The 72,089-nt window shown below is 35.9% G+C and overlaps 1 protein-coding gene across 1 annotated transcript; it reads left to right on the top strand.

Moving 5' to 3' along the window:
* The first annotated feature begins 40,458 nt into the window (after nucleotides 1-40,458).
* Nucleotides 40,459-71,197, top strand: TFPI (tissue factor pathway inhibitor). Its single transcript, XM_012933219.2, has 7 exons — nucleotides 40,459-40,564; nucleotides 48,232-48,429; nucleotides 50,806-50,847; nucleotides 54,042-54,218; nucleotides 55,232-55,327; nucleotides 68,509-68,688; nucleotides 71,103-71,197. The coding sequence occupies exons 1-7, from the start codon at nucleotides 40,459-40,461 to the stop codon at nucleotides 71,195-71,197; spliced, it is 894 nt and encodes a 297-aa protein (XP_012788673.2).
* Nucleotides 71,198-72,089: the final 892 nt, after the last annotated feature.

The following is a 72,089-nucleotide window of genomic DNA, read 5'->3' as shown; positions in this document are numbered from 1 at the left end:
ATACACATTGAATTCTTACTAATCAATAAAGATAATAAACACAAAAATGTAGGAATAAGTAAAGAATATACTAGCAAGTTACAAATGAAAAAAATAGAAGAATGTTTAATAAGAAAGTAAATGTAAATTGCTACTATTACAAGTATACTCCAGTGGAATGAAAGCTATGCTTTGCATATAAAGCAGAAAATATGAAAAACTTACAGGAGTTCACATATAGAAATGACCATAACTATAAAGTTCAAATAGATGAGAACTAACATAAAGTGGAACGACAGAGATAGTGCAATCAGTGGGGTGCTTGCCTTACACACTGCCGACCCAGGTTCTGGTGTTCAATCAGGGACCCCCCCTATGGTGGAGGAGGAGTAATTTCTGAGTGAAGAGCTAAAGTAAGTCTTGAGCACTGCCAGGTGTGGTCCAAAATCAAAAAGAAAAAAAAACTGATATAAAGTCTTATTTTTAACCAAAAATTTCTATTGAAATTTTAAGATATTAAGATATGAAAGGAATAAATGTTTGTCATCATATTTCAGTTATTAAATAGTAAGTAAAAATATATGAACTATGTACAAGTTGGATGAGGGGGAGATAGAACTTTACGTGAAGCTACTAGGAAATTTTTGGAAGCAGTTTTAGAAGAAGATATCTTAAAAGATGAGAGTCTTCTGTTTTCTCTAATTATCATTTGCTGATTAATAATTGGTATTATTACTCACATTCAGTTAACCAGACCCAAAATAAAAATTCTAAGACAGTTTCGTTTTGTTCTTTTCTAATTTTTAGAACCTAAGCAGTGCTTTGCACGTAGTTGACATTCCACCAACATGTATATGTGTTACATGTGCATGCTACTTTATATGCACTCTTGAAAATTTCCTAAAAAAATGTTTAAGATATATATTTTAATAGCAATGTATAAATTTATAGCAACTTTAAAAAAATTCTAAAAGTTTATCAATTAGCAACATTTTTGTGAGTCATAAAAAAATTTAGTCATCCTGCCTGCCAACCTTCTATTCTTTTTTTTCTTTTCTTTTTTATTTCACACCTGTGTTTAATATCATTAGATAAAGGGAACTAGATAATAATTTAATTACTTAACTACCACTTTCATAAATCATTTTTCTTCAGAATTCCAATTGACATTAAATAATGTTTTTCTGGTTCATCTTAGAAAATACTAGCGAAAGCACAGACATACAAATAACACAGATTTAAACGGAGATATGTATGAGCTCTATAACAGAGAATATATGTTCTTAAATAATATCAACAGTTGGTGTACATATGAGCAATATGTATTTAAGTTTTGTCTTTTCTATACTTATACTGCTTTCTATAATTAAGAGATACCTTTTATCATTTATTTTAATCTGCTGCTATTTAAAATGAAAATTATTTAGAATGACCACAATTTTTTCCAAATAACTTTTCTGAAGAACCAATTGACAATCACAGTGTGAAATTTCAGGAGAAAGGACTCAGAGTAAGAATGTGGGACACTGTCAGTCAGTTTAGGAACAGATGGTGAGATGGAACCCCAGATGCTATTTTGTTTGCTAGGGTTGAGTCATGGCAGAATACCACTTCTCAACAAGGTGAAATTTTCTCTTCCAGGGGAAGCTGTCACTATTAAAAAGTAGCTTCTGACATCTGATTGAGATCAGTGATGCTACTAAATATCCATCCTACAAATCACACTCACTGCTATGAAGATCATCTCTCCCAAAGTATCAATAATGGCAAGGTAGAGAAATCTGAGTGAATATAAAACTTACATGCTTAGGGGTCAGAGAGATAGGACAGTGGGTAAGGGACAGTGGGTAAGGTGCTTGTTTTGCATGTGGCCAAGCTGGGTTCCATCCCTTTTTGTGAGGCCCATCAGGAGTGATCACTGAGTGCAGAGGCAGAAGTAATCCCTGAACACTGCTGGGTGTGACCTTAAAAAGAACCCAAAAAGGAACAAACTTAATTACTGAGGAGGTCAATAAATCCAATTCTCCCCAAAATGGGTTTGTTTTTGTCTGAGGGAATGAGGAAGTATTTAGGAACTGGTTCTCTTTCAGTTTAGTTTTATCCCTGTTCATATCACTGTCATCACATTCATCGATTTACTTGAGCAGGCGCCAGTAATGTCTCCATTCATCCCAGTCCTGAGATTTTAGCAGACTCTCCTTACTAGTTTTTCCCAATGATTGGAGGCTCTTTTCAGGGGCAGGGGAATGAGACCTATTGTTACAGTATTTGGCACATTGAATATGCCACGGGAGCTTGCCAGGCTCTTTCAGGATACTCTCGGTAGCTTGTTGGGCTTTCCAAGAGGCATATATATACATATATGTATATATGTATATATACACACACATATATGTAAGTATATATATATATATATTTCCCTTTATGATGATGTGGTCCAGGAATATGGTCACTCATGCGTGAGGCTAGGAGAGAAATATTACCACCAAATTTAAACATTAGTAGCTATAAAAAGAATGAAAAAATTGGAACGTGGTAGGAAACAAAGTGAGAGAGGAATGCCAGGTCTTGTCCTAGATAAAGACTTTTTTATTCCACTTCTCAATGAGATGGGAAGATATTCAAAGGTTTGTGGCAGAGAGGTGATGTAATGTTAACTTTCATTCTATAAAAGTTAGTAGGGGAGCCAGAGAGATAGTGCAGAAGGGAGGGCATTACCCTTTTAAACAGCTGACCCAGGTTCGATACTTGGCATTCCCTTATGGTCCCCCTAGCACCACCAGGAGTAATTCCTGAGTGCAGAGCCAGGAGGAACCCCTGAGCATTGCCATGTGTGACTCAAAAAACAAAAAGAAAGTTTAAAAAAGTCAGTAGGGGGGGAAAATCATTCATTACTGGGTGAAATTGTACATGGAGAGACCAGCACAAAAAGGAGAAAGACCAAGAATATAGAACCCTTTCTACTTCCTCCTGTTTGCATAACTGAGACATGCCCTGTTTGCATAACTGAGATTATATTCACACAAAGAGAAAGGAAGGTAGATGGCCTCTTACTTACTCTTTTATTATCTCTGGATAGGAACACATTATCTAATCTGCTGTTCCCTCTAAGGAAGAATCTACAAAGGGACTAACTCCCTGCCTATAAACTTGAGGGGGATAAAGACCTAGCTTTTCTGATTTACACAAGGATACATTTTGCACCTGGACCCATTATTGCCTTATAATTCATATTAGTAGAGTAGTTCTATTAATACCTGTGATGCAAATAATCAATGAGTTCATAAATCCACTAAGAAATTCATTAAAATAAAATAGTATATATGGGATAAACACTACAAGTAACATAAGTTAGAGAATGATTGAAAGTAAAACTTTACAAAATAATAACAATTAAAAGACTGTAAAACTAAAAACTTAAAACCAGTTTTAAGTACAGAAAGGAATTAGAAGCAAAGCAGTTAAGATCTTGAAAATTAAATAATAAACAAAAATTTGTTAAAAGTATGAAGTTCAGGTCTTCTCATTCCAACGTGGACACAATCTGGTTCCAGAGATATATAAAAATCATAAAATTTAAGATATTATTTTGTCATTATTTTCTAATATATCATTTTTAAGTTCAAGAATTTTGGAGTTAGATTTATTCCTTAAAAGTTGTTTTTTCCCAAGAAGTGTGGGTATATTTTTCCTAAGCTCAGTGATAGGATACTTGCCTTGCTTGAGAGAGGTCCTGGGCTCATACCCCAGCATTGCACCAAAAGCCCCTTTTTTCCGTATGTTATTCAAACATTCTGTCTAATATCATACGGACTCTCTAAAAAGAAAAATCTATTTAGCTAAGGTCTTAAAATGTAAAAAGAAAAACTATGTTAAATAAAATGTTTATTTTGAACTTTGAAACAAATTAACTGAGCAGGCAATGCATTATTGTTATTGTTATTATTAACAGTTGCCATTCCATATATGCATTTGCTGAGAAAGGGCTCGAGAAACAGTACCAGGGTTAAGGCCTTTGTCTTGTGCATGGGAAACGACAGTTTGATACCAGGTATCATATAGGATCCCCCCCTAAAAAAAAAATCTCCCCTCCTCAGGTATTAAAAGCAGTGATCCTTAAGCTTAGAGCCAGGAATAAGCACTGAGCACTGTTGAGTATATGAGTATAGTCCTCAAAAAAAAAAAAAAGGTGAGCATATATTTTCCTGCTTATCAAATTGCATCTCACAGGAGACTCACTTTCTTATCACAATCTTTTGCTCTCAGAAAAGTTCTGGGAAGTGATGAAAAACAGGCTGGACAAGAAAGCCCTGTTGCATTTTATTTTCCATGTAGACCTGGGGAGGACAGAATGGAACAAGAGAATTTTTTACCTGCTGAACACTTTAAATGCATGTCAATGTTTCACTGAAGAGACAAAAACACAAAACAATCACATGTACTTTCTCCTGTACTGCAAAATAGTTGCCTGTAGGTTTACATTTGATGCAGCAAGTCTGAAATGGTATCAAAAGCTATCAAGGTTTCTAATTTACTTACACAGATCACACTAAACAGAGTTGAACTTTCTGTTTATAAGAAGTAAAGTAACCCATTCCTGTGAAGTTTGAGTTCCTTCACAACAAAAAAGGCAATGGAGAGAAAAAGAAGCCTCCTGTGAAGATAATATTATAAAGTCACTTTTCTTGCATGCTTAGATAGACAGAGTCATGCTATAATTCATGCACTTTGTTAGAATGATCAGCTTTGTGGATAAAGATACTAAAAAGAAAAACATTGCAGCTTTGCTCTTTTTTTTTTTTTTTTTTTTTTTGCTTTTTGGGTCACACCCAGTGATGCTCAGGGGTTACTCCTGGCTTTGCACTCAGGAATTACTCCTGGCGGTGCTCAAGGGACCATATGGGATGCTGGGAATCGAACCCAGGTCGGCCACATGCAAGGCAAATGCTCTACCCATTGTACTATCACTCCTCCAGCCCCCTTTGTAGCTCTTTATCTCAAAGTAATTTAATAAAAAAAAATCTAAAGAAAAATCAGTATCTGCTTTAAAGGAAGTTTTGTTAGTCCACATATTTTTAATGTTAATATTTACTGGTTCTAAATTTTGTAAATGTGACAGTGTAGTTTGCCAGGAAAGACAAATTTATCATACCACCACATTGTTTTTGATGATTATATTATATAGAGACAGCATTTATTTATTTATTTGGTTGGTTTGGGGCACACCTAGTAGTGCTCTGACCTTACTCCTTTATCTTCACTCAGGGAATCAGCCTCGAGGGCTCCCAGAAACATACTGAATGCCAGGGGCGGAACTTGGTGACTCACAAAAAGGCAAGTGCCCTAAGGGCTGCACTGACTCTCCAGCCCTAGAGCAGTCTTATTTTATAAAATTAAAAGACTACCTATTCTTACAACCACACTGTGATAGACATGATCCAAAAAAAAATTAATAGCTACCTCTTTTTAAAAATATTGTTTTGATGCTAAGTTGTTGCTTTGCTTTCATTTAGTCAGATTTCAGATTTTTAAAAATAAAACATTTTGGAGATGTGTGAACAGTGAAATATTCTCTAAAATTTAATTTTTACATATTTGAATTGGTTTTGAATTTGAGTGCTGGTAATCAGAAAAATTCATGAGGAATAAATTATTTAAAATATCAACTAATGATAATATACAATTGAAGAATATTATATTTCAACTATATTTTCTGGGCTGGAGTGATAGCACAGAGGTAGGGCGTTCCCCTGTCACGCAGCCGACCCGTGTTTGATTCTTCTGCCCCTCTCGGAGAGCCCGGCAACCTACCGAGAGTATTGCGCCTGAACAGCAGAGACTGGCAAGCTACCCGTGGCGTATTTGATATGCCAATAACAGTAACAATAAGTCTCACAATGAGAGATGTTATTGTTGCCCGCTCAAACAAATCAATGAGCAACGGGATGACAGTGACAGTGGCAATTATATTTTCTAAATTTTGTTTTGTCTTAGGGGAAATCTATGTATTTTTATATAAAAGTATTTAGAGAAAACTATTTAGCATTTTATATAGATAATGCAGCATTTTTGTATAAGATATGTGAAATATCACAAATACAGTTGAAGGCTACAATGTGCTATTGTCTTTTCAGTTGCATTCCACTTATTTGAAGCAAAAACAGCTAATATCTAATGTGTGTACTATTACCACATGCATCGATACATAAAATAAGTAATATTTTTTGTGCATTTCTAAGCATGAGTAAACAGCATTGTTTCTGTTTTTGTTTTTGTTTTAAATTTACTGGTTTACTTTTTAGTTCTGGTTGTGTTCATACATATCCATGAGTATCTACTTTTCTCCTCAATGGTATTTGATCAAATTCTAATACCACAATGTCTTGATATTTTCTATGTTAATTCATTTTTAAACTGTCTCCACCTTTATATTTTCACAAGATTGCTCTTGGTATCTTTGTAAATACTGCTGTACAAATTCAGTGTGTGTGTGTGTGTGTGTGTGTGTGTGTGTGTGTGTGTGTTTCGTTTTGGAATCACAGCCAATAGTGGCAGACTTACTTCTACATCTGAGCACAGGGACTATAACAAGTGCGGTTTAGGGGACCATATGGGATGCTGGCGATTGAACCCAGGCCAACTGTGTGGAAGGCAAGTGCACTATCACTATCACTTTAGTAGCAGTAGCACTATCACTTTAGCCCCTGCACAAAAACAATTTATACATTTTTTAAATATTATAGAATTTCTGACAATTTACATAATTTCATATTTTCATAATTTCAAATTTCCAAAATTCCATATTTGCATAATTTCAAAATTATTTTATGTGGCCTTGAGACATTTTTTCTATTTCACTTAGAAAGATGAAATAGAATTTACTTATAGGTTGTAGCTTATAGGTTGTAGCTATAAAAACATAAAATATAACATAACATCTAAAAGTAAAGAGACATTGTACATAGTAAAGACTCTAAATCTAAGCTCTTTAGATTTAAATCCCATTCTTATTGGTAGTTTGAATTAGCACAAATAACTGAATCTTTATTTATGAATGGGAAATAATATGACATTTCATGGTGGTTTTTAAAATAACACACTTAAAATAATGTCTGACACTAAGCATGCCATTAGAAAATAGTAACTATTGCTGATATAATTTTTCTTTGCATTATGATTTTATATGTGTGGCTATACTATCCTCACTCCTAATTATGGGAACAGAAGGATTCAATGTTCAGATATGACAGAGAGAGTAATGATATGGGGAAACTTTTCAGAAGACATCTTATTGGATGAAAAAGAATGCTAAAAGACCTGGAAAATTATCTGCAAAATTTAGATATTTCTATCTTTCCAGATTTTTTGTCAGTCTCATAGACTTTTATGATTTTTTGAAATATTTGATATGTTCAAATAAATAAGATTCATAAGATTAAATATTGGAAAATGTTTAAGTGAATAAAATTAGAATATTGTTCCTGAATACAAAGCATAAATAAAGAAAAAGAAGCTGTTATTTAAATATAATGGGCAGAAATAAAATAACTCATAATAAAAAACCTGCAATGTATTCAAATTGAGAGTTGAAAAGAAAAATTAACAGAGTATGGTGGGTGAGTAGTGAAAAGGAAATCATTTAGCAATAGAATGGTACTTAGAATATCTTGCAACATCTTGGTAGGTACTTGGAACATATAGTTTAGAGGTAAAGAGTTGCACCTGATGGAACAGAAAATTGGTAATAAAACCACAGGAAGAATCTCATGCAGAGGAACAGGGAGATAGCTCAGGGGTCATGGGGTGACATATCTGAGTTTGCTCCCGGGCATTACGTGCCCCACCGAGAATCACTAGGTATAGTTGCCCAACAGCACTGGGCCAGAGTAGCTTCACATAGCAAGGCCTGAGTCTTGGACTATACAGTATGGTCAGCTGAGCAATGCCTGGGTTGATCCTTGAGGGCCTCCCCTTAAGCACTCATTAGGAGTCTAGACCTCCTTCCCCTACACAAACAACAATAGAAGAAAATAAAGTCAAAAAACTCACTTAAGTCTTAAGGAAAGAAAATTTGAGCCCAGTTAGTCATAAGTTTATTCTATCTTTTCTCTGTAAGTTAGCATTGCCAAAATATCCAAGATTTTGTAAAAATTCTGGGAAAATGGTGAACATTTTTCAATAATTCCAAGTGTAACATACAAATATGAACTGACAATCAACAGGAAATTTTCAGCTCAGATGAAAATTTATCTCATATGAGAAAAAAAATGAAGTTAATTTGAAAGAAGGGTTTATTACAAGACATCTGCTCTTAACTACTTAGGAAAATTTTATTAAGCCTGGAAAAGACCATTGAAAGTACCTGGCATCACATTCTTAGCTCTTCTGTTCTCAGTCTTTCTCTTGCTTCTATTCTTTTCCTTATTTGTCACTTCAAGTCACACATTCTCCTTTATTTATTCCGGTAATCAGTCTTTCAGCTAGTTTTATGCACAACCTCATGCATGCACCCCCCACTCCCACCCCATGATCATCAGTCCTTAATGTAAAAGCTCTTTAAAGAAAAATGTCAGTTCCCTTTTAGAGTCTTTGGAAAGAGCCACTGGCTGGCTTTCTGCCTTCTGACATGAAGGTCTTCTGTAGAAAGTCAGTTCCTCGTAAAGTTGTGCCTGGCATTTGCAATGTTCTGTTAATTACAGGTCTTAGTTCAAGTTTTCAAAATGGAAATCTGATTGGCTGTTTTCTTCTATGTGAGCAGAGCATGTAAATGAAAGAAAAAATTGAACCAAGCACTTTCCAGTCCCAAAAGGAGAACTCTCCTCAATACTCTAGCCATGAAAGGAGCCCCCTAAATGTGTGTGTTGTAGAGCGTGAGATAGATCATAGTCATGAAGCAACATTTGGTCATTAATAAGGTATGTAATCCAGAAAATTGGTGAGAAAGCAGCCCAGGATAATATTTAAATGAAAGTAATCTGAATTCAGCCTGAATGATTGTAGACCTTCCTATATCTGGAAATAGTGTTCCAGAGAAGACATTCTTCATATGCTAGTTATGAAAATAAATAAAATTATTTATGTTTCTTGCACCTAGTAATCAAAAAATATTTGTAATTATACTCAATAAAATATTAAAAAACACACCCGGCATGTAACACAGAAATCAAAGGAATGGGGATATGGTGCCACCAGCAGGTCAACCTGTACCTGTGGAGCAAATGCATCAGCAGCTTGATGGTGCCCTAATGCTTCCTGATACCCCAAAATTGCTACTGAGCCTTTGGCCAGACACCAACAACTTGGGATCAAGTTCCAAGAAATAAAATGACCCAGAGTTGGGTATGTGGGAGTCACACCCACAAACCACCTCTGGCTCAGCTATACAAGCTCATTTATTGTCCTTAGTTCAGAGACCCATAGACAAATCTCCAAAGAGATCAAAAGCCACGGTTAATTTGGGACCTGCACATAGCTGAACAGACTGGGGTAAATCAGAAGAAGGTGGGTTGGCCTGGTGGCTGCCCAAGAGAGCTCCAGTAGCTGCTTGCTTCCACAATCCAAAAATGTTGCCATATCCCTGGCCAGACTCCATCGTTTCAAGACAGACATATCACCAAAGTATAATCTGCTGAAAATTCTGGTATGTGGGTTTTGTGACTGAAATCTCCAGGCTTTAAACCAGAGTTGGGGTGGGCTACCTCTCCCCACTTCCCAATACACATGGAAGCACTGGCAGTCACCCCCATGAACCAACTCCAGTGCCACCCTGTAAGCTCTACTGCCGGCCTTGCTTCAGAAACTCCTAAATAAATCCAAAAGAGATCAAAAGCTGCAGAAAAACTCTGACCCGTTCATGGCTGAACAGACTGGGGTAAATTGAAAGAGGGCTGGTTGGCCTATGCCTGCCCAAGCAGAGACCCCGGCAGCCACTTGCTTCCAGAATCCAAAATCGATGCCATACCCCAAGCCTAACTCCACTGTCTCAGGATGGACCTCACCAAGATATAATGAGCTGAAAATTTTGTATGTGGATCTTAGCACACCAACAGCCCTGGCCCAAAGACACAGCAGCGAGTACAGGAAGACCCCACAGCACTGGAGATCTCTTCGGGCCCCATACTGAGCCAGTTTCACTGGGGCACCCCAGATGGAGCAGGTGTAGTCTCCCTGCCTACTTCAGATGGAATCCTGGCGACCAAGCTTCCACAAGCAAGGCCCAGCTATGTGTGTTCCAGGACTGAATCTCCAGGCCATATGGTGGCAGAGGAGTCGAGCTGTCCCTCCCCAGGTGCCTGTCTGCCCAGCAGACTGCCTGTCACACCCACAATTTGCCTCCAGGTGCCATCTTAGTGCACCTGCAGCCTTGGCCCAAGGACTCCCAATTGAATCCCAAAATGGATTAGTGCCATATAGAGATGTCTCTGAAAACTGAACGTTTACAGTCTCAAAATTTACATTGACAATCATGGCCGGGCGAGCTCTCGTGATATTCAAAATGAGCAATGGAAAATACATTATCTAGCATCTGCCCCTGGCATGTAGGCTTGAATGGTGGTGGGAAATTTCGAGCAAAATATAATGCCCCAAATTAGAGAGAGAATATTGGGGAAATTGTCTGCCGTAGAGGCAGGGTGAGGACTGGGATGTGGGTGGTGGAGAATGTTCACTGGTGTAGGGATGGGTGTTCCATCAGTATATGGCTGATCTCAAAACATGAAAACTTTGTAACTGTATCTCAAGGTGATGCAATTAAAGAAAAAAAAAGTAATGTGGAGTTCGTGCCCAATTCAATCAGCTTAATCAATGGCTGAACAAATAGCAGTACTCTTATATTATTAAAAAAATTGAAAAATTTTTTAAAAAATTAAAAGATAAAAGAAATCAAAGAAAAGAAGCAAAAAGTTGAGAGAATCAGAGATGGAGAAAATGAAGAAGTGAAGATTTTCTGATCCAATGACTTCATATCTTCATAAATCATATATTTAAATGTTTTATTTAAATAGTAATAACAATATAACAACATAAACAGAGTCAATAAACAGGATAGCTCATATTCATTAAAGAATTGCTATCGGGGGGTTGTCTTGAGTGCTTTGTATGCCGTATGTAAGCATATGCATATATACTTATTTTAGTATTTACATAAATCCTAAAAATTTTTGTTATCATTTTAGAAAAAAAGAAAGTAAGTAATTAAGAGATCAAATAGTTAACCAAAATTTCAAAAATAGTGAATAGCTATAGTTATCTAATATTCTGCAGTAAATACACAATATTCCCTCTCTAATCAGAGAAATCTTCAAAAACCCACAGTCCTCAGATTTTTTAATTAGTAAACTCACAATGTGGATGAAGTTACTAAAAAAAAGGCTATTTTTCATTTTATTAGCAATGAAATCACAAATTTATACTGCTTAAAAATATATAACTATGGGTGCGTTCTTTTTAACTAAATTCAAAAAGAATCCTGGAAACTAAAATATTTATTTAAAATAGTTATGTCTGAAATTCTCCTGTTAGTGGTCTCTTTTGTCTGTTTCCTCCACAAAAGAAAAGGCTTTTGAAAACTTTGGGGAAATTAGCCTACATAGAGGGCAGAGTGACCTAAACAGGAAGCCTGGTTATTCCCAACTGCCACTGATCTCTGGAATCAGCTCAGAGGCTGTCTCTTCCCTCCAATAGACAGGAGCGACTTTGGGCTGGATAATCGTCAAATTCTTAGCCCTTTCACTGCTAGCAGGATCAGATTGCATTTCTTTCACTTTTTTTCCACGCCCCCTGGTTCTTGATCAGTTTAAAAGAAGGAGCAGAAAGGATAAATCCTCACTTCAATGCCTGGAAAGGAAAACAAAATAACCTCAACTCCGCTTTGAGAAAAATCTTTCCAAGAACTTTCTTCAGAGATTTTACTCGTGAGTACTTGGCAATATACTTTTTAAGTTATGAAAAATAAGAGTTGCATTTTTTTCTTGGGGATAAAGGCAGTGTAACAAGGAAAGTATGATGGGGGAGACTGTTGTTTTTGACCCCAAAATAAAAAATTAACTTTTCTCTGTAAGTATACTCATATACTGTTATACCAAAATAAGTTCTCACCACTGTATTTACTTCCTCAGGAAATATTTGTTGAATATATGTCTATGCTTTTAAAACCATTCCCATTTTGGTAATAGGCTGGTTAAAATAGAGTCATTGAAATAGTTTTTTGGGTGCAATTGCAGCAACTTTACTTGATGGGAATATTCTGATTTGGTTCACCTTAAAATATTTTCTAGCAACCTATAAAGAAAAACAACAAATAAACTGACTCATATCTCAAGCAACTCCTTTATTTGTCATTAATTGTGACATTAAAAATGAAGCATGAACTTTAGAATTCTTTGTCTAAATACAATATTTTATGACAGAAATAACTCATCTAAGGAAATATTTTATAAGTTTTCTAAGACTAGAGGTTACACTCTAGTTAATATGTTAACAAGAATATGATTAGTTCTATGCATACAAAATTATATAAACTAAAGCAAAAGATTACCAACCTACATCATGTGCTGTCACACTCTTCTTGATTATAAGTAGTATTAAACTTTGCTCCTGGTAGTAAAGGAAAGCATATAATATAGAAGTATACAATTACAGAACTGGGGTAAAACAAAAAAGTCGAAGAAACAAAAGCTAACAACTATTAAATTATGGAAAAAGCTCATTTGAATAAATAAGTTGTCAAAAAATGAGAAACGAGCAGTACCATGGAGGGAGAAAAAAGAAAGAAGAGAAAAGATAAGCAACTGCCACAGTGTGACTCAGTGCTCTGGAAATTAGTTACAAAATGACTTTGTATAATATGTGATAACATAAGCACAAAGGGCAGAACCCAGGCAGGAAACCTACATCCCAGAGAGTCATAACTTATGTGTAAAAGTATATTTACACAGGAGGCTGAAAGTAGCATCAGTTTTGAGGGATTGAAGCCTTGGGATCAAACAAAATCCTGCCATAACATATTTTTAGATTCACCAAAACACATAATTCTGATCCATAATTAAAGATATCTATTCTATATCTCCTCTAATTGTTAAACTAATGGTTGAATATTCTTTCATTATTTGGGGGGTTAAAAAATTTAACATTGGATTAGTTTATAAAATGATGCAAAAATATAAAAACTGATATTGAAACTATTAATGTAAATATGCACATTAATAATTTTCAACTTAAGAATAAAACTGAAAATAGTTTCAATAATTTGAGTGGTTAGAGCAGGAAACTGAATTTATCTCTTTAGGTGAGTATAGAACTATTTGAAGAACTTTAGTGGTGTACATACTGCTTTGATTCATCTCTTTAATGAGCAATGCTGAATTACAGATTTTATTCTTCTTTTTAGGGATATATTCTTATGATACATTTAAGCATGACATCCGATACCGAGATCAAAATCCCTTCGAGAAATGTGACTTCTGTTGAAATGAATGATAACCATTCATTAATGCTTACTGTTCTGATTGATGGTACATATGTTTTGACTTCATTTATTTGTCTGCTGTACAACTATTAAAGACTATATAAATTCTCTATAATATTATAGTTATATTGAAAAATAATCTGTAAAGTGAACTATTTTTATGTTAAGCTGCAATTTTCATAGCATTAAATTTCTTTTTCCTTAAGAAATCCTGATTTTTATGAGCTAAAGAGATAGTGTAACTGTTCTTACCTCTATGGATAGGGCACTTGCATTGCATGTGGCTGGCCTGGGTTCAATGCTGTGCACAATATGGTCCCCCAACCATCGAAAGGAAACCTCAGTGTAGAGCCAGAATTAAACTCTGAGCATCACTAGGGTTGCCCAAACATGTCCCAAATTTTAAAATAAATTTTAAAATTCCTGATCTCAGTTATCTTTTTTCAAATTCTGTAGATAATTAAACAGTATGACAAGATTTACTTATTTCCAGAATATCTGATAATCTTACCAAATAGTAACGCATTATAGGTAATGTATGAATAGCTGATTGAATGAAGATCAGGGTTATTTTATTAGTTTCAACTCATATCTCTAAAAGATGAAAAAAGTGCTAAGAAAACATTCTTTGAAAAAACAAAACAGAAAGAATATGAAAAGTAAGAAGAGAGTAAGAGAGGATAGATTTGGGAGAGCCCCCTAATAGTGCTCCGATGTTCGGGATTACTCCTTGCAATTCGCAGCCAGGATCAGAGGCCCTGAAGATAGCTGCATGGGTCTGGCAGTGCAGGGCTACTCGGACCCAGCAGCTCTGGGGCCACAAGTACCACCCCAGCAGTGTTCTATGAATCGTAGAGCTCCAGAGATTTAACGTGGGGGCTCTGAGTGAAGGCAAGTCTTCAGCCTTTTGAGCTATCTTCCAGGTTCTAAAATGATGGAATTTTTAAATTCTTACTAACCTATTATATAAATCAGATAAAAAATTTATCTGATTAAATCACTAGTTTTGGCCATGTAGAGAAAATCTAAAAACTGTGCAAAATTCCTATGCATATATCTTTAATAATGGTCATCGCCAGCCACTCTGCTTTTATTTATTATCCAATGCATTTTATTCAGGTAGTATAGAATTACCTTTCTCAAGACAAAATTGTAGAAATGTATAACAGCAATCATTATTATTTTGGTTTCGGAACCACATCCGAAGGTATTGAGAGGCTGCTACAATCTTGTTGCTAGAGGTGTCTCCCATGGGTGCTCTTTCAGGACCAATATGTTGCTAGAAATTAAAATTGTGACTACTATATACAAAGCATGCAACCTCTTGGGGTATATATACAAAGAGTATGCCCCATTATATATATTTTATACAAATAATATGCCACACAGTATAAAAATATTAAATACTATAATTATTACTATGTGTATTAGAAGAACTCTGAATTCAGAACATAGATTTATTGTTAAAAAGTAATTATTCCTTTTTTGTTCATTTTATTGCTTTTTGCTACAAAAGGCAGTGTTTAGGTTCTATTCCCAACTTGATGTTTGGGGGTCATCCCAGTGTGCTTGGGGTCCATGTGGTACCAGGAATTGAATCTAGGTCTCCTGCATGCAAAGCTTGCTCTCAGTCCATTGAACTAAACTTCAAATAATTTTTTCTTGAGATTAAATTTATCCAAAATAAATGAAGGATACAGCTAGTTCATAGAGTTGTTTGTTGCTAGAACATCTCCTTGAATCTCTGCTTTGTAAATGTTTACTAAGTTTCCTTTCTACTTGTTCAGTTTTCTCTTTTCTTCTTGCCTTTTGTCCACTTCTCCAAGTGCCAGATGCCATACAGAACCAGATACTAAGATACAGCTGCTGAAAGACAAAGAGTTATTTAGTCACTTCCACTTTTAATTTTTTCCGGCACTTGACCCAGTCTATTAGAGTTCATCTCTTTTCAGTCCTCCCTTAGGGTTTCTATATTCTGTCATAGAACAATCACATTTTTAAAGTAATTTTAAAAACAAGACTAAAGGACACAATAGCCCAAAGAAGTCCCAATGCTGCCCAAAGAAGTCCCAAACGTTGCTTCTGGTAGACCACATATCCTTGGGAACATATAAAACTATTTCATAGAATCTTCTAACTGAAATACAATAATAGCAGCAATATGTAGATTGAAGAAATTGCATTTGCTGTTAATTAAACAATTTTCAACTTCAGGAAGTGAATGTGTTCAAAAATGTTGTAACACAAGGTCACTGTCACTGTCATCCATTTGTTCGAGCAGGCACCAGTAACGTCTCTCATTGTGAGACGTATTGTTACTGTTTTTGGCATATCCAATATGCCACGGGTAGCTTGCCACGCTCTGCTGTGAGGGCTCGGGCTCAATACTCTCGGTAGCTTGCCAGGTTCTCTGAGAGGGGCGGAGGAATCAAACATGGGTCAGCCACTTGAAAGGCGAACGCCCTACTGCTATGCTATTGCTCCAGCTCAGATACAGATACATGGTAAAAAGTGTTTTTAATCACATAGTTTTCCATCGACACCCTTAAACTGCACCTCCTCTTCAGTGATACAGCACTCTCCAGCCAACCCCATTCTATCACTTCCATTCATTACTCTTAACATCTATCACAGTCCTAAATCCCATTACAACCCACCTTCATTCCTTATTTCTCTCTCTCTTTATTCCTTATTTCTCAAGGCTTAGAAATTGAGTAAATCTTCATGTAATGAGCACCCCCCCAAAAAAGTGTTTATTGTAAACTTTTGAAAATATTTTTAAAGTTCACCTAGGAAAACCCAGAATATTCCATATAATGAATTAAAGTTATTCTATCAAAATAATCTTATTTCTACTCTTATTTGTTGCTGATTTCAAATATGCACACAAAAAATGAGTGAATTTATGACTCATAATACATGGACAGACCTCAAAAATATTCTAAGTAAAATAAATTAGGCACAAAGGAACCCAAAAAAAAAAGGAGATATAATTCTACTTACTTGGAATTTCTAGAATAGGCAAATTCATAAATAGAATATTAGTTATTATTTTCTATAAAAGTGAAGCATTTTAACCTAATTTCCTGAACTACAGGTTCATGGTCTTGTTCTTTCTGTTATGTTTGATCTTAGTTCATACACAACAGCATTCAAAAGACACCCCTGGTGTATCTCCCAGTGGTGCTTGAAGACAATGTCATTGTAGGTATGAACCTGAGTCTCCAGCCCATTTAGCCATTTCTCTGATAAGTAGAGACAAACTCATCCTACTGTACAACTTCAACAGCTCCATCTTTTATGGAGACTCATCCCACCCAAACCTGAGGCAGCTGTTTTCCCCACTTATACTGGGACAAAAGTCAAAGAAGAGAATTAAAAAATAATGGTTGACTGAAGGTGCATTTTTGTTAGACTCCTCAAGGTTCCAATTTAGAAGTGATTCAAAGTCAACAACCTTTATCATTATGTTTTCCAAAGTGTTTCCCCCTCAATATTTAATTAAAATATTTGCTCAAAAATTCAAGGGAGAGGGGCAACTTCTGAGTCTGTATACGAGGTATCTCGTAGTGGTTCTTGAAGACCATGTCATGGCAGCATGGCAGTCTCTAGAGGCAATATTTTAAAAGATTTGTAATTATTTCTCATTTTGGCGTCAGTGTAATTCACACATCATAGAAAAAATTGGGAAGTACTGATCTCCTTATGTTAAAATTTGTGTAAAATTTGATACATGATTGACATTATTACTTCCTTAGTTTGGGTAAATGGCATAATTAGTCAGTAAAACCATTTATGGCTAAAGGTCTGTGCTCCTCTAGTTACAGTGCTTGTTCACACGATAGCTGATGAAGATCATTTGAGATGCAATGATTGCTAGTTGAAAACTTAATATGAAAATTTGGGCATACCTATATCTCTCAGGAACTTATATACAAACTTGAAAAATGTACTTAAAATTTGATAACATATCAAAGAAAAACAGTATGTACAAATAGAATCAAAAGTGTAAAATAATAACTCCTAAGGGAAGATATAAACAGCTGGTAGGGAGAAGGAGAATTAGGTATATTTTGTATAGGAAATATTTTTGTTTGTTGGTTTGTTTGTTTTAGAGCCCAGCCAGACGTGCCTAGGGGTCATTACCAATTGTGTGCTAGGAAGTTGCTTCTGACTGGACTTGGGGGTTAGGACCTAGACCATCCACATGAAATGTGCTCAGCCAATTGAACTATCTCTTTAGCCCTAGAAAATCTTTTTTTTAAAGAAAAAAATGTTGAGAACTACAGAAGTAGTTATTAATAATTTCTTTCCATTCTTTTCATATATTCAGACAAATTCTTTACTCAGCTTTAAAGCTGATGTGTATGTAGATTATAATATTTAAATTTTGTCACTGTCACTGTCATCCCTTTGCTCATCAATTTGCTCAAGCAGGCACCAGTAATGTCTCTATTATGAGACTTGTTGTTACTGTTTTTGGCATATTGAATATGCCACAGGGAGCTTGTCAGGCTCTGCTGGTGAGATACTCTTGGTAGCTTGCCGGGCTATCTGAGAGGGGTGGAGGAATCGAACCCGATTGGCCGCGTGCAAGGCAAACGCCCTACCCGCTGTGCTATTGCTCCAGCCCATTTAAATTTTAAATTTTGTTTTATCCATCATGATTCATAATACTGATTATGCACAAAATATCCCAACACTACGCCCTCCACTAGTGTCTGCTTCTCCCCATCATTGCCCCCATCATCCTCTCACTATTACTTTCTCCACTCCTCTGGCAGTGATACGCTTTCTAAATTTTCTGTTGCCTTTAAGCTCTTGTTATTTCTCTTACTCTGTTTCTTTATATTCCAGGTACCAGTAGGTCATTCTGTGTCGGTCCCTCTCTTCCTGACCAACTTCACTCAGCGTGATACTCTCCAGCTCCATCTATGTTGCAGCAAATTGTGTGACTTCATCTTTTCTTATCACAACCCACTAATATTCCATTTTATATATTTGATTCTTGCAGGGTGCAAAACGTATACAACTAGATCTATTTTGTTCATTTATATATTAATACTAAGATTCAAGGGGCTATAAAAATAAATCTCTGAATCTTTAGTCTTTAATTTCAAGAAAATTATAAGTCAAACTATATATTTCAAACTACATAATTCAAACTATAATAATTAAATAGGCAATTAAATATTGTTCTTAATAAGAAAATATTATCTTATTCTGGTTGGGTTAGAATTATAATAGGATAAAAAGAAATGACAATTTGTACAAATTAACTGATCTTTATAAAATTGTAAAATAATGAGCATTCAGCGTGAGAAAGGAAAAGAGAAAGAAAACAGTTTCCTGAGTCTTCTGAATAAAAAAGGAAGTGCCACGAATTGTCTATCATTTCCTGCGAGTACAGATCTCATTCTTAGCTGGAAATGGCATTTACTGACTGAATGAAAGTGGCTGGAGATCAACATGTTAATGGTTCCTGGAGGACCATGACTCAGCTGCCTGTGGTTCCCCATTCCTTTGCAGGGTTATTCAGAGGAGTTGACCTCAGAGCCTTTAAATGTATGAGTAAAATCCCACAGCTGCATAAAAGCTCAGACCTCTTTCCAGGTACTCTTCATTAAGTCATATTCAGAAATTCCAGGGTTTCTTCACATGCAGACGTAATTTACGAGCAAAACTACCCTCACTAAGGAGTAAGAAAATTGGTTATTATTGGTTGCTTATGTTTTCTTATACTTAAGGTGAAACATTATAGCTAATTTCTCTTAGAATATTATCTGAAGCAAAAATGTTCTAAATGTCCAGCCTCAAATATACTGAATTCAAATTTTGCTTTTGTTTATGAAGGAAATAACAATAATTTGAGAAATTTCTACATATGGGCCAATACTTTATTCTCCATTTCTCATAGAAGTTGAGATCATTGAAAGCAGAAAGATAAGTTCTCTACTGTATTTGTCAAGCAGAGAAAAATCTGGGATAATTATATACCTTAAGATGGAATGAGGAAACTGACCTGACTTTACCTATTTTTCTTGAAATAACAAAAGTTAATATCAACCTTAGCTATCTTAGCCCTGAGCCAATATTCTGATTTGAAATTAAGGAAATTCTGCTCTGTTATTCTATGTCTTTCATAAATTCAAGTACCTCCTGCCCATAGGTATCACACCCCATATAAATTTGTAGATTAGCTAAAATTAATAAACTAATTCTATATTTAATTCTGAAAAAAATAGGTTTATAAATAATAGTTACACAGACATGAAATCAATGAAGCAATGGTACTGAAATACTACTTTGTCTTATTTAATAGGTACCTAAAAGTCACACATAACAGCAAAAAAACCATTTGAGGTATTTTCTGTATCATTCTCTTTTTTGTAAAATAATGTAGTGCTTGTTCATATTTTATATAGGTTCTATATGTATAACATTATAATTTGACTTAGCTGTACATTACAATGTACACACTACCAAATCATAAAAGTGTAGTTTCTACCCATCATCATGAAATTGACCACCTCAGACAAACTTCTTAATTCAGACAAATCATATCTGAATTATTTCTGCATCTAAAACAAAAAGAACAACCAAATTTTTATCAGTGAAGTTATTACAATCTAAAAACATATGTTGGGTGACTTGGCTTTTTAGAGCTACCCATGGCATATTCATTATGCCAAAAACAGTAACAACAAGTCTCACAATGGAGACGTTACTGGTGCCCGCTCCAGCAAATCTATGAGCAATCGGATGACAGTGACAGTGACAGGGAATTCCAGATTCCCAGAAACATGATGTTCTGAAGCATAATTCAAATCTACTAGTTAGTTTCTTAGTGAATAAGTCAGTCTTGCAGTAGGCATCATTAGAATTAGTAGTCTAAATTTCTTCTAAAAAAGCTTTTATTGTTGGCTTCATTCTAGTTTTAAATAACTCTGTTTCAGAATTAATTTGGTTACTAGGTATAGAATTTTTTGCCTCTTTCCTCTACTTTATCTCTAGACTGGGTGTATTTTAATTTAAAGGGAAAATTTCATTCTTGTAACAAAACACTAGGACTTATTTTTATGTTAAAGTAGTCTTTGTTGTGTTTTGAAAGGATGGAATATTTTAGTAGTTTTTTCAGCCTTTTGTACATATTCTTGTTTGATTAGACAGTAAAACTCAATGAATTCAGTTTTTGTTTATATTTTACAGTGCTGGGGGGGTCAAACTCAGGGCTTCACACATGCAAAGCAAACATTTCAAAGCAGTCTTAATGATAAGAAAAGGAATTCTAGTCTAGCATTTGAAATACCGATACATTTCCTTATTCCTCAAGTATCTTCTAATGAAAAATTAAGAAAATCTTGATTAATGACAGGTTTAGGAAAGCCATATAGCTGTCCAATGACTTCAATAGAAGACCAAAGCTTTAATAAAGAGGCTGCTTCTTATTTCACATATGAACTATGAAGATAGGATACTTCAAGACAAGTTAGTTCAGTGTTGATCCAGGTTCTTTATCATCTTATTTCCACCATTTGCAGCAGACCAGCTTTATCTCAGGAGCTTTGCCTCAATGTTTGGGTGTTTTTGTCACATGGCTCACACATAGTCATAGCAAGAGGAAGGAGATACCATGCATCCCTTCCCATCTAGCCCCACTTAAAGCAAAAGTCCTTTTCAAAAGCACTATATCCACAAACCTGGAGATATGGAAGGATATAGGAAAAAATAGGAAGGCTACTCTCTCTTCTCTATATCCCCAACTCTGGGAGATATGAAGGATACTCTCTTAGGCCAGAAATTTTTCAAACAAAAATATAAAAGCAAAGCACTCTTTTTTTTTTTTTTTGCTTTTTGGGTCACACCCGGCAATGCACAAGAGTTATTCCATTCAGTAATTACCCCTGGCGGTGCTCAGGGAACCATATGGGATGCTGGGAATCAATCCGGGTCAGCCATGTGCAAGGCAAAAGCCCTACCCACTGTGCTATTACTCCAGCCCCAAAGCAAAGCACTCTTAAGAGAAATGGATTTACTTATATTACTTAGATGAGCATGGGCTTTCCTTCTCTGAGAGCTGAATTTATCTGTATATTTAGGACTCTGCCATCAACAGAAAGCAGCGAAGCTTGGTTGTTTCAAAAGCAAACAAATGAAATAACTAAATCACCATTATAAAAAATAAAATGTGGATCAGAATGAGAGTTTAAAGGGCTAGCATGCATATGCATGCTTTGTATGAGTGAGGCCTAGATACAATCCCAGGACATCCTGGTCCTACAAGTATTGCCAGAGCTAAATCCTGAGACACAAGTCAGGGGTAGCCCCAGAACACCACAGGGTGGAACCCCCAAAGAAAAATAGAATGTAAGAAGAATGCTTTCATAAATTCATCGACTTACTTTATTTTCCTTATCAAATCACCTCTTTATCAAAACATTTTTCCACAGCTGTCATAATGCTGGATACCTACATTTTAATTTTATTAAAAGCAGTGTTATTTTCTGTGCTAAATAAGCATACGTGTACAGTTGCTTACTTGTACAGTTTAGAATTTCCAAGAGTCATTAAAGCATAGAGTCCCATCAGTGTCTTTAAAGGATGTACACATGTAGGAAACAAAATGATTTAGGGATTAAATAGTAAACCATTAATATATTTTCCACAGCAATTTCCTTGCCTGTTTGCCTTTAATTTATGTCCAATTGTTAAATAACTTTGAATTCTTTAAAACTTTTATTCCTGTTTCTGAACAGAGAGGGCAGTAATTTTTTTATTTTGAAGACACAAATTATTGTGACCTTATAATGTGGACTCTCAGCTGCCCAGACATACTTTTTTCCCCAGAAAATGTTCGATATGAAATCCCCAATAGCCATTTAATCTAGAAAAACTGCCAAACCTTCACATCAGTAAACCTGGCTTCTTAACATGTCAAAATAATTTTATTGATTGATTGATTTCGGGGGCACACCTGGCAATGCTCAGGGGTTACTCCTGGCTCTGTACCTCCGTACTGAGGGATTGCTTCTGGCAGTGTTGGGGGGAACCTGTGGGGTGCCTGAAAACAAACCCAGATGGCTGCATGCAAGACAAGAGGCCTATTAAATTAGTGAGAAACTCTTCAACCTCCTACATATTCACACACACACGCATGCAGCATAAACATATATACATATGCATACCTTTGAAATTAAATCCTATGCCCCACCTAGAAAGAAAATTTCTCCCATGCCTCAAGAAAACCTCTCGAGGGCTGGAGAGATAGCACAGCGGGTAGGGCGTTTGCCTTGCACGCGGCCGACCCAGGTTCAAATCCCAGCATCCCATATGGTCCCCTGAGCACAGCCAGGGGTAATTCCTGAGTGCAGAGCCAGGAGTAACCCTTGTGAATCGCCAGGTTTGACCCAAAAAGCCAAAAAAAAAAAAAAAGAAAGAAAAGAAAACCTCTCGAACTGAAGCCATCATGAATCTCCTATCAAACCCACTTCTTTTGTTATATTGCATATCAAAAGCACCTCTCAATTCAGAATATTATAGAGAAGGTTTTTTTTAATATTCTAGAATATGGTAACTCATTCCGTAAAATATTTGAAGACTCTTTAGCTTTACGTTTCATATTGTACATAGTTATGATAAATATTAATGATTTTGTGACATGAAATAATCTTTTGATAGTATATTCGTAAGTCGTGTGACTTTGTATTCTAAAATTTGAACCATCTTAAATTATCTGTTATTATTTATCCTACCCTTTCAATCAATTTTATTTTTTTCCTTGAAGGCCTCCTGAGAAAACCAGTAACATTAATTATATCACTGTCTTCATTCAGTGTTCTAACAGTTAAAATTCTTCCATCTTGGCCCCAGAGCATTGCCAGTTGTGACACAAATACTAATAAATAAATTAAGTTAAATTAAATTAAAATAAATAAAAATTTAAAAATCTCCAATTTTTCTTACTCTGTCCTAATTTCTCATGTTTCCTTTTCAAGATGTTAAATTTACTTGATATTTTGTTTTGTCCTGGATTTTTCATAAATATATTATCTTTGTTAGTTTATAATTATTGTATTGTTTAAGACAGTAGCATTGTATATTAGACATATAGTTTAACTTTTTATTTTTATTTTAATCTTATATGGTATCATATGGGGTTGGAGCGATAGCGCAGTGGGTAAGGAGTTTGCCTTGCACGCGGCTCACCCAGGTTCAATTCCTCCGCCCCTCTCTCAGAGCCTGACAAGCTCCCGAGAGTATCTCGCCCACACAGCAGAGACTGGCAAGCAACCCATAGCGTATTCGGTAAGCCAAAAATGGTAACAACAAGTCTCATAATGGAGATGTTACTGGTGCCCGTCCGAGCAAATCTATGAGCAATGGGATGACAGTGACAGTGATAGTATCATACAGAACAATGTTTAGAGGTGTTTGCATCAGTGTTACTCATGCACTTGTTACTTAAAAACTGTTTCCTTGGAGAAGTTATGCTATCATTTGAATCACTATTTCCTCAATTAAATGAGAGCAAATTCCATTCCCTAAAGATAAGTATGAGACACCAAAGAGAAAAAAAATTCCATTCTTGAAAACTATTATTTGTATTATACTTTATTGTGAAAATAAATTCACATGCTGGAATTTAACAAATTTATTGCAAGAAAACAACTTAAAAACAAGTGCTACTCTGTAGCACTGTATCACTGTCATCCTGCTGTTCATCAAGTTGCTTGAGTGGACACCAGTAACATCTCCATTGTGAGAATTGTTGTTATTGTTTTTGGCATATCTAATATGCCACAGGTAGTTTGCCAGACTGTACAGCACAAAAATGAACCCAGATTATTAAAAGCTATCATTATGTTTGAAAATGTTCTCAAGTAAAAGAATTTGCTCTTTTCAACTCTGTTATTTAGCCAAGTGTTTTTTCTTTCTACTTTAAATGTTTATTTGTGGTTTCTATTTCCTCTAAAGTTTAGGCAAAAAGAAAAAATATAATACTTGACAAAATTTTTTCAATTACTTCTTTTCAACATTATCTTGCATAGACTTGTTGTAATCTATCCATTCAGATTTGACTGCTAAGTGAACTTGTGTGTTTGTTTTGGGGGTATAGGGTGCAATCTTACAGGTTTCTCAAAGTTTATGACCTATGTCCACTCTGCAATGTGATTAAATAAGACTTGAGCCAAAACTCAGCTTCCATTATGTGTCCATATATGTGTGAAAGAGTGTGTGAGAAAAACAGTAGTGAAAATATTTATCTAGTAATTTATATGATCATTAATAAAGCAGAACATTTAAGCATAGGTGTTGAAATTATCTTGGCAACTTACTGAATTAAAAACAATTGTGATTACAGCTACTAAGAACACATAACGGTGGGTGAGTGAACTGTACTCACAGTAGTAGCAAGTTGAAGAAACTTATTGCAATTTATAATTCCTTTGGTGATATTGTCTCATCTTTTATTTCACAGCATAATAAAAGCAGCATTTCCAAGAGTGATAAATATAGGTATATTCATTTCACTGCATAATCATCACAGATTTTATGCTAAATTATTTTTGAAAGTTGGGTGCGTGCTTTATATGGAGCTTTAAAAATTGTGCTGTATTACTTAAAAACAGAGTGCAACAATTACGTGGTGGCAATGACTATGCAGTGAAATACAGCATGTAATACATTTAATAATATTTTCTTGAATTTTATTATTTTCTATTCCCTGAATCTTTCATTGAAAACAACACTTTTTAAACAAGAAAACTAAATTGAATCTTCATAAAAAGCTATTGTGCTTCTGCTGGTGGGAATGCCGACTGGTTCAGCCCTTCTGGAAAACAATTTGGACGATTCTCAAAAAATTAGATATTGAATTCCCATTTGACCCAGCAATACCACTGCTGGGAATATATCCCAGAGAGGCAAAAAAGTACAATCGAAACAACATCTGCACATGTATGTTCATCGCAGCACTGTTTACAATAGCCAGAATCTGGAAAAAACCCGAATGCCCCAGAACGGATGACTGGTTGAGGAAACTTTGGTACATCTATACAATGGAATACTATGCAGCTGTTAGAAAAAAGGAGGTCAAGAATTTTGTAGTTAAGTGGATGGGCATGAAAAGTTTCATGCTGAGTGAAATGAGTCAGAAAGAGAGAGACAGACATAGAAAGATTGCACTCATCTATGGTATATAGAATAACAGAGTGGGAGACTATCACCCAAGAACTGTAGAAATAAGTACCAGGAGGTTGACTCCATGGCTTCGAGGCTGGCCTCACGTTCCAGGGAAAGGTCAACTCAGAGAAGCGATCACCAACTACATTGTAGTCGAAGGCCATGTGGGGGAAGGGAGTTGCGGGCTGAATGAGGGCTAGAGACTGAGCACAGCGGCCACTCAACACCTTTATTGCAAACCACAACAGCTAATTAGAGAGAGAGAACAGAAGGGAATGCCTTGCCACAGTGGCAGGGTGGGGTGGGGGGGAGATGGGATTGGGGAGGGTGGGAGGGACGCTGGGTTTACGGGTGGTGGAGAATGGGCACTGGTGAAGGGATGGGTTCCCGAACTTTGTATGAGGGAAGTATAAGCACAAAAGTGTATAAATCTGTAACTGTACCCTCACGGTGATTCTCTAATTAAAAATAAAAAAAAAAAAAAGCTATTGTGCTTATCAGAGTAAATGGGAGGCAGAGCCTGAAAATGAACAAATTTTAGAGTATTTTAGTGATAGGGTGGATGGCACTAAAAATTTAGGGGTGGGTGTGATAAATCCAGTTCATATAGAGAGATGGTAAGTTATGCCCCTTAAATTACATAGTGTTGAAAACAGTGATAGATTAAGTAAAAATCAATAGAGTAATAACTAAATTTAAAAAATTAAATAATGATTTGGAGTATTCCAAGATCTGAATTTGCCTCTGTCACTCTCTAGCCAATTGGCACTATATCTAGGAAAATAAATCTTACCCCCTGGCTACACACTATTTTTAACTGTAATAAATAAATAGGTAAAAACCACTTCAAAAAGTAATTATTATCCCAAAATAATATTTAGAGTGATATTTCCTTGCATTTACAATATCATTTTTAAAATAAACATTATATATATGTATATGCATATAAATATATACATAAACTCTTTTTTTTGCTTTTTGGGTCACACCCGGCGATGCACAGGGGTTACTCCTGGCTCTGCACTCAGGAATCACTCCTGGCGGTACTCAGGGGACCATATGGGATGCTGGGAATCGAACCCGGGTCGGCCGCATGCAAGGCAAACGCCCTACCCGCTGTGCTGTTGCTCCAGCCCCAATATATACATAAACTCTTGGCATTTTACCTTAATTTTAATTTAGATAACTACTCTTGATGCCACAATACTTTATGGATGATTCAGTCAATCAGGAATGTGGTCCCAGGGGGAAGTTAATAAAGAGATAAAGAAGACACAGCCCTGACTTGTTAGAAGTTGGTATGTGGTGAATGTGCAGTTACACAGCTTTGACCCCTCTTGGGAAGCTGCTCAAACATTTGCATCCCCACAATGTATTTATTCAGAAAATACTATTTTCCTGAGAAAAGTCTGCTTCTCAGCTTCTCACTGAGATTATGTAAATTCAGCAATCAAAAATTTTCAAAGCAGTGTTATAAATCTAGTAAGAGATGTTTTAAATCAAAACCTAATCCCAGAATCAGTCATTGTGACCTTTGTGAATTTTTCCTGAAATTCTGTTTATGAAAAGTGACCTTCAAAACATGAAAAGAAAATGAAAAACTATTGTTCTTTCTAAGGTCTTTTCTCTCTCTCTTACTCAACTGTTATTTTAATTCTTCCTTCCTTCATTATCCCTTGTATTTGTGTGTCGAAATTCCAAAATGAGAAAGAGTCAAGAAAGCAAATAGGTTAAAGATAATGCTAGGTGTCAGGGTTCAGTGCACAGAAAGTGCTCCCTGCGGATTGGCCAAATTGAGTGGATGAAAGTCATAAACACCAAGAAGATAACCACATTATCCACTGCTGAGCAGAAAATTGGAATTATTCTTTGTTATTTATTTTTTTGTTTGTCATGTTTTGACTATCATTGGTACGATTTAAAGAAACAGCCAAATGAAATTTCCTCTTTCTGACTTTCTGATATAATAAGACTTACAAAAACTTGCAGTATGTTCTAAATGAAGAAAATTGGAGTCAGAAAAATTTTAATTGTATAAAATGGAATGCTCATGTTAGATACAAAAACAACACTTTGTCCACATTAAAGATTAAAAATTAATTTATATGTGTCCTAGAATTAAAGCTAGAATAAATTTATCTCAAAATAATATGACCAATTTTCCACTGGTTGTGTTCTATGTGAATAATGGACTAGACAAATGGCCGAAAAGCACATGAAAAAAATGCCTACATCACTAATTATGAGGGAGTTGCAAATCAAAATAACCATGGGATATCATCTCACACCACAGAGACTGGCACACATCAAAAAGAACATGAAAAACTAGTGCTGGAGAGGATGTGGGGAGAAAGGAACTCTCTTTCATTGTTGGTGGGAATGTAAAAAGTTCCAGCCTTTTTGGAAAATAGGGCATTTCTTTCAAAAAACTGGAGAGTGGGCTTCCAAATAACCCAGCAAAACCACTTCTGGGAATATATCCCGAGGGTGCAAGAAAGCACAATAGAAATGACATCTGCACTTGCATGTTCATTGTAGCACTGTTCACAATAGCCAGGATCTGAAAACAACCCAAGTGCCCGAGAACAGACGACTAGAAACTTTGGTACATCTACACAAAGATGTACATCCCTCCCTAAATTAAGCTAGTTAAACGCTGTAGAAAGAGCTCAATGGTCAGTATGAAAGAATCTCGGTTTGATTCCTAGCACAAAATTGTCTCCAAGAGTGTCACTTGGGGCAACCCCAAGTTGGGAGTAGCCTCACAGCTTCACCCACCTTCCCTCCACATTATAGAAAGTCGGCATCTATTCAATTAGCCACATTTCTTTTTTTTTTTGTCTTTTAGAGCTTTATTTTTAGAACACTGTTTTTTTACAACTAATGCAGAGATATTACAGAGTTAAAACACATACATTACCATGAAAGGGCAAGGATTTTGCAATTGTTGATAAAGTTTTCTTAAGGTTAAAAATAGGTTTTGATACTTGAAGACAAATCCTATATGAATAAAATTAACCCAATAAAAACATGTACACTTTTATGTACTGCGCAGATTAATTAACAACATAATCTGTAAAGACTTACAACAGTTATTTACCACATTTTTAATTTTTTTATACTTAAGAACTAATAAAGTTAAAAGTGGCTTTTTATAGCAGTGGGTGAGTTTTATTTTTATTTTATTTATTTATTTATTTGTTTTTTAGTGAGTCACAGTGAGGGTCAATTAGCCACATTTCTAATTCCTTTACATTTAATCCTCACATTTTATAAATTCTAGTAAAATTATCCAGTGTGTTCATGAGTGAAGAGAGGCAAAGAGGATGGATATATTGTCACATTCATATAATTAGTAAGTTATAAAAGAGCTGTTTGTATCTGTAGAGTCTGTACTAACTTGCTAGGGTACCTTAACAGAATACCACTGTTATTTCACATATTGCCTTCCAGCTCTGGAGACTAAACGCTCCAGAGCAAAGCATCAAGTTTGTTTAGTCCTGAGGCCCATTTCCTGGTTTGATAGCTTGTTTTTTACTTCTGACAAGTTTACATAATGCATATATTGTATTTTCCCAAAGGGAGGGTATGATTACACATTAACATAATAAAGAGCATTTTAAATCTACATTATGAAAACCTATACATTTTTTTTCAAAGATTGGAAGACTATACTTTATTTTATTTTGTTTCTTTATTTTTTTTAATTAGTTCACCATGTGGAAAGTTACAAAGCTTTCAGGTTAAAGTCTCAGTTATACAATGCTCAAACACCCGTCCCTTCACGAGTGCACATATTCCACCACCAAGAATCATAATATACCTCCCCCTTCCCCCCACCTCCCCTGCCCCCCACTCCGCATGTGTAACTGGTAAATTTCACTTTACTTTCACTTTACTTTGATTATATTCAATATTTCAATAAAAAAAATTCACTGTTGTTGATTTGGAGTTTCTCCCCCCTAAAGTCGATCTGCTGAAAAGAAAGCATTTGGTAATTTGTTTTCCATTGCTGAGAATGAAGAGATATGAGGTCCGGAGGCCGCACTAGCAGCAGCATAGTTTTGGAATTCTGTATTTTAGTAACTAAGTCTAGTGAAATGTCTGCCAGGAATCACAACATTGTAAGCTTGTACCTTTCAGCTACTTTATATTCCACATATGAGTGCGATCTTTCTATGTCTGTCTCTTTCTTTCTGACTCATTTCACTCAGCATGATACTTTCCATGTTGATCCACTTATATGAAGATTTCATAACTTCATGTTTCCTGACAGCTACATAGTATTCCATTGTGTAAATATACCAGAGTTTCTTTAGCCAATCATCTGTTTTAGGGCACTCTGGTTTTTTCCATATTGTGGCTATTGTAAACAGAGCGGCAATGAACATGGAAATGCAGATGTCATCTCTACTATACCTTTTTGCCTCTCCGGGATATATTCCCAGGAGTGGTATTGCTGGGTCAAATGGGAGCTCAATTTCTAACTTTCTGAGAATCATCCATATTGTTTTCCAAAAGGGCTGAACCAGTCGGCATTCCCACCAGCAGTGAAGGAGAGTCCCTTTCTCCCCATATCCTCGCCAACACTGGTTGCTTTTGTTTTTGGGGATGTGGGTCAGTCTCTGTGGTGTGAGATGATATCTCATTGTTGTTTTGATATGCATCTCCCTGATGATTAGTGATGTTGAACATTTTCTCATGTGCCTCTTAGCCATTCGGATTTCTTCTTTGGAAAAGTTTCTGTTCATTTCATCAGCCCATTTTTTGATCGGGTTGGCAGTTTTCTTCTTGTGGAGTTCAACCAGTGCATTGTATATCCTTGTTATCAACCCTTTATCGGATGGGTACTGCATAAATATCCTTTCCCATTCTGTAGACTGTCTTTGTATTTTGGTCACTGTTTCTTTTGAGTTGCAGAAGCTTCTTAGTTTGAGATAGTCCCATTTATTTATCTTTGTTTTCACTAGCTTAGCCAGTGGCGTGTCAGCTTTGAAGATACCTTTGGCTTCAATGTCGTGGAGGGTTTTGCCGACCTTATCTTCAATGTACCTTAGGGATTCTGGTCTGATGTTGAGGTCTTTAATCCATTTTGATCTGATTTTTGTACATGGTGATAGATGGAGGTCTAAGCCCATTTTTTTGCATGTAGCCGTCCAGTTTTGCCAGCACAATTTGTTAAACATGCTTTCCTTGCTCCACTTCACGTTTCTTGCTCCCTTATCAAAGATTAGATGATCATATATTTGGGGGTATATGTCAGAGTATTCAACCCTGTTCCATTGGTCTGCCGCTCTGCCTTTGTTCCAGTACCATGCTGTTTTAATGACTACCGCTTTGTAGTAGAGTTGGAAGTTGGGGAGGTTGATTCCTCCCATTTTCTTTTTCCCAAGGATTGCTTTAGCTATTCGTGGGGGCTTATTGTTCCATATGAATTTCAGGAGCGCTTGCTCCATTTCTTTGAAGAATGTCAAGGGTATCCCTATAGGGATCGCATTGAATTTGTACAATGCTTTGGGGAGAATTGCCATTTTGACAATATTAATTCTTCCAATCCATGAGCAGGGGATGTCTTTCCATTTCCTCGTGTCCTCTTTTATTTCCTGAAGTAGTGTTTTATAGTTTTCATTATACAAGTCCTTTACCTCCTTTGTTAAGCTGATTCCGAGGTATTTGATTTTTTGAGGCGAAATTGTGAACGGAATTGCTTTTCTCAGGTCACTTTCTTCTCTCTCATTATTTGCATATAGGAAAGCCATGGACTTTTGGGTATTGATTCTATAGCCTGCAACTTTACTACACGAGTCTATTGTTTCTAGGAGTTTCTTTGTAGAGGTTTTAGGGTTCTCTAAGTATAGTATCATATCATCTGCGAATAGTGAGAGCTTGATTTCTTCCTTTCCTACCTGAATGCCCTTAATGTCTTTTTCTTGCCTAATCGCTATTGCAAGTACTTCCAGTACTATATTGAACAGAAGTGGAGACAGTGGGCATTCTTGTCTCGTCCCTGTTCTCAGAGGGAAGGCTCTTAGTTTTTCCCCATTGAGGACAATGCTTTTTGTCCTTTTTCCCCATTGAGGACAAAGGTCCCTTCTATACCCATTTTGGCAAGTGGAAAACCTATACTTTTTTACTCAAACATTAATATCAATTAACTTATGAACACCTTTTAATATAACATCTTGCTGAAATAGTATTTTATACAAACAATCTGAAGCACGAAATTGATGCTGCAATTTAGAAAACAAGAGAATGAAAAGCACGTCCTACATAATATAACTATAAAATATTCTGCAGAGTATATATACTGAGTTAACATGTATGCTACAGTTTTTACAACTAGGAAAAAAAATAAAAGACAATTAATCCTAAGTGACACATGTTATAAATAAGATTTAGAAACATAACATTTCAGAGGTAACTTAAAATTTTGCACTGCTAATTTTAGAACTTCAATCTTATTGATAGTTTTATAATTCAATCTTATTGATTGTATACATTATTGATACAATATGTACATAATATTTTATCCACATTAAATAATTTAATATATGTTTAGTTTCCCACTACTATGTGCCTACTATGTGTATATATCTTGACTATTCATTTTAGCAATTAGAAATTGTCTTTTTATTTAATTCAATTGGGTATAAATTCTTTGAGATTCAAGGCTTTGTATAAATGTAAAATTCTCGTTAGTTTACAGTTTACTATTATGCACAGCTAGTTACCAGTGCAATATATAATATATTCATATGTACATACATATGTATATATATACTTTTGGTTTGTATAAAGACAAACTAAAAGTCACCCAACTATATTAGGACTACTATAAACATCAATAAGATTACTGAGTGATACTCTTGGTGAAAGCAAGGCTAATTGTGCATTATATATATTGAGAAATTTTAAATAAAACATTTTGTGGAATAATAATAGCAGGAGTGTTGTACATGTCTACAAAGAATAAAGAGTGTTTGTGTTCTCACCTATCTGATTTTTCCATGAGTGGAAATTTGAGCAAGAAACACCACTTGAACTTGGCTAGCTTCTGTCTTATTATGTTTTATATTTTATGCTTTTTTTTTTAAACACACATGGCTGTGCTAAGATCTTACTCCTAGCTCAGTGCTTGGGAGTTCCTCCTGGCATTGCTGGAGGACTCTATGGTTCTGGAGATCAGACCCCGGCCCACTGCATGCAAAGCAGGCTCACCAGCCTGTTGAGCTATCTCCCTGACCTGCTCCTGGGGTTTGAGCAAGTATCTGGTCATGTTGAAACAGTAGCCAAGATAAAACTTCAATATCTTGAACAAGCCTGGCAAGCTGCCTGTGGCATATTCATATGCCAAATACAGTAACAATGATGGGTCTCATTCCTCTGACCCTGAAGAGCCTCTAATGTAGCACCATTGGGAAGGACAAGTAAAGAGAGGCTGCTAAAATCTCAGGGCTAGGATGAATGGAGACATTACTGGGCCTGCTCGAGCAAATCGATGATCAGTGGAATGACAGTGGTACAGTGATCTTGAATAAAGACTTCCAGTTTGCAAAGGCACTTAGATTTTATTACATATTGAAGCAAATCAATTGAAAAGTGGGAAAGAAAGCTAAGGATGAAAAAGTTCTGGGAGAAATCACGAAACACATTTTGCTTAAGTGTAGGTTCCTCCAGAATTTTGCTTTTTTTGTTTATTTGTTCATGTTGTTGTTTTGGGCCCATGCCCGGAAGTGCTCAGGAGTTACTCCTGCCTGGCTCTGTGCTCAGGAATCCTCTTGGCAGTGCTCCCACCATATGGGATGCTGAAAACCAAACTCAGGTTGGCCACATCCACAATGCTTAGAGATTACTTGTAGCTCTGCTTCTGGTGGTGCTTGGTGGATCAGATGGGATGCCTGAATCCAACCAGGGTCAGACAAGTACAATGCAAGCTTCGTATCCTCTGCTGTATCCCCAACCCCTGTTTGTTACTATTGTTTGTTTTTTGAAGATGGGGAGTTGTTTATTTGAGGCACCAAATCTGAGGAGGTCTTCAGTTTTTCTGTTTTTCAGGAACTTGGAGAACAGGTGCATTTGTGGAACTGGGATAAAGTAGTTGGAATTGGGGTGAATGAAGTATGGAATTGGGGTGAATGAAGCCAATTCCTGGGTCTAGAACCCTAACTCAGAAAGCACTTGAATTTGTCTTTTCAAAGACTGTACTTGAGGCAAGTGAAACATCGAATAAGTGAATTGTGGCAAGTAAGATGAGGCAAGTTACACATAAAAAAAGAGTTGAAATCAAAGGAACTTTGGTGTTGGAGTTTGGGGATCTCAGACCTCCTCAGACTGGACTCCCAGTCCCCTCTACCCCTATGCTCCCACGCAATTTGAGCCCTGATATAAATACCAGTTCCTACCCTGGAGCATTCCCCAAGCTCACCCCACTGCTCCAGCTCATTGGTGTTCAGAATAGGGAGACAGAGCTCATTTTATCCATCCGTGGGACAACCTGAGGTTGGAGGATCAAGGCCCTAAGGTTTAAGTGGGCCCCCTGGGTCTCTGGGACTTAGTCCTCATGAGGGATCTTTAAACTTTCCCTACAGTTACATCACTGACCTTAAATTTCTTTCAACATGTCTTTTGGTTTCAGTATTTTCATTCAACTTGTAAACTTTCCAAGAACAGAGGAAGTGGCAATCTTCTCAGAGTTGCACGTTTCAGTAGTGAAATTAGTCAATTTATCAAAAACTTATTTATTCTCTGACAGTTTTGGAGCTAAGTGACAGACTAATATCATTGATACTATTGGAAAAATATTTTGGTTAGCCTCTTCTTGAAATTCTACTCATTGTATCAACTCTGTAGAGAAAACACTTGGATAAAAAGTAATTAGTTTTTTAGGCTGGAGCACAGCGGGTCGGGCATTTGCCTTGCACACAGTGACACCTTTTGGCTTACATATCCAAGTTTTTCTTTAATTTCTGTGGTAATTGTTCTAAGATTTTTTTCCATTTTTTTCTCTTGAGATACAGTAATTCTATAAATAATTTATATTTTTTCTTTTTCCATGGAGATTACTTTGTCTACACTCCACCTCATATATCATTTTTAAAAAAATTTTTATTGAATCACCATGTGGAAAGTTACAAAGTTCTCAGGCTTATGTCTCAGTTATACAATATTCAAACACCCATCTCTTCATCAGTGCCCATATTCCACCACCAAAAACCCCAGTATACCCCCCGCCCCTGCCCCCCACCCCCAACTGTATAACTGATGAATTTCACTTCATTTTCTCTTTACTTTGATTGCATTCCATATTTCAACACAAAACTCACTATTGTAGTTGGAGTTTCCCCCCAAGAAAGACAGCCTTATTACCAAGGAAGCATTTGATAATTAGTTTTCCATTGCTGAGAATGAAGAGATATGTAGCCCCACTGCTCCAAGTACATAACTCTGTTTTTTTCCTTTTCCTTTTTTTTCCCCCCCTCATCCCTCTTCCCGCGCCTCATAGTATGGTGGATGCCACGCCGCGTTTCTCTCTGATAATGGGAAACAACCGGGAAAGAGGGATATTTCCTCTTCTCGGTCGGCGTGGGGCTGTTGCTTAGTTCACAGTCCAGAGAAATGGCTGCTACTTTAATAACCTTCAATATTTCAACAAAAACTCACTGTTATTATTTGGAGTTCCCCCCCCCCAAGTCAGACCTGTTAAAAAGAAACCGTTTCACATAGCTGACAATTAAGAGATGTTAAGTCCGCATGCGCGCGGTTTTGGATTTCTGTATAAAGTCCAGGGAAAATTCTGCCAGAAATTGCATAGCCCAGCTCACAGTCCCAGTGCATTGCTGTAAGAAGCTGTGCTGGATGCCCAAATGTGTTAGGTCTCTGGAATCGAATTCTTTAGTCGCAGAGGGTCTGTTTCACTCTCAGCAGGTCCGAATTTATCTGGGCCGAGGGCGTGCCGGTTACACCCACTTCCCATGATTCCCTAGGAGCCCCAAGTGTAAAAACGGTATACCTCTGGGTTAGGAGTCTTAGATGGTGGCTCCTGCCATGTGGATGCTGCTGCCGCCACCATTTTCCGTGCAGGAAGACAGGGTGGGGAGGAAAGAGCCACCCCTGGGCAGCACGGAGTTGTAGCCCAGCTCACAGTCACAGTGCATTGCTGTAAGAAGCTGCACTGGATGCCCAAATGTGTTAGGTCTCTGGAATCAAAGTCTTTAGGTGCAGAGGGTCCGTTTCACTCCTCCACCTCATATATTATTTTAAGATTGTCTCTGGTTGACAGATGCAGATGGGTGAGGAATCTCTGAGGTCTCAGAACAAGCCTCAGACAGGGAAAATGCCCAAAGGGTACTGTTCTGCAAGAGGATGCCCCAAATTAATTTTCTGATGTTCATGACTGCCAAATACCACGAGGTATAACTCTGGTGGCCCCTGATCATTGCCAGCTACACTTGACAACCCCAAGCACTAGCAGACCTGAGCAGCACTGCAACACTGGTCTGAGCACTGAACCAGCAGGCTGCACAGAGAAAGACAGATTTACAATGTAAAAATACAACTGGAATGGGGTGGGGTGAGTTTCCAACTTGTGTCTTGAATAACTGCTGGATTTGATCCCACACTGATTCCATTTTCAAGGACTATGTCATCATAATCTGTCCCCTCTGAAAAGCCTTGTCTACAAAACCCACCACCTTTAGGAATTAGAATTCAGTTGAGAGATTGAATGTAAGTTGGGTGATCCCCACACTGAGACCATAGCATATTCCCAACAATAACAAAGAAATAACACACCCAACCATAGCAGACATTGTCAATTTTTATTAATTTAACACTAAAATGACACTAGTGTTAATTTGCATTTTCCTGATGACTGATGATGTGAAGCATCATTTGATATACTTCTTGGCCATGTTGTATATAATCTTTAGAGAAGTTCCTATTCATATTTTAGCATATTCTAAATCACTTATTCAGTATATGTCTTTGTATATTTGCAACCTATAGCTTACATATATGTAAGTTTACAATGCTTTCTTATATCTTCTCTTTTCCAGTGTTTGCTGGTCTTTACCTTAGTGACCAGAAATTCTTGATTTTGATAAAATTCAATTAGACATATTTGCTTTTATTGCTGGTGTTTTTATAAGCTGATTAGTAATCTTTCACAAACATCACAAACATTTTTCATAAGATTCTCATTCTATTTCTTCCACAAGATTAAACATTTTTTCTTTCTCATTTAGGTCTGTTAATAACTTTGAACCACTTTTTTTGAGCAATCTAGTAATTAGTATACTACATGTCTGTAAAGAGATAGCAATTTGGAAAGCATAGTGCAGAAAGGTAACCAGATGTAAGGAAAGTGAGTTAAGAAATCTCTAGCTTCAGTGTGAGTTTGTCTGCTTGTTCTATTTCTACACTATTTCCTATTTTGAAAAAGAAAAGTATGAATCACAATCATAATATTAGGGTTGGTGACTTTAATTGATTTTCTCAAATGAGTCAGTTCTAAGACAATTTTTACTCTTTAATTTGGCTTGGGGGCCAAACCCAGAGATGCATAGTTGTGACTCTATGCATGGAAATTACTCCTAGAAGTACTTGGTAGACCATCAGGTGCTGAAGAACAAACCCAGGCCTCTCACATACAAATATGTGCTCTCTCTATTGAGATATATTTCTGGCCCAATTTTATGCTTCCTAAAATGGTAGACCTAATTCAGACTCTATTCTCCTGGATATTGAATTTTTTTATTGGTTCTTCTCACAATTCAATGGTAAAATATATCACTGTATCACTGTTACTGTATCACTGTCATCCCATTGCTCAACAATTTGCTTGAGTGGGCACCAGTAATATATCCATTGTGAGACTTGTTGTTACTGCTTTTGACATATCGAATATGCCACGGGTAGCTTGCCAGGCTCTGCCACGGGGGCGAGAGACTCTCGGTAGCTTGCCGGGCTCTCCAAGAGGGGCGGAGGAATTAAACCTGGGTTGGCCTCATGCAAGGCGAACGCCCTATCCACTGCGCTATCGCTCCAGCGATAAATATATAAAGAAGAAAAAATCAATGAGCCAGGAATTTCCTAAACTGTATCCAAATCCTGCATTAATTATTAATTGGCTATGGCACATTATGGTGTATACTAACAGTTCTTTCTGTCCAGTAATTTTTCTTCTTTCTGGAAGAAACAAACCCATTACCCTAAGAACAACATTTGTACCCTCCCCTGGCAAGACCATATACTTACATTTTTCCTGTTCCAGTTCCCTGACTTGTTTAAAATCTGCTAAATCCAGCTAGTCTCTGAGAATTCTTCCTCTTAAATATATTGGTCCCAAAGTGAGCCAGTTCATCTAAACTGCAACTACTGTTGCTAGTACAAGTTTTTAAAACTTAGTTCATAAATAGAAGCAGTGACCTATTTTGATCAAGGGTCTCTTAAGGTATAAAAGCCAGAAATCATTATCATGAATCATACTATGTAGGAAGAAGCTGGGTTGCATTGAATGCAACAGCAGTGAAAGATACATGGTGATGCCTATGAGATGCAACACAAACCTGCTTTTCTAACAGTAGGTTGACCCCGTCTCTAAAAAAAAAAATGGGCTAATGAACTTTTACTCTAAAAGTTCTTTCTGCCTTGGTGCATCTATGGACCAGCAAACATAGCAGAAATATTCTGTGGACTGCTAAGACAGAACTAAGAAGCATTGTTTATAACAAGAATATTTATATTTCTATATTTATATAGCACTGCTACATTGTCCAGGCACCCCATGTGTTAGCAATAAATTTTTCACAAACCAGAAGTTTCTGTGGACTGATGTAGTAGACAGAGACTGAAACCACTGAGCTAAACAAACTAGTATGGATTTTGAGGTTCGCATCCAAAGGAATTCTACACCTATTAAAATGGAATGAGTCTCTAAGTTAACATAATTAGAGAGACATTAATTGATGGATTTAGATCCCAAATATTAAATTCTTCAGCAGGCACCTTATCTTGCCCTGTGACCTGTGATTTTTAAAAAGCATAGTGTATTTTATAATCAAAGTGTAAGAGTGATATACTCTTCCAAAAAAATCAAATGGAAACAAAAGAGCTGTCAAAACATTTATTTTCAAAAGTAACATTATGGCTAGAAGAAATTTGGCAGAAACATCTAAAACTAGCATATACATAGAGTTATGAATTTAAATAGTTTATAATTTAGGCAATATATAACAGTTATTGAATATCAAATGTGATAATAATCCAACTCTTGTGAAAAATAGGTATTACCTTTAGTAATGAGTCCAATGACATTTAAAGCAAAAGTCATTTGTTATTTTAATACCTACAATAAAATCCCCCCCCAACGCAAGTTAATGGTGTTTATTCCATCTGTGATTCATTCTCTGCAGACATCAACAGAAAATTCTCCAATTTGTTTTCCATAGAACGTCTGTTTCTGCATTTGTAAATGTTTACTGTTGAGATCTCTCTTTCCTTCCTGATTCTATTACCATTAGTGAGCGGATATGTGTGTGTCCTTCCTCGAGTCCCCTTCCCAGGCTGTCCGGCATTGTTCCATCCCTTCTACCTTTGAATTTGGAATATAAAAAGACTAACTACAAATTTTTCATGCATTTTTCCCTCCCCACCATTCCCATTCTTTGGACCTTTAAGTCATTTTGGAAAGGAATTCTTATGCTCCTGATGAAATCTGTTTATCACAGACTCTAAATGCTTTTGTTTGTCCTTTAAATTCTCATTTTTGAGAATCGCCTAAGAATCAGATAGGTCCTTAAGTTGAATGTAGAAGTGGGGCAAAGGACTGACCAGATTGTTAGATATTTCTTCTTTCAACTGTTCTGTTTGTTGTCTTATAAAAAATCTGTTAAGAAAACTGACTATAAAGGTGACTATAAAGGTGATCTATATTTTAAAGCAAGCAAAGTATAATATTAAGAAAATATTTTTCTTTTTTAACAGCAGGACCAGAGTTGGGCCAGAAGACAGTTCTAGGGTTAAGGCACCTGTCGTAGGTTGCCAACCCAGTTTGATTCGGGCACCACATATGGTCCAAGAGCACTGCCAAGAGTGATCCAAGGGCCAAGTTATCCCAGAACAACTCCAGGTATGTTCCCAAACCCTACCTCTTTTCCAAAATGACCAGAGTTAAAGAAAATAAAAACCAGAAGTTAGATGGTGCACAAAATAAGCCACAGAAATTTATAAATAAACAGAATAGATTTACCAAGAAAAAAAGATAACTATAAAAAATAGTGACACTAAGAATTGCATATTAGGGGCTGGAGTGATAGTACAGTGGGTAGGGCGTTTGCCTTGCATGCGGCCAACCCGGGTTCGAATCCCAGCATCCCATATGGTCCCCTGAGCACCGCCAGGGGTAATTCCTGAGTGCATGAGCCAGGAATGACCCCTGTGCATTGCCGGGTGTGACCCAAAAGGCAAAAAAAAAAAAAGAATTGCATATTAAAGTGGAACTTAATACATTTTAAATCATGTTAACTAGCATTTACTAAGGATTCCCAAGTATAGTCATTTTAACTTATATTGTTAAGTTTTAAATGTCATACGTTTGAATATTATTAGATATATGTATTGAAGGTATGTTTTCAACAGTGTTGAAAGCTACATACATGTTTTAAATATGTGTTACGAAATTTCTGGACAGGCATCATGAGAATATATCAACTATCACCAAAATTCACATTTGAAGGCATGCATAAGAGTTCTACTATTCTATAGATGACCTCACATGAGTAATCTAGTCATTAGATATATTTGGGTTCTGCATTTCACAGGTGATTTATACAATGAAGAAGAAACAGTTATTTTGGGTTTCTATATGTTTGCTGCTTAGCTGTGTGTCTACTCTTAATGATATTGATGAAGATGATGAAGAGCATATTAACAGTACAGGTAAAATGTTAGAGTCATTTATCCTTTTCATGTAATCACAATTTTTCTGATTCATCTTCATCCAAAAATTGATTTTTCATTGTGTATAAAAATTGTCTTTTAAAAAATTATTACAGTGGTGTTTCACAGAAAATGTCTTATATGCAAAATCTGAAAACTGCTTAGGTTCAAAAAATATCTCAAGTTCTTTAAGCAAACAATGATGCCTCTTTCAGACTATTAAAAGTAAATAAACACTGAAGCATCTCTGCGAATTTGCAAGGAGAAGAATGCTATACAAATAACTCTTTATGACTCCTGGTATCATTTTTTGCCTGGGAAAAGTGCAAGAGAGAAAATAAAAATGCAAATATGTGAGCTTTCAGTCGTTCTTTCCTTCTTCCCCTTATTTTCAAAGCAAACATTTTCCCAGATGAGCCCAATGGGAGAATGTACTCAAAAACAACACCAAAACAACACCAAATTCTGGTTAACAGAATTTATTCTAATTCCATAGAGCCTTGTCTCTAAAAGAAAATATATTGACAATAGAATAAAGAAAAGATAGTATGCTGCTTACTATTATGAATTTATTATTTTCTTAAAAGAAATTGTTGCAAAATAGTGAATTTTATTTATCATTTTCTTCCTTTCTAATTCTTTAAAATTTTAATTGCAGTTTTGGTAGCATGGCTATAATTCCATTAATTTTTATGGTATTGATGTATAAAAATAGTAAATAATTAATAGAAGGTCGATGATTGGTAATGAAGAACAGGAGTAAAGTCATAACTCCTATTTAACTGTATGAGTTACAGATGATTTTTTGTACCTGATTTGTGAGGTACAGATGATTTATGAGGTACAGATGATTTCCATAAATAGATTCTGATTTTATATCATAGATTTTTTAAAGTGATTTAAGTTCAATGTATTTAATTTTGTTAAAGAATTCGTATTTCTTACATGCCTGAAACTGTGTTTGGTGCCAGGGAAGCCATGAGTGATGACAGAGAGGAGATCCCAAGAGCAGACAGAATATTCCAGCATAAAGTAACAGAGTATTTCTTAATCAGGAACTAGATGTTCTTTGTGGGTACCAGGAAGAGAGCTACAAGTGAGAATCATGTAAATTGTCATAGGATGACACTAAGGGACCAACTGGTAGGATGGAGTAGGGGGTGGCAGCAAGGTCATAGGAAGGAAACAAGATCTGAAGAAGACATTTGTGAGGAAGTGAGAAAAACTGATATAATAAGTGAGTGACAGTGGCAAGCATGATACCAAAGGAAATGGGACACATCCAAGGTCAGTGTGACCAACTGGGACATGCTGCATCACTTTAGCCTAGATGCCAGAATTGAACAGTAAGAGCTGCAGGCCCATCCCCCACCCGTCAGCCTTGTCCACTAACCTGGGATCCACAGGCAATGAACATCTAGTCCTTGAGTTTAAAAACAGCAAAAGTCTTATTTTAATAGGCCACTGTGTTTGTGTGTGTGTGTGTGTTTATGGGTGTTTAAGATGTAATGCTACTTAGTAAAATAAAATTGATATGTGCTTTATGAAAACAGAAGTTTTGAGCATTATAAAGTGAGGACCCTTACTACTTTTGGCTCATTTATCAGAAAGAATGACTAATATTGTATTCTTTTGGAGTTTGGTTGGAGAGGGGTCTAGAGAAATAATCAATAGGGGGTAAATAAGCAATTCCACCTTGGGAAGCTGCAAGAGAAAGTGGATCTCTGGGTTCACCTAATCAATTCTCTCTTAGGGTGAGAAAATGCATGTCAGTCAACCATAGATTCCTAAACTAGTTGCTACTACTATAGTCAGTAAAGAAAGCACAATTAGTCCATTAAAAGTTCAAAGTTTAAAACCTCTATGAATTCAGCCAAACTCATCTGAATAATAAAAAATATGATCTTAAAGCTAGGCGTGAAGATTACCTACCTTATTGCTAAGTAATGCAATGCAATGTAGATGCAATGTCTATGAGTTTCACTTTGTTTTGAATTTTTCTGGGGATAACATAACCCACTCAGAGCCAATTCCATTTTGGAGATACTATTTACTAATATTGTGTCAATATAATTTTATAGCATGCTATTATTTTATAGAAATAAAATTTTACCGCTTCTCTCATAAGTCAATACTTAGCTTAAAAATAAGTCCATCAGCCCAGGATGGTAGTTCAAGTGCCTAGCACATACATGGCCCCGTCCTATTCCCCAGTAACACATGAATCCCTCTCAACACTATGGGTGTGGCCCTGATAGCCTCTGTATAACATGAAATTGTAGGCTGTGTGAGCCTCGTTTAGCTTGGAACAGTCTCAGCCTTCTGAGAATGGACCCAATACGAGGAGAAAAAAGTGGAGAAAATGAGGGGGGGAGGGGAACACCTCAGCTATTAGTCCAACCAGTAAGAATGTTCAGTAGAACACAAACTTCTTAATCAGACAAAAGGAATATGAAAATAGCCTGAATAAAGACTTTAAAAATTCTTTTGACTGGGCCAGTACAATAGTACAGTAGGTAAGGGCCTTTCCCTCCATGCAGTTATCCTGTGTTTGATTCCTGGATTCCCATATGGGCCCCTAGTACTGCCAGGATTTTCTTTAAAAATTCCTTTAAAAAAGGCTCATGGGTGGCCAAAAGGTGTAGGAAAAAGATAACATCCTATCTGACTAATCCTCCTTATCATCAGGGGAATGCAAATCAGGACCATAGCACATTTACCCTAAGGGCCCAAATACTCTATTCAGAAAAGATATTTCCACTCCCATATTCAATGCAGCACTAATCACTGTCACTGTCATCCCATTGCTCATCAATTTGCTTGAGTGGGCCAGTAATGTCTCCATTGTGAGACTTGTTGTTACTGTTTTTGACATATTGAATATGCCACGGTAGCTTGCCAGGCTCTGCCATGTGGGTGAGATACTCTTGGTAGCTTGTCGGGCTCTCCAAGAGGGGTGGAGGAATCAAACCCGGGTTGACCGAGTGCAAGGCAAATGCCCTACCCTCTGTGCTATCGCTCCAGCCCTGCAGAACTAATACAAGAGCCCAAATCTGGAAACAACCTGAATGTCCAAGAACAAATGACTGCACAAAGATTCGAAACAAAATACAGTTTGCCACTACAGGGATGTATCTTAGAGTATTATGCTGAGCACAGTTATTCAGAAGGAGAGGGACAGACACAGAATGGTTTTTCTCAGAAGTAGAACATAAAGAAACATAGTAAGGAGACAAAAATATACTCAAAGTCGTAAACTGAAAACTGGCCTTAATTTAGCAAGCATATTACTGAGAGGGGGGAAGGGGGCATGGGAGTTGGAACAGGACAGGAAGGTGGGATGCTGCCACCATGCTGAAAGGGAAGCGGGCACTCTGGTGGAAGATGTGGCCATGGAATGTTTAGTGCATCCAACGGCCATTATCAATATTATAAATCACGATGCTTATACTAAAAATGTTTAAATAAATTCCTTTGAACTGGGAGAGTGGTTAGCAGGGAATAGCTAGAAAAATGCATTTATCTTATAGGGTTTCAGTAAGATTGATCTAAGTTTGTATGTGAGGTTTGTTGGACAGAAGTTTCACAAACTACGAATTATGTAAACTCTCTGATTTTAGTGGTCCAATCATAAGTAGTTGATGTAAATTACTATGCTTATATGGCTGCTACATAAACCTTATAAAAGCCTGCATCTAATTTTCTGCCACAAAGAAGCACACAGTACATGTCTATGCCCTTTAAAAACAAAAATATCTGTCAGTCAGATAATGAAATAGGATGCAGATTCTAAGATAATTTTTGCCTTTAAGTTCCACAAGGTCCTCCCTCTAATTCCAGAAGAATGAGAATTCTGACACACTCAAGGACCCTAAATCTTTTCAGGGAGATGGTAATCCTCAACATATGAAAAAAAATCAAATGCAAAATATTAACTACAAAAATGATATAAACAAATAGACTACCATTCCCATTATATGGGCCTATTTGTTTTTTCACTTTGTGGCCCAAGGAAAATTCTTCACCACTTTCTTATTCTCATGATAAGCATCTCTGACCCCCTGATCAAATTTACTATACACTCATATAACACCTTGAACTTCTTGAATATTTATGCAAATCACTAGCGGCTGTAGCCTCATGAATGAAGATCAAGTGCTGATGCCAAAATTATTTTTATATCTGCTATGACAGCATAACTGTTCACTTTCAAAAGGTTGATCCTAAGTAAGCAATGCACAAAAGACATACTTCCAACTCCTGGAGGTGGAATGGAATGCCATTGTCCCTCCCCTCTTCCACTCCAGGGATTCAAATGTGGGCGCAAGAATAAAAGAATAATGTAATACAAGAGAATAATACAAGTTCCACATAAGAAATACTTTAAAATGTGAATACTCAGGAAAAATAATTAGCTGTCAATGTATACAAAATGATAAATAAAAGTGGATTCTTAGTATTTTTTAAGGGTATTTACTTGAATAGAAATTATTTATTTAAGTATATGTATTTCACCTAAATGATAACTTGAAAATGTCAGTCATACAGGCCCGTGACAATATGACTCAGTTTTTAAGAATATTGGGTACATCTAGAATAAATCTACACGGGGGACAGATCTACTCTCTAAGTTATGAGGTGAAATGAGTGGTTCTTCTGTAGTACTCTTTTGCCATTTTCAAAATGGAGATACATTGCCTAACTCAGAAGGCTGTGGTTATTAAATATATAATTGGACATCTCAGTCACAGTATTTAAGTCAATACCATGAGTTGTTATCAGTATGAAGACCGCTAAAGGTAATGTACACTTCCTGTGGTACACTGCCGCCACCTGGTGGCATGATTGTTAAATAGCAGGTTGAACTTAGTAGATCCTTAATATAGTAGTTTCGAGCATGTTAATAAGGATTTCCAAATGTATTAAAGGTAAAAAAGGAAAGGAAACCAAAGAAATAAATTATCTACAAAAAATAATATGATATAAACTGTTAATTCATAATAATAGAGATGTCTTTCTGAAAGACACTTTTTTTTTAACTTTTTATTAAATCACCATGTGGAAAGTTACAAAGTTCTCAGGTTTATTTCTCAGTTATACAATATTCAAACACCCATCCCTTCACCAGTGCCCATATTCCACCACCAAAAACCCCAGTATACCCCCCGCCCCCACCCCCTACCCCCTACTGTATAACTGATGAATTTCACTTCATTTTCTCTTTACCTTGATTACATTCCATATTTCAACACACAACTCACTATAGTTGTTGGAGTTTCTACCCGAGAGACAGACCTACTACCAAGAAAGCATTTGATAATTAGTTTTCCATTGCTGGGAATGAAGAGATATGGAGCCCCACTGCTATAAGGACATAACTCTTCTTTTTTTTTTTTTCCTTTTTCCTTTTCCCTTTTTTTTTTCACCCTCATCCCCCATCCTGAGCCTCATAGTATGGTGTACGCCACGCCGCGGCGTGGGGCTTTTGCTTAGTTCACAGTCCAGAGAGGTGGCTGCTACATTAATAACCTTCAATATTTCAACAAAAACTTACTGTTATTATTTGGAGTTTCCCCCCCAAGTCAGACCTGTTCAAAAGGAACCGTTTCACATAGCTGACAATTATAGATGTTAAGTCGCGTGGACACAGCTGCATCCACGCGGTTTTGGATTTCTGTATAAAGTCCAAGGAAAATTCTGCCAGAAATTGCATAGCCCAGCTCACAGTCCCAGTGCATTGCTGTAAGAAGCTGTGCTGGATGCCCAAATGTGTTAGGTCTCTGGAATCTAATTCTTTAGGCACAGAGGTCTGTTTCACTCTCAGCAGCTCCGAATTTATCTGGGCTGAGGGCGTGCCGGTTACACCCCCTTCCCATGAGTCCCTGGGAGCCCCAAATGTAGAAATCGAGTACCTCTGGGTAAGGATTCTTAAGATGGCGCCTGCCATGCGGTTGCTGCCGCCGCCGTTTTGCTGCCGCCGCCGTTTTCCCGTGCAGGAAGACAGGGTGGAGAGAAAAAAAATCCACCCCCGGGCAGCACAGAGTTGAAGCCCAGTCCGCAGTCCCAATGCATTGTTATTAGAAGCTGCGCTGGATGCCCGAAAGTGTTAGGTCTCTGGAATCAAAGTCTTTAGGCGCAGAGGGTCCCGCTTCACACTCTTTAAAGTGGCCGTTAAGGCCTTTGAAGTTCCAGTAACCCATACTTGGGAGCCAGGAACACTTTATTATATGAGAAGCGGAAAAGGAATTTGTGAAATAACAGTATTTAACCAAAATATTAAACTTGTAGAATGGGACTGGAGCGAAAGACAGCAGTTTGGGAGTTTGCCTTGCACAGGGCTGTCCCGGGTTCCATCCCTGAGATCCCATGAGCACCCCTAAGATAAATTCCTGAGTACAGAGCAAGGAAGCCCCGAGCGTTTCTGGGTGTGCCCGCCCCACAAAAACAAGTTTGTACTTCTAGATTATTTCTCAGAATTATTTGTGATAAGTTTCTGGTGTGCCATTCTCAGAAAACCACAAAGAGTTGTTCATTGGTTGCCCTTAAATACTGTTGAACTAAAAGAGATGGCTACTTATTTGTAGGTCAATTCTTTACAATATTACTCAATTCCCGATCAGTCCAGTGTTACAGTCTTCAGCAATATCTGTATACAAAAGTAGAAAAATTTACTCTGCATTTTCCTTTAATTATTGTTTGAAAAGCAACAATCAAATTACCAAAATAATCAACTATTAAAACTCTAGTTAATAAACTGTTTCATTGGCGATTTTGTAAATTTTCACTTTGTATGACTTAGAATACATTTCCGTGATTTCCTTTTATTTATTTATTTCGCCTTGGTTGCTGCTGCTGACGCAAGTTGTCCGTGCTGGAATGGGGTGCTTGCTGGGAGTTGTGCATCTGTAGGGTGCTCATATACCACACCACAGTTATTGCTGGGTCCCACATATGTTATTCGTGGTACTTGTACACATGTTTGCCAGGGATTTTACTCATCTAGGTATGGTGCATGCAGTACACACTAGGTTTCACTATGGAATCTAAGTATATGCAGTGTTTTACACATTTTACCTGCAGGGCTAGCACAAATGCATGCTGTCTGCTGTGCTCCAAAGAAGGCCACACACTGTTGTATTTTTATCCCAAATAATAGAGGTACACGACGTGATAAGCACTTGTGGAAGATGCCAGGAATTGAACTCTGGTCTCACACTTGCAAGGCCAGCATATTTTGTCTATAGCCATTCATTCCCCAGGTAGAAAAGCCTGTCTTGGGGCCATTATAATTGCTTTAAAGGCAGAACATATTGAGGGCCGAAGAGATAGTGCAGGGGTTAAGGCTTATGCCTGTATGAGGCTCACCTGGTTCAATCCCTGGCACCACAGTTTCCTCAAGCCTCTCTGGGTACAGCCTTATAGGCCCTCAAATATTGCCAGTGCAGACTGGGCAATTCCCAGAATCACAGGACCTGAGCAGTGGCTCATCCTAAAACCCTCACATTGAACATTGGCCTAGTTTGGCCAAGATTTACTATGGAAATCTTGGAAACTCTATGACTCCCTCAGCACTAGTTGGAAGCCCTCCCGTCAAAAAAGGAAGTGAAAAAACAAAAGACCTAGTTACAGGGTTGCTGTATAAAAATATGTTTATTTTTACCTTGCAGGTGCCAGCTTGCCACCACTGAAACTTGTAAATTCATTCTGTGCCTTTAAGGCAGACGATGGTCCATGCAAAGCATTGATACATATGTATTTTTTCAACATCCGCACTCAACAGTGTGAACAATTTATATATGGGGGATGTGAAGGAAATCAGAATCGATTTGACACCCTGGACGAGTGCAAATATCAATGTGTAAAAGGTAGGTCTATAAGGACACATCACTCAGACTGCTCATCTAATCATTGATTTCAAAAATCAGAAAAAATGTGAATTAAGAACTATTGTGACATTTGAAGAAATATCTTTTGCAGATCTTAAGTATTTATATTCAATTCAATTTTTTATTTTCTTACCAATTAGTTATTATATATTTTCCCCATTTGTTTCCCCATATTTTTCTCTACCACAAGCAACAAGAAAAACCTGGAAGTTTGCAGAACAGTTTTCATATCTATAATGAAGTGAATGTAATAACTTAAGTTTCCCCTGGTGGCTGTGAATTATCAGAAAAGAAGTTGCTGGTCACATTGACTTAGTCTTTGCTTTATTAATACAATGACCTTATAGTATCCCCTTGTCAAGAAACTAAATTTGATCATTCACATTGAGGCTATCAAAGTCATTAAGACATTCCAAGCATGGATGTGCACATACACAGACTCAAACACATGTCCACACTCATACACACACACACACACACACACCATTTAATGGCATTCTCTGGAAACTTAGAATACTAAAGAAAATATCATTCCTGCTGATCCACACAGACCTTATTGAACTCCACTTTTCTTATCATATTCTTACTGAGAAATAAAACATTGTGAAACTCAAAAAGAGATAAACTTATTTTCTTTTATAGGTGTTATGAACAATTTTCTCTCTAAAGAATAACCTCTTCATTCTGTCTCAACACAATTTACTTAGCTTATTTATTATAAGCTAATACAAATGCAAATGATTCTACAATAAAACTTCACATATTGTATGCATTTAAACTTTAAAAATAATATTTAAGCTTGAACCATATAATACAGTATCATATAACATCTAAATAAGATTATATTGAAGTGTGTCAGGTCAAAGTCAACATAACATTTTAGTTCTTGAGTGAGATGTTTTAATTCATTCTATGAAGTTAAACAAAAAGAAAAAAATGAGTCACAGATCACTGTATTACTGCATCACTGTCGTCCCTTTGCTCATCGATTTGCTCAAGTGGGCGCCAGTAACATCTCCAGTCGTTCCTGTCACATTCAGGGTCAGGGGAATGAAGCCCATTATTGTTACTGTTTTGGGCTATCGAATACACCATGGGTAGCTTGCCAGGCTCTGCCGTGCAAGATTCTGCATCGCTCTCTTTTGGGAGCTTTGTTTTATAGACTCTGGATCTTGGCCATTGATGAGATTACATGGCACAGGGGGCAGTTGGTGGGTGTGACTGCCAAGCTACTGAAAAATGGGGGACCTAGGTGGAGGAGGCCCAGTTCCAATCCCAGCAGGCTTGGATATCTCAGCCATGGTTCCCACATACCTGGGTTCCTCTGTCAGTTCCTTCAGGCATGAGGCTCGTCCAAGCATGTGGAGAATGACCTTGAACATGGCTGTGGCTGGGTTCTGGAGGTTTTCGGCTGCTGGGGCTCTGCTTGGGGCAGGGAGGAAAACACAACCCTCCCCCCTCCAAGGTGCCTTGGTGAAGACAGCATGGCACGGGGGGAGGAGATTCTGCTGTGTTACAGATACATTTTATTTTATTATTCTTCTGTGCTTGAGTTGAGACAACAAGGATGAGTCTGGGGAATCAGAAACATAATCTGGATCCTTCCACCCTTACTCCTAATCTACTGTGGAAATGATTCATTTCAAATATACAAAGTTGATTGTTTAAATCATTTTCCTGTTTCATACTACTTTAAAAAGCAGCTAGTTTAACATGGATATTTGAGTAGTCTAGAGCGATAGTGAGTAAGGTGTCTGCCTTGCATGTGGCCAACCCGGGTTCGATTCCTCAGTCCCTTTTGGAGAGACTGGCAAGCTACCGAGAGTAACTTTCCTGCACAGCAGATTCTGGCAAGCTACCAGTGGCATATTTGTATGCCCAAAACAGTAACAAGTCTCACAATGGAGACATTACTGGTGCCCGCTTAGCAAATCGATGTGCAATGGAAGAACAGTGAACTTGAGTAACAAATTTAGTTCAGTATAGATTTTTGTGGGAGATTATGGATCACACCCAAGGTTGCTCTAGGCTACTCCTGGTTCTGTGTTCTTGGGGTTATTCAGAGCAGTGCTCTGGGACCCTCATAATACAGGGGGATCAAACCCAGATTATCTGTGTGCAAAGCAAGCACCTCAACACCTGTCACATCTCTTCTTCATCCCTATAAATTTTTAGTTTTGCAAATGTGTTAGAAATTTTAAACATAATTTTAGTGACTGTTAAATTAGAATGTAGATAATTTCATGAAAAGCTTTTTAGAAATACAAAGAAATATTACTGATTTATTTATATTCTGCCTCAAAATAATAGTAATGGTATTAAAGCATTATACATGTATATTGTTTTTTCTTGCAGGCTATCGGGAAAGTAAATGGACAAAGGAAACACCGCTCAAAGGTGATCATGCTTTGTGTGTTATTTGTGTAAAAATATAGTTTATATATTGCTAGCTTACTTTTGTTCTCAGATCTCTAATCCATTAATAAGGTCAGCATTCTGGGTATAAGCAGTTTTCAGACAATGCAAATGTATATATGGTTGTCAAGAATGTACATGCAAAAGTAATTGGAGATATTACACAATAAATATTGGCTCATTTTTACATCATTTGGTGCATATAAATATTTTTTAATTTTTGATTGTAATATTCTATTTATTCTTTTAACCTAAAAATAAACTATTTTTGTTGAATACATTATATCAACACAAGAAAAAAAATTCTCAACAGATCAACAAATTCAGCTACTTTTATTTATTTTGGGCAGGGGGCGCTCATGAGTGGTGCTCAAACAGGGACTACTCGTGGCATACTCTGTGTAGGGCAGTTAAAGCTGGAGATCCTGTAGGTTCCTACCCCCAGATTTCTGACACCTGTTCCTAATTTTAAAGATTCTCCAGAAAGTTATTCAATTCAATCGCAATATGTGGTAATGTGGTATTTACTTGTGAGTGAGAAAATAGCAACAAAAATCAAATTATTAACTATAAAAATGTTACAAAATATAACATGTATATTAATTTCACTGATTTTTACTTGTGTGAAAAAAAGGTTGAAAAATATTCTCTTGCTTTAGGCAGTTAATTGCCCAAACTTTGAACCAATTTTAATTCAAACATACATTTAGAAATAAAGTTTGTACACACTGAATAAATTAATGAATTGACAAAATTGCTCCCGACAAATATGTAAATATTCTGAGAATTTTTTAATATTTAAAATAAATTTAAGTCATTGTATGTAATAACAAAGACTACAACATACTTAAGAATAGGGTTTTTGTTGTTCATGTTTTAAAATTTAAGAAGTCCTATGAAGATTCAGAGAGATAGTACAACAGGCTGGAGTATGGACTTTGCTTGCAGGTGGCCCAGATTTGATTCCCAGCATCACACCTGTCCCTGAACCCTGCCAGCAGCTAGCCCATGCACAAAACTGGGGGGAAAGTCTTATGCACTGTATTACTGTATCACTGTCATCCCGTTGTTCATCGATTTGTTCAAGTGGGCACCAGTAACGTCTCCATTGTGAGACTTGTTGTTACTGTTTTTGGCCTATTGAATACGGTGCAGGGAGCTTCCCAGGCTCTGCTGTGCGGGCAGGATACTCTCTGTAGCTTGCCAGGCTCTCTGAGAGGAGCGGAGGAATCGAACCCGGGTTGGCTGCATGCAAGGCAAACGCCCTAGCCGCTGTGCTATCACTCCAGCCCTTATGCACCATCTCCCCAATTTTTCAAGCAAATAAGTACTTTCAGAGAACACAAATAAAAATTAAGAGTTTTCAAATATTTTTTTCATAAAAGAGCATAAAAATTCAAAAGACTTTTTTCCTCCACTTATCCATTAAACTTAACTACAATGTTTACATGGAATACTAACATACTTTGAGAAGAAGGAAGCAATAAACCATATCAAAATAACTTTCAAATTAGTACTTTGAAAAGCCAGAGCCATAGTACAGTGGGGAGTGCGCATTTGCCTTGAACTCGGCTCACGCAGTTCAATCCCTAAAATTCCTGAAGGTCCCCTGAGCAGTGCCTGGAGTAATTCCTTAGTGCGAAAGCCAGGAGTAAGCCCTGAGCTTTGCCAAAACCAAAAGCCAAACAAACAAAAATAGATTATCACTTTTAGATTTCTTTTAGATTAATCCTAATTGAAAATATATAGTTTGCACAGTATTAAAATGTGATGTTTTACATAATTAACAATTTTCAGAGTACAGTGATTTGATTATTTATTTTTATTTATTTGGCCTCACAGGCAGTATGTCACACTTACTGCAGGCTCTAGGCTAAGTAATTACTCCTGGTGGCACTAGGGACACCACAAGAAGTGCCAAGAAAAGAACCTAGATTAGGCACAAGGGCCTTTTGTCATGTGTATTGTCTCCTGGATCCCAACGTGCTTTTATATGCATGGATGCAGTTGTTGCATAAATCACTAATACTGTTAAGTACATGTATGTGTGTTATTATACACGTATTATGGTGTTTTTTTTCATTTAGGCTAATAATGTACAAGAAATAAATTTAGCAATTCAGCTTTTATCTTAAAAAATCAAGCCTAATATGTTCTCTAATTTTGAAAACTGATAAAACCTTTTCCTAACAGAATTTGTAGTTTTGCATGGAGATTATTAACCTTGAAAGACAGACAGTAGAACTCAGGAGCATAACTTTTGTGACAGCTATATTTAGCTTGCTTTGGAGCACTATCAAAGGATGAGTTTGAAGAAGTGCCTTTTCCATCCCCGAAGATATATTTCCTTTCTGCCTCTGCAATGTTGGAGTCTTTCCAGTGTTGGAGAAGGAAAACAAGTGATAGTTATGGTGGTGAGGATGCACCTAACACAGATATTAATTCCAGCTAAGAATTCAGGAACTTCTAAGAATAGCCACGAAAGCTTTCATCACAAAGTTTCTTCTTCAAATATTTTGAAGTTGAAACTATTATTAGTGAAGCAATGCATTATATTTCTTTGCCTACTGAGATGCCTACACCAAAAAAGTGAAATTTTCATAAATATTTCTTAATTGTCAATGCACATAAGAATAATAAAAATAATTTATCTATTTTTCTACATGTATTTTTATTTCCAAATCAAAAGTAAAATTACCTCATTTATTTTGCCTCAATTCATGAAATGTTCATAGTTAATGTCCTATTAATTTTACTCTAAGAAATTTAAAACCTGAAAATTCCAATAACAAAAAGTGCAACCTTTCATTATCCATTTCTAATGATAGAAGATATCATTAAAAAATTTTAATGGGGTATAGCTGTAGGTTAATTTATAATTTTGTCTTGTCTCTCTAAGTTTTTATGTTTAAATCCTTGCCAAATTTGAATTGATAACATACATTTAATGCAATCTTTTTAATTATCCAGAGATCATTTGTTTTATACATATTTTACATTTTAGGAAAGGCAAATTTCTGCTTTTTGGAAGAAGATTTTGAAATTTGTCTTGGCTATATTACTAGATGAATTTATAATTTAAATTTTTGCAGAATTTAAATTGATGACTTGTATTTTTAATGCAATCTTTTTAATTGTACAGAGATTATTTGTTTTGTACATTTTTTACATTTTAGAAAGGCTATATTTCTGCTTTTTGGAAGAAGATCCTGGAATTTGTCGTGCCTTTATTACTAGATATTTTTATAACAATCAGTCCAAGCAGTGTGAACGTTTCGACTATGGTGGGTGCCTTGGAAATCTCAACAACTTTGAATCATTGGAAGAATGCAAGAACAGCTGTGAGATTCCATGTAAGTCTATTTCTCATATGATTTTACTTTGTTCACAGACATTCATTTCAAAATTAGTCTCAGAATATGTTCAGTTATATTTGGGTCTTATTTTGACAATAAATATTTATTTTCAATATATCTGAAATAAATTATAGTTACTATGTTAAAATTAAATAAAGCTGGGCTGGACCTATAGTACAGTAGGTGAGGTGCTTGCCTTGCCAGTGGCCAATTTGAGTTAGATCCCCAGCATTCCATATGGTCGTCTGAATCCTGCCAGTAGTGATCCCTGAGCCAGAGTCAGGAGTAAATTCTAAAAAACATTAAATATGACCTTCTAAGCCCCCCACCCTTACCAAAATTAAAGCCCTAATAAATTTTTTAAATCTTTGTCACTGTCACTGTCATCCCGTTGCTCATCGAGTTGTTCAAATGGGCACCAGTAACGTCTCTCATTGAGAGACTTATTGTTCCTGTTTTGACATATCCAATACGCCACGGGTAGCTTGCCAGGCTCCGCCATGCAGGCTCGATACTCTCAGTAGCTTGCCGGGCTCTCTGAGAGGGGTGGAGGAATCGAACATGGCTCAGCTGCATGAAAGGGCATTAAATCTTTGTATATTTTATAAATCATTTCTATAGATATGACTTTTCAAGTTATATTATTTAGTATTCCTTCTTAAGAATAGTACGACATCACTTAGGCATATGGTCAGGATTGCTAAAATCCTTGAGTTTTTTATAACAATTTGAGGAGATATAATTATTTGGAACCCACCATCTGTATTTTATCTGGATGTAAAGTTTATTAAGAGAGAGATTAAAACATTAACTTTAACATATGTACAAAAATGCATATACATATACAAATTTGTGTAGACATATGACATAAATCCATCGCTTCCTTACCATAGTGCTCAGGGTGAGGTACCTAGAGATCTACATTTCTTAAACTCTGTTATGCTTTGTATCACACATATAATTATGGACTATGATAGTGTCTCATATTTTAATTTACTGGATTTTACCAGTGAATGTTTCTGAAGATGATGCTTCTAGAACCCAGACTGATGCAGTGAAAAATAACTCTTTGGCTCCCCAGCCTACAAAGGTTACCAAATTTTTGGGTAAGAATTTCTCTCATTTTTTTCAATTGTTGAGAAATCATGATCGGAGAAGAAGTGGAACATTAGAATTGTACTTATAAAATATATATTTTGTTATCTAATAATAGGTGTATTGAAAATTGAGTTTCAAGACATTGATGACAATTTCACAAAAGTGATAATTATACTAATTTAGTTAAAAGTATGCTTTAAATTAGACTTTTGATAATATTCATGTGAAAACAACAGTATGTCAAATTTAACTTATACATTTTTGACCTCAAAATCTAATGGCAAATGAGATTATAGTAGTCGTGTGTCAAAACTAGTTTATAATATTTTTAAATTGGTGATGGCATTAGGAAAATTTTCTGGTATTAATCATGGATAGTAAAGGAATTTGTTAGAAGTCTGCGTGCAAAGGAGATGCCATTGAAAGGAATTTAGTTTGCACATCTGAAGATGTCCTTTCTGTACTCTAACCTGTCAACATGCATATCAAATTTAAATAAAAATACAGGAAATATGTGCACAAAAACACAAAGCTATGGAAAATAGTGAACATATTGGAAAACCTAACCCAAAACCACAAATATTTGGGCAATTAGGAAGAACTTCAAAGAACTGAAAAGTTATAGGGAAAAATGTAAGTTTCTACTAGATATAAAAAGTACTATATTTTAAAATATATTTATACTTTTTAAATATAGAGATTTAAAGTTTATTCAATGTTGGTGATTTGGGAACCAGAAAATATTATTCTAGGTAAAGCCCTTTTTTGCACCTGGCCAACCTAGATTAGATCCTGGCACCCTATATGGTACCCTTAGTCCAGACAGGAGTGTTGCTTGAGTGCAACATCAGGAGTCAGCCTTGGGTACAACCTTATGTGCACATCCCCCACAAAAAAAATTGTAGATCCTACAGGAAGTTCATAGAAAAGGATTAAATGTTAACTTGGAAGGAGTTGAAAGAGATTTTTGGCGATTCAGCCATCTCAACAGCATAAGTAAAGTGAGTCAAATTTTCACCACCTTAGCTTTAAGACAGAATCTGATGGAGTCAGCATGTCTTTAACCATCTCTTTCCACCAGACAAATAAGAGATCAAGCAAACAGAGCACATATTTAATTTCTGCAAGAATAAATGTAAAGCACTGCAAATACTCAGATGAGTTATCTAGCATAGGGATGTAAATATTCAGTTTATTGCCACACTGATCTGATGATGTCTGTAGGACTTACTTCAGCTCCAAATGCCACTTTAGAATGCATAATGAATGAAAACAGGTATGGGAGGACTGAAAAGTGTAGAGACACAAGCTTGAGTCAGGGACACTAGTGCATGAAACACAATCCTGTGAAAGAGAATTGAGTTTGTTTATGCCCGAGACTTGATCCTTTCCATTTCAGTCTCTTCACCACCCTATCCATTCATAATCCCTCAGTTCAGTCTGAAAATAAGGATTGCCTCATGGAATTAAATATAACCATCTTTCTGTAAATATGTTTACTTTTTAGTATGAAATCTTCAAAGACGTACACAGATCATAGGAATTAAACTTCCTAAATTATAGACTCGAGAGCAGTTTGCTTTTTCACAGCATTTGAGATGTCCTAAAGGGCACAGAAAATTTTAGTCAGAGTTGGACAATATGCTGAAATTTTCTTAGGTTTGTTAATAGAGCAGTGATTTCAAGGCTAAGTGAACGGGATTGATTTTTAAATACTTCTTTGTTTATAAAAATGATAGTACCTTTGTAGTTCTAATTTTTAATACATAAAATTAATTTCATCACATTTTTTCTTTGTGTCCTTCCAGCCCTGTGTGTTTCAGTGATATTTTGCTTTCTCTGGTCAAATGTCACATGTTGAAAGAATACTAAATCTCTTTGCTTCCTTGCTTTGACATATGTAAAAGATTAGAATGTCAAACTTGTTAGATGTTAAAGGTGCATGTAATATCATATGTCTGCAAATAAATGAAATGTATGAAATCAATTTTCAATGTTTCAATATATTTTGCTTGGATTATTCTAAATATTCCATAGTTTAAAATTTAAAATTTGTAAATGTAGATCAGGAGTTGGTTTTGCCTTCAAATTTTATGAAGAGTATGGCATACTGCCAAACAGAAGAAAATAAAGTATTCAGTATGATACTCAAATGTCTTTGTGGATGGACACTAAAAAATGAAATACTAAATTAATGGTTATAACAGAAATTTATTATTTAAGGAAGGAGTAAGCAATTCACACATGAATTTTAAAAAAAAATAATATTGGGGCCTGGAGAGCTAATACAAGGATTAAGTTGCTTATGGAGACCCAGGTTGTATCCTTCCTAGGCATTGCATGACCCCCAAAGCAGCATTGTGACTGACCTTTCAGCACAGAGCACAGAAATACCACCCCTTTCCCCACACCCAGTACTGCCTGTAGCTACTCCCTGCCCTGCCAAATAAGAAAAATAAAACAATATTAAAGGCAGTGGATTCCAGTCTCAGGGTGCAGCTTCAAGGGGTCTGGAGCCCTTGTTCAGCACTGATCCTTGCATGAGCCAGGCACTAGCCTTGATCTGCCTCCTTCCATGCCTGACTTGACTCCAACCCCCATGCGCTTGTCTTGCATGGGAACGTAAGTCTCCCTGAAACGGTAAACATGACTGCCACGTTTGGATGTGATGCATATACATTACGCATCTGAACAAAAGGAAACGATGCTAAAAACCTTTTTTATTTTAAATAATATACATTTAAAGAAGAAGTCTCTTAAGGTAATTGCCTTTTAAAATTAGGACAAATAATCCTTTATTTTCATAAAACTATTTTTTTTATTCTCTACATTTGCCTCAAAAATCTAAACCCCACTATCTGATATAATCCATTTTCCATTTTTTTCTAGGAATGTGAATGTATTGCTTTCTTTTTGGTGCCTGAGCTACACCTAGCTGTGCTCGGGTCTTAACTTCTGGCTCTGTGCTCAGGGATCACTCCTAACAGTGCTCAGGGCACCATATACAGTGCTGGGGAATCAAACTTGGGTCAGCTTTACACAAACTAAGCACTCTACTGGCTTTTCAGTCCTTTCAGCCCTTGTTTCCTTTTCTTATGGTTCCTAATGATTTTGGTTTAAAACATGAGTAATGCTGTGATAATTGCCATCAGTTTCATAGGAATGGTAGCTCAACCCCTCAAGGATAGCGACAAAGTCCTTCCTGGCCCCATGCTCCTGCCACCTGCCTGCTCCCTTGTCTTCCCTGTCCAAGATACAGAATATGGAAATGCAGCTGTCCTGCACTATCAAAATCTGGATGATCCTTTTCATCCCATCCAAGTGGAAAAGCCCAGGAAGGAAGTTTCGTCCCCACCCTTTTTAGTCCCAGATGATCTTTCAAAAAAGGCCTCTGCAATTCTGTAAAGACTCTCTTAATATGCCAGCTAAAAATAATTATATCAAGCATAATCAGTATAATTATAGTAATATTAACTGTTACATTTTAAGAATGTATAGCTATGTGTAAAAGAATGTCTAAGGTATAATATTCTCTGTGGATATCTGATCCTTTGGAAAAGATTCCATAAGGTTTGGTGTTGATATCAAAGTCATAACAAGCCCACAGCACAGATAGAATATTATTTATAAGGTTTTTACCATTAAATAAAAATCTTCACATAGGTAGGATATGAATATTCAAAATATAGTTAGACACTGTCATTGTTCTAAATTATATGCATATATATTTAAGATTTTTAAATGATATTAGAAATTAATTTCAGTTTTGTTCAGTGTTGCTAGCAAATATTTTGGTAGCTTTTAATTTGTTTATTCTTAACTATCACAATTTAAAAGTGAACATTAGAATATATTTACTTGGTAAATATTCAATTCTCTTGACGTGATGTTTGAATGCTTGCTAAGCACAAAGATTAATTTTTTCTTTAATTTCCATAATTTATTGTTAATAGGGGGCTGGAGAAATAGCACGGTGGGTAAGGTGTTTTCCTTGCATGTGGCTGACCTGGGTTCTATTCCTCCTCCCCTCTCAGAGAGCCTGGCAAGCTACAGAGAGTATCTCGCCCACATGGCAGAGCCTGGCAATCTACCCGTGGCGTATTTGATATGCCAAAAATAGTAACAAGTCTAACAATGGAGACATAACTGGTACCCACTCGAGCAAATCGATGAGCAATGGGATGACAGTGCTACAGTGACAGTGATACAGTGAATGTTAATAGGATACTGAGTTGACCTAAATGATTGAGCCTTATTCTTCCTGAAAGAGAATTTTATTAAACATTTAATAAGCATATCCCTTGCATACTGAGACTAAGATATCTGTTCTTGGTAGACTTATTAGGATACTTTACAGCCGAACTATTGGTTTCTTTTCACTCCAAGTATGAGAAGAATTATTCTATAACTTTCTTCATACGTACAGTTTTGTCAGAATCTTTATGATGAAAGACCATAACAATTGGTTCTACTGACAGTCCTCTGATATATGACTTGCACTACAATTTATCAATGCAATCCAATAACACATTATACATCATGCATATACCAATATAAAAATGTAATGCAGTACCGTAGATAGACTCAAATTCTAACTCTTCCATTTACCGGTTGAGAAATATTTTCCCCCTGTAAAATGAGGATGGTCACAATTAAAGTACCTTTTACTGCCTGGGTTTCATTATGAGGTTAAATCACTCAATATGCGTAGCTCACTTTGGACAGTGCCAAATAAATATTCAATGTTTGGTATTCATTTTTATTGCCAAAGTGGATCTCAGGACTGCCTCCACACTCCTCTTAATATATGCCTATAGGTTATAACAGCTTTATGATATTTGGGGGAGGAAGCAAATTAAAAAGAAGTTTCAGTTAGACTTCCAAAGTTTATTGCCAACTCACCCTGGAACTTTCTCTCTCACAAGAAAAAAGACAACATATATTTGGTCCCATATTGCTTTTTATCAGTCTCCAGGCTAAAGGAAGATAATTGGATGTCATTTTGAAGGCCACTTGGGTTACTGAAAGTCTCTCCTGATTACATAAAAAATACGATCATTATGTATGGCCATATTTCATAGAGGTGTGAAAAATTAAAACAGAAAATCAATTATATTTTGCTTGCTTATTATTGACTTTCTGAGCACGGTGGCATGCTCACAAATTGCCTAATAACAGACAGCTAAACCCATTATTCTAAAATTAATTTATGAATTTGCAAGAGAATGTGATCACCCTTTTGACCTCCTGTTTGGGATGTGATTACATAAATAGGAATATTACAGCCATGTAAATATACTGGAAAGAAAATACTCCCATCAACTCAGGAGTCTCTTGCTTGCTTGTATCACCAACACTGTTGACAACTCTGAAGAACTCAGTTTCATCAACAATCTATATCTTATATGCAGAAAGAAGCTTTCTGCTTCTCATTATGAGTTCTTTGACTTCCCTCATAATTCAAATATGCCTGCATGTGAATACACGTAATTCTGGCACTATATTTGCAAATTTTCTGGAAGCTGATTTTCCATAAATAGATAACTTCTGGGAAATCTCCATTGGCAACTTCTTCCCGCTAAGAGCACTACTGGTGAGAAACAAATGTTATGCAGCATTTTATCTCTGCCAAGACTGCTATCTTCCAAAGACAGTCATCCTAAGTGACCACTGTCTACTTTGGTTAATCCCTTTCTTCCTAGGTCATGACTAGTTTTAACAAACTATTTTTTTTTGGGGGGGGGTCTCAGTCATGAGCCTTCCAGAGAAGTGTTTTTTGACCTTAAAGAGTGTGCACACACCTTTTGAAAAAATTACTTCTAATTAGTAAACCAGATTGTCAAAAAAGTTGAATTTACTGTATATTAACAAAAAAAATAGCCAGAATAGACTACATATGCTTTGATCATAACATAACTATAAACTAAATCTAACTCATCTATGATCATTGTACTACAAACTAATACACAAACTGCAAACACATTAATAATACTAATTTTATAGCATGTGGCTTTTACTTATGTTCAGCCTTCGAGTTACACCCAGCATTGCTCAGAGGTTACACCAGATCAGTGCTTAGAGGACATTTCTAACAGAGCACAGGGAACCTTGTAGTGCTGGAAGCTGACCCTTCTCCTGCATGCAAAGCATGCACTCAGCCCTTTGAGCTTTCTCTCTGACCCCCATTGTGCATAACTCTTGCAAAAGGGAAAAAGTACCTCTTTCATTATGTATTTGGTTTTGACTGTCAGAATAAAGAAAAGAAATGAAGAATAGATTCTAAAATCTGGTACTAAGTTACATAATGTGCAATTCTTTAGCTGCGGTTTTTTTTTTTTTGGTGCTGTTTTTTTTGTTTGTTTGGGGATCTTTGGTTTTTTTTTTTTTTTGCATGCTAGAAAAATTTTGGGAGAACAAATTTGATTAAAAAAATTGGTCACTGCCACTGTCATCCCGTATAAATGTTTATTAGGGAAATTATAATTCCTTGGAGGCACAAAGGAATGAGGTTTCTGATTTTCTATCACACAGTATACTCTTAAATGGATGTGACTAATCAATGCTTATATCAGAATGCAGAAAATTTTGGAACTTCAATCTATTATGTCTAGCATCAGTCCAAGCTGAACAAGACAACTAAATCATTGTAGTCTTCAAAGGTTTGAACTTTTGATTGCTGTTTGGCTTCACAAAGTTACTCCCCAAGCTGTTTGCAGTTTTTTAAAATTTGATAACCTTTTTAAATTAGATTTCTTTTCCTGTTCAGACTTGATAAGCTCCAATTCCATGCATCTAACTCTAAGTAAGAGAAACATCTAAGCATCTCATCCTGCCCATCAAAATATAACAAATTTGGAGATCAGACATAAGGGGAAGTTGTGACAGATTTATAAAATAATTAACAAATGTCTTTACTAACTTTTTTTTTCCAGTTCTGTTTTAGATGACATAGTATAATAATTAAGGCATTGATTTTATGGACAAAACATGCAAGCTTAAGTTCTAATGTTGCTATGTTTCTCTATATCATCTTCTTCATTTGTTCTATTTGAAGAGTAGAATCTCATATGATACTTCCAGATTGTGATAACATAGGTAAAATTCTTAGCCTAATATTTAATACCTTAGAGTTTAAAAAGAGTTAATATTTCATGGTTGGGTTTTGTTTATTCACTTTTTGCTATAGTGATAGTAACGTTGTTGGGGGACACACATTTGGTGACTGTGCTTTCTGTCACATATGTACACTGGGATTAGCACTTAGCAGTGCATGGCATTTCACTTGGCAATATGGTATGGTGCCATGGATAAGAACTTCAAGCAAACCAGGATTCTTCTGATTCTTAGGCATTTTTTTTTTTGCCTTCAACACTTTGTATAAGCTTTGCTTATTATAACTTTATCTTACCTGAAAAGTTGAGCAAAAAACTAAACAAAATTAAATTAAACTGGGCCAGAAAGACAATACAGCAGTAAGGCACTTATCTTTCCTGGGCCAACCAAGGCCTGCCAGGAGTGATCCCAGAGCACAGAACCTGGAGTAAGACCTGAGTAAAGTTTGAGTATGGCCCCAAATCAAGCTGAATGAGTAACTTTTTTTTTCTAAAATGTTTTAGGTTTTTCAATTTTTCAGAAATGACATTGAAAAAAAGTTTGTCTACCACCACGTAATTTAGAACAAATAATACTTAGAAGTTGCATAATTTATCATCTCATCATCTCAAACTGTCATTGTGGCTTTTTTAAAAAAAATCCTTTAATGAAGATAAATTTGTTCACTCTGCCCAGGGATTAGGGTGGTTTTTAACAAAATTTTGACTCGACCCACTCGGGTTGAAAGCTTCATGCCAAACGTAGACTATAGACCGAACATGATGGCCACTCAATACCTCTATTGCAAACTACAACATCCAATAGGAGAACAAAAGGGAATGCCCTGCTGCAGAGGCAGGGTGGGGTGGTAGGGGTTGGGGTGGGGGTGGTGGGAGGGATACGGGAACATTGGTGGAGGAGAATGGGCACTGGTGGAGGGATGTAAACTAAATAAAAGCATGAAAGTTCATAAGTTTGTAACCATACCTCACAGTGATTCACTAATAAAAATTTTTAAATATATAGAGAGAGCTACACAATTTCTATTCTTCTCTTTGTTTCTCTCCCACTCTCTTAAAGTTCCAAGAATTAAACCCATGGCTTACACCCAGGCAGGCAAGCACCCTCTGCTGAGCTTGCTCCGGCCTCTTCTATCTTCCTAAATACAGGGACTCTTACAGCCTTCTCTCCCACAACCCTTCAGTTTCAAATGCCTTAGCATAATACATTTTATATTTCACACAGCCGAAGGGCCCAGGCCAGGCAGTTTCACTGCACTCGTTTTCTAATTCCCCGCAATCTTTCTACTCTATATAATATATCAGTTCTGCTCATTAAGCACTACATCTTATTGATCCATAAATACATGCTTTCCTGTGGCACAGATTTGCTAGTTGTAAATAGTTATTTGCAGACCATGGCTTTTCTTTTTATTCTAAGATAGAGACAATTCTAGTCTTCAGATTTTTCTCTTAAGACCACAGGCCAACCTTAGAATATTTTTATCACAAAAAATTTCTTCTAAACTCCACCTTTCACTCAGGAAAATGAAATAACAAATGACAATGAGATATAACTTTACAGCAGTGAGAACAGATTATATAAGAAATGATTATCTATTGGCAGGTTTGGGGGGGGAAGTCAAGGATACCTTATTTTTTGTTGGTGAGAATATGAATTGGTTCAGGCCATATAGAAAACAGTATGCATATTTTTAAAAATATTAAAAATGAATCTACCATACAATCTAGAAATACATAAAGTATGTGTTTATGTATGTGTTTAGGTTTGATGCATTTATACAAAAATATTTATCATGCTTTATTGATTTTAATATTTCTACATTTTAACATTGACAAATCATAATGAAACTCACTAAGTAGTATATAATAAAGCAATTATCTTTCCCCTTTCTTCATTTACAGTACATAATATAACGATCACTGTAAAATCAGTGGTATCTTTGATTCCATCATAAACAAAACTATATTTTGCAAAACAATTGAGAAAATTAAGGCAATTATTAACCTTAAATAATACTCTTTCACTTTTTTATAAAGACAAAAAAACTGAAAAATGGTAATTAAATGCATTGAAAAATACTTTTTGTTATGTTACTTTTACTCTTTTAAACACTACAGTAGTTATATGAACTTATATAAACTTTTAGTGGGAAATTCAGAAACATCTTCATATTAATAGTTGAATATAACTTTTGTACATCTTAAATGTTAAGATTATTTCTGCTAGAAATATCTGCATATTTATGAGAATTTGAAATTAATATAAATATAAGCTATAAAGTAAGCAAATATACACTATAGTCAATTTTAATAATAAAATACAATGCAAACATTAAAAAAATCTATGATTGTAATTTATACATATACATATATAAATAAGTGTTAAAACATAGCTGTAAAAATCATTAAGTAAATAATAAGATGCAACAAACTATGCTAATATAATTCTTACATAAACGGAAAATTGGGGAAAATTTTACACCAAACCATAGTAGGTAAAGAGTAAGGGTCAAATTTTAGAGTACTTTTATTTTAGTTCAACATTTACAATGATAAATTGTAACTAAAGAGTAAAAAGAGTTTTCTTCATTAAAATTAATAAAAAAATTTTGCTATTAGAAGTTTATTTTCAATTTCTAATAACAGTGTTAGTTACTAACTGTTAGTAAATAAATTTACTTAAGTTATGAATTGGTTCATAAAACTTAAGTTTGATACTAATATAAAATAAATATGCTTGTGCAATGAGAGTAAGAGACATGGTAAACATTCCAAGTGAATATAGACTCTAAGTTCACTTAACAGATTTCAAGAAAAAGTTACATATATCACTTTACATATAAAACTGACCTTAAAGCACTGCCTTACAAAATAGCAATTACACTAAATTTTGACAAGTTGCTGGCAGAAAATAAGAATTCTGAATTCTGGAAACCTCTCAGAGATTCTATAAATGGAAGACATTCGATTTGTTATTAATGGCAAGATCAAGACAGAAACCATTCAGTTATTAAATTCCCTTTGGAAAATTAACAGAAATCAGGTTAGTGTCTTTTTATTCTATGTTAAATTTCTGTCAATAGTTATAATCTAGGCCAAATATCACTTAGTGTATCTACTTCAAAACCTTTATATTTCTTTTATTGTAGATATCAAAGTCTGGATTTTGAATAGGTGAGTGATTATGGTTATGTAGAGTAAAAATATTAACAAAAAGTAGTCAAGCTCACAAGATACAAAAGTTTTGCTCAATTTCCTGAGGATTAAACTCATGTCAATTGTATGCAGGGAAAGAGGTTTACCTGATATACACTCCTAAACCCCAAGCAGAATTAATTTATGAACAGAGCACAGATCTTAAATAGTTCAACAGTGTTGCCTATTTACCATTTTTATATTATTCTGTTATATTCTGGTATATATCTATTAATTAGGCATTTTGGACTTTAGATAAAGACTGTTTTTGTTGGTGGTGATATTTTACAAAATAAAACATTTAATATGATAAAAATAGATCAATTTCCTCATCTTTGAAGATTAATGTGGGTAATAATTCAGACACAAAAGATATTGGAGCTATAATAAACCACCCACTTCATTATTTTAACATTTAATTACTTTGTTGTTTATGCTACAGGAACCAATGATAGTAATTCTGCTCATAGTTCAAATAAGATGTGGATTAGCTTACATATAAGGTATAATTCATGTTCCAAAAAGTATTGGGTATATAAATGCCTAACTGATGATAATTTATTGTTTTATTAAAAATATAAGTTGTGACTCCATATGTATACACACATAGATAGCTATATATAGACGTATATAAATTTATCTAATGATTAATTTCAAAATTTATATTCAAAATATCTTTATTTCTAGCATAATAAGCCAAATATTTATCTGGGTAGAAAGTGAATTGCATTTGGTGATATTGATATATTTATACTACTACATATTAAAATCAAGACAAGTAAAGTGAAGCAAACAAACAAGCAATCGTCATACAGGGTCAGAGTTGAGTGAATGCTCATGGAGCAGAAGCATAAATTTGGCATGAGGGACAATTCAAATCTGCACACCAGCTCTCAGTCAAAAGCAACATGCAAATCACTTCTGAAGTGTATTTACCTTCATGTCACCAGGCTTAATACATCTAGTGTATAAAATGTTATGAAATAGAAGCACAAGTAATTTTTCATCATGCCACACAACTATTATGAAGTCTCTGTGGGTGTTGCTTGAGAATAGATAAAAAGTAATACTGATTTTCTTCCCCTGATTTTTCTGTTTCTCAAATCAGGCTAATTATTTATGGTGTAAACACAGATGATAGGTTTGGAAGCTTACAGAGATAAAAGCTTCAGCAAGTGAATATCATCTTAAAGTCTGTGCTGTAATGTTGATGAGAATCCACCGTGCACATGAAGGAAAAGATTGCAAAATAGTAGAGCTCAATTACAGCATATGTTTTGACTAATATAAAACTCTTCTTATATAAATCATTGTTAGTGACAGATTTTCTTATTTTTTAGGAGGTGAAACATAGGTTCAATCCACATGGAATTGGATTTTCATTTATGTAATTAGCAATCATATACTATAACCCCCAAATAGGATGAGGTAACAGATGATAAGATGATATTGACAACATGATTTTGAATTATGCTTAAGTTTTAAAAGGTCCTAGGAATTTTGCTTAAAGTTTTTGTGTATAGATTCAAACACATAAATAAAACTTAATATTCTCTGTGATTGCAGTTCTTGATTTTGACATGACCTTTCTAAAATTTCTTATTTATTAATCACGTAATAATATCATTTCTTTTTGTATAGTTTTCAGAATTTCTCCTATTCTGAGTCATTATAATGAGACATTCTAATCTTCATATAAGTATCTAGAAGGCATAAAGTGGCTAACATATTTACATCAATTTAATATTGCTTTTCATTCTTCCTCACATATTGAATTGTCTTGTATTTTACAGTGTATTCATCTGTGGTTTGCTTGCCATCCAACTATTTCTTGCTTTCTACAGCACCTATTTGCCTCCACTGACTACTGGATTCCTCAAAGTTTTATTTTCTGCCAATGTTGAACATTTAACAGGTCCTCTGTCTTTGTTGGTTGTACCATATATCACCATTTGACCAAACCATATAAGTTTTCTTCTACTCACCGTCTACCAACAGCATACCTGCCGTATCTAATAGCAGGAATTTTAGTCCTGCTGTTTCCTTTACTTTTATTGCCTTGGGAAATAGAAATTTCCAGAGGAAATAGAAACTACCATTAGGCTGAATTATTTATCAGCTTTGCCTTATGGAAATGAATGTTCTATTATTATCCTAGTTGCCATTTTTTCTTCTGTTTTTGAAAGTGATGATTCCATTGACTTCTCTTAAACCATAAATGTTTTGACTTACTCTCTTTAGCAATATTCCTTCTTTTGTAATGATACTAACTCATCTAAAAATGATACTTCAATTCATGAAAATATTTTTGTAACTAAGTCATACCATCTCTTCTGGACTCCTTAGTAACAACTAAATTATTGTCCTTCAAATTGTGATTTTTTTAAAAAATCATTCAAAACTTTCATAGTCAAGAGAAGACGCTCTTTCTCAGCTTCTGTTTTTGTGTTATATAATAAATAAGAATTTTGCTCATAGGATTTTTCCCCAAAGTTAGGCATACATGAACAAATCATATATGCAATTGATAAACTTTTAAAGTGAAGATTATTAATAAATTTTCTGAAATTAAATTGCTGAATCATGGTTGTTTCAGCTACATAAACTGGTTGAACATAGTAAAGTATAATACCAGCACTTTCCTTTCAGCAAATGTGTCAACTTTTTTATTTATTGGAGAAATCCTCAATATAGTAAAACCTGAAGATGGGTTAAACAGTTTCCTGTCATTAAAATACAGGTTTTTATTATTAAGTTCCATTTTTATACATTTTTATATATTGTTGTATATGAGCAAGCATTATTTATAAATAATAAATGATGTGAAGTCACAGATTAACTGTTATTTATGACTTACCATGTTATTTTTTTGTTCTTAGAGTATCGTGGTCCCTCCTTCTGTAAGACCCCAGCAGACAGAGGTCTGTGTAGAGCAAATGAAACAAGATTCTACTTTGATTTCAGCATCAAAAAATGCCGCCCATTTTTATACACTGGATGTGGAGGGAATGAAAACAATTTTATTTCTAAAGAAGAATGTACTACAGCTTGTAAAAAAGGTATAGAGGACATTCTTCTTAGTGTTTAGAATAATAGTTAATAATAATAGTTAAGCTATGCATGAATCTGTTATCATAAATTATTTATATTTTACAAAAAACAGTTTTTTCAAATTAATGTGACCCTTTTACAATTGTATCACTGTATATTGTCATCCCATTGTTCATTGATTTACTCGAGCGGGCACTAATAATGTCTCTATTCCTCCCAGCCCTGAGATTTTAGCAGCCTCTCCTTACTCTTCTTTCCCAATGTGTGGAGGCTCTTTCAGGGTCAGGGGAATGAGACCTATTGTTAGCGTTTTTTGGCATATCAAATACGCCACCAGTAGCTTGCCAGGCTCTGCCTGTGCAGGTAGAATACTCTCTGTAGCTCGCCCAGCTGGGCCATGAGGCAGATGGAGGAGGAAACGAGGGCCAAGCCGGTTGATCAGTTGTCATTTATTTCATCTCCATCTTTCTCATGTCCCGCACTCCAAGCTCCATCCTCTCTCCGGATCTACTGCAGGATTCTCTCTCTTCCCTAGTCTCTCCTCCCACTTGTCTCTCTCTCCTTGCCCTCTAGGCTACACACAGTCAGGTAGCAAAATCAACATAAGAGAGCCCTTCCTGAAGGCTGGGCATTTCAAAGCCCTTCCTGACTACCAACAGGCAAAATACCTCTTAAGGTTTTTCTCCTTTCCCTAGTCCAATAACTTATTCATGTCTTAATACTAGTTATTTTTGTATGGACATAGAAAGAGATACATTGAGGCTTGCAAGGCAGCTCTCCTGGCAACATCTTGCCACAGACTCAGACTATAACACTCAGGCCAGATTAATCATTCCTAACCCTAGCAGGGTCCAAATCTAGTTATCACTGTTTGGATCATGACAGCATTTGTCCATGACCAAGCTCTTAACTTATAGTTAAGCATTAGGCACTTTGGCCAGGCCCATCTCCATGCCAGGGTAGCACACAACTCACCACTTGCCCTGGGTCTGTCTTGTCCCTCGTCAGGACCCTGCTTTGGGGGATGCTAGGAAGTAAGGGCAGCTGAGGCTTAGGTTGAGAGAACAGATGTCCAGGAGGAAAATATCGTGTAGAGTCAAATGATTCCCAGGTTACAAAAGCATAGAATTTGATAAGTCTTCCTGTGTCCATACAAAAGGACATGGCTCTGAATAAACTATGCAAAGGACTCAAGGAGAAGAGAAAAACAATATTTACAAGTCAACAGAACACTAAGAAAGAAATTACAAATAAATACAGATGAATGGAGCACTGTGAAGAGAGTAACCCAATAAACCTAAGCTACCTGAGGCTATGTTATCCTACACGGTGGGACTTCATTCATGGATGAGGCTCGGCTGGAGCGTCCAGAAAGCGGCCTGGAAAGTGGCAGCGGTTGGGTAGTGGAGTTCAGCTGCCAGAGCTGGGTCCCTTGGGACAGGGAGGGTTCTTACCCACCCCCCTTTGCCCCACCCCACCCCCAGTGAAAACAGCCTGGCTCGGAGTCCTGGAACTTTGACCTTTTACAATTACAGTTAGATAATATTTCTGGATTTGTTAACCTACAATTCTCATAATGTATCTTCATAAAATAGTTAATTTTAAACAAATTAAAATTTAAAAAACTAACTACATACAAAATTTTTGTGTTTAAAGATTATTTTTAAAAGACATTTAAGTCCTGAGCAATAATACAGTGAGTAGAGCACTTGCCTTGCACACAACTGACCCAAATTTGATCCCCAGCATCCAATATGGTCCCCGAAGCACTGCTAGTAGTAATTCCTGAGTGCAAAGTCAGCATCAATTCCTGAGCATTGCTAGTTATGGTCCCCAAACAAACAAAAATACATTTAAACTTTCTTATAATGCGTAAAATTTTGATATATGTATTAGATTTCTGAATATAAAAATCTTTATATGATAGAATACTACATAAATTTAAACTAGGGTTCCTTGGGCCAGAGCAATAGTACAGTGGATAGGGCACTCGCCTTGCACACACCTGGCCCAGGTTTAATTCCTGGCACTTCATAGTGTCCCCAGAGTCTGCCAGGAGTGATCCTTCAATGCAGATCCAGGTGTAACCACTGAGCATCGCCAGGTATGATGTAAAAACAAAATAAATAATTAGATAAATAAACCCCAACCAGTATGATCTTTGATTTCTCAATTATATTATAGGTAGATGTCCACTATTTTATTAACAAATGAGCATAAATTTCTAACTGAAAACAAATAATAAATATCAATAACATATTTATTCATTTTCCTAAGTTTAATATGTGCAAAGTACTTTCTTAGAAATATGATTTAAACAAATCATGTATTTTTTGGTGAAATATTAAATGTAAAATTTTAAGTGAAATATTTTCTTTTGTTGCTTTATCATTTATAAATTTTCTTCTCTTATCTTTTATAGGTTTCCTCTGGAAAAAACGAAAGGGAATTTTGATTAAAACCAAAAGAAAAAAGAATCTACCAGTGCAAGTAGCATATGAAGAAAATAAAGATTAAAATACATTGATTTTAATGTCATTAAAATATTCATTCTACTAAGTATCTTGTATGAAACTTCTCACTACAATTTTTAAATTTTGCTTTCCAAAATTTTAAAACTATTTTTATGAGTTTTTATCTGAATATCATGTCAGCTGCTATCAATACATATGCATCACAGTCCCCATTTCTGATTTAATCAAATTTCTTGTTTTAGAGCTGTAACTTTTTAACTGACTACTATAAGTTTAATTTTTATTTCTATTCCTTTCTGTTTACCATTTACCTCCAAATTGTCATAGGACTAAACATATCATATAAGTCAAATTTTCATTTATAAGTCATCATTTAAAAATGTGTTGTCAGTTTTTCTGATCATGCACATAATACAGCCAGAAAAAGAAATGCAGATACTAAAGATTAAACATTTGAGGGGTGTTTGCATCTAACATGGTGATAAGCATCTTCTACTGATAAATCTAACCAAGCTGCTTATTCAGAAAGAAAGCCAGTAGTGATACAATTCTGTTATGTGCTTTCCTCCATAATATTCTTTTCCCCCTTTGCACTTACCTGTACCTTGATCAATCTTGGTTCAAACCATATTTGAATACTGTTAACTCTCTTCTGTGGGCCTTTCTAATCTGGGTTGTGTTTTGTTAGTTAGCATCTTACTATACCAGTAAATAGAGTTGAATAGTTATGTTAAACAAATCCTGATAGAAAGAAATTTGGTAGAGAAGGGAAGGTTTAATGGCAATAAGAAAATTCTATTTTTTATTTCCTATCTTAGTATTTGACAAAGTTTTCTCTTACCAGAACTAATACTGATCAAACTTCCAGAAATAATTTATCTTTGGCCTTTGTATATAATCACTGTCACTGTTGCTCATTGATTCGTTCGAGTGGG

This window comes from Sorex araneus, chromosome X (genome assembly GCF_027595985.1).
Source record: "Sorex araneus isolate mSorAra2 chromosome X, mSorAra2.pri, whole genome shotgun sequence".
NCBI classification, from domain to species: domain Eukaryota; kingdom Metazoa; phylum Chordata; class Mammalia; order Eulipotyphla; family Soricidae; genus Sorex; species Sorex araneus.
Note: the sequence above shows the minus strand (reverse complement) of the source record. Positions and strands in the feature narration are given on the sequence as shown.

What these genes read in the sequence shown, in the direction of transcription:
- TFPI (XM_012933219.2), top strand. Translation starts at nt 40,459, where the DNA reads ATGAAGAAGAAACAGTTATTTTGGGTTTCTATATGTTTGCTGCTTAGC. An exon ending in AGAGCATATTAACAGTACAG is followed by an intron (nt 40,565 to 48,231) that starts GTAAAATGTTAG and finishes TTTACCTTGCAG; the next exon opens with GTGCCAGCTTGCCACCACTG. An exon ending in AAAGGTTACCAAATTTTTGG is followed by an intron (nt 55,328 to 68,508) that starts GTAAGAATTTCT and finishes TTTTGTTCTTAG; the next exon opens with AGTATCGTGGTCCCTCCTTC.